Below are 72,089 nucleotides of genomic sequence, written 5' to 3'. Positions count from 1 at the left end.
AGACTGCGACAGAGCAGGGAAACGTTGAACTGTCTCGGTTGGTGCTGCTGCTCTGAAAGTGGTGTAGCAGGACCACACCAGATTGAAAAGTACTGGAGCAAATGTGGTCTCGCCACAAGCTTTCCGGCAGCTCTGGTGTTTAGTATTTAGTATTTTATTAGGATCCCCAATTAGCTGCTGCCAAGGCAGCGGTTACTCTTCCTGAGGTCCAAACAGGAAACAGCACAACAAATAAAATACATAACATACATAGCACTACATGTACATTTCTACTGGCAGAGGGGTCACGACCTGGCTATCATAAGGTTGTCTCGCCTGGCTATCGTAAGATGAATGCATTAGCTGTGGGACGCTCTGGATGGGAGCGTCTGCTAAATGACTCAATTGTAAGCTTCAGTCACCAGATGAGTTGTTCAACATGCAGCTCTTTAAGGATAAAGACACAATACACAACAATGAAACTCTGCATATGTTCATTCTGCATAAGAACCACTTTCTGCATGTATGCTGATGTACAATACTATATCTCACCCTTCATTCTAGGCCCAGCAGAGGAGGAATTAGGTGAACACCTTGACAAGAAAGGCCCAGCAGAGGAGGAATTAGGTGAACACCTTGACAAGAAAGGCCCAGCAGAGGAGGTATTAGGTGAACACCTTGACAAGAAAGGCCCAGCAGAGGAGGTATTAGTTGAACACCTTGACAAAGAAAGGCCCAGCAGAGGAGGTATTAGTTGAACACCTTGACAAGAAAGGCCCAGCAGAGGAGGTATTAGGTGAACACCTTGACAAGAAAGGCCCAGCAGAGGAGGTATTAGGTGAACACCTTGACAAGAAAGGCCCAGCAGAGGAGGTATTAGGTGAACACCTTGACAAGAAAGGCCCAGCAGAGGAGGTATTAGGTGAACACCTTGACAAGAAAGGCCCAGCAGAGGAGGAATTAGGTGAACACCTTGACAAGGAGGAGGAAGCAGAGATGGTAAGACACACTTCCATCATTTACATCCTCAGTGGTCATGCTGATCATGTTCCTGTAATGTGTTATGTTTTTTCAGTTTTCTTTACATCACTCCGGCTTTAGAAATCACGCCTCCATTAACTGGTTGCTAAAATTCTAAACTGGCTCATTTCAATTTATGTGACAAAGCAAGCAATATATAGTGTAGAGAATCATTGTAACGTCTAAACTGCAGTGAAATATCTTTGGAATAACCAAAAATATAGTATTTTCAACTGCTTGAAGCTGGTGTACAAAACAAAAGTAAAATTATGCAAAAAAGGAAACTTAAGGATGGGAAGCATAGACATGGGCAGAGACTTGAGTCTTGTGTCACGTGACTTGGACTTGAGTACTACTCGAGTTGCACATTTTGTGACTTGCCATTCGACTTCGACTTGAGCATCTATGACTCGTGATTTAACATGGACTTGAGCTGTATGACTCGAGATTCGATTTGTCATCTCGCTCACAATTATTGGAGTGCTGCAGATTCTGTGCGTTGTGATGATGCCCTGATGCAGAGGTGGCACCACAGGTCCCGGAGTGGTGGGGCAAATTGTTTTCCCTGGGACCCAGAGCTTTTCCTGATCTGGTAACCTAACCAGGTATAAATCCGGACCCTATAGGGTCTGACAGTGATTCATTAGTTGTAAAAAATATGTATATGGGCAATGATGGGAGTGGGACCCGATTTACATTTTAGTCATTTAGCAGACGCTCTTATCCAGAGCGACCGACAGGAGCAAACAGGGTTAAGTGCCTTGCTTAAGGGCACATCGGCAGATCTTTCACCTAGTTCGAACCAGTGGCCTTGAGCACTCGAAACCCAAAATTAGGAACTTGTGACTTGACTCGACCTGAGCTTAAACACTTTGAAGTTTGACGTTTGGATTTTTTTTTAAATGTGTTGTTCGAGAAACATGGATGAACGTCTAATTCTGAGGTGAGACTGTGAGAACTTGTTGATCTTTCCACCTGTTAAGAAGGTGAAATATCTAGATAAAAACAAAAAGCTTCCAGCAGAGCATCAGTTCCGAGTTCCGACACCTGTCAGATTGTAGTGTGATGTCTGAAGCTTCGAACGTCATCATCAGCATCAGTACATTATATTGAATCAGTAGTGCTTTGAAAGCTGCATCAGAGTGTCGGAGCTCCGGTATCAATCATCCCATCACTAAAAATAAGTAAAGAAGTGATTTTGTGTGGAAGATAAAAACGTTTTTTACGTCAGAGGCAGAGATGGCTCAGAACGACAAAATCCAGGCTTTAACACAGCCCGTCTATAGGACACACACTGTTTAAAGGCCCCCTCCAGAGGACGTTACCGCCACTATAGAGCCCCACAGTGGACGCATCATAATACCCATAAAACCTAGCGGTCTAACACGGAAATGGTTCCAATCATTTTTTCACCATACATTTTTCCTATAGGGGATTTTAAGAACCACTTCAAACGAGGTTTGTGTTTCATGTAGGCTTTCCCTGGCATGACGTTTTGATAACCGTGTAAATCTCTCTCGGACAAGGTGACTTTTATCAACATATCCGTCTCTATTTAATCTCAGATTTGAAAATGCTAATTAGCATCAAAGTAGGCATCATGCAAGACAACAAATCCCTGCATGCTCCATCACGTCATCTCTAGCTGTCAGCTAGCTAGATGGCTACAAGCTACAAAAGCAAAAATGTGTTTACATCCCTGTTAGTGAGATTTCTCCTTTGCCAAGATAATCCATCCACCTGACAGGTGTGGCATGTCAAGAAGCTGATTAAACAGCATGATCATTACACAGGTGCACCTTGTGCTGGGGACAATAAAAGGCCGCTCTAAAATGTGCAGTTTTGTCACACAACACAATGCCACCTAGAGGGATGGTTGGCCATGGAATAAACAAAATGAGGTGCTGGTGTGTTTCCCCTTTTAGGTCTTTGTCACAAATATCTGGCCCTTGTCCAGTCATACTCAGGCTCTCATCGTGTGTCCCTCGAAGGCATTCTGTCTTAGTTGCAGCAGTCAAATCGTGCTCATCGTGTGTCTGTGAATCACAACATTAAAGACGATGAGTGATCACAGCATTTCCACAAATTGAGCCATACACAATACAACTTAAGCATTGGGGACAGAATTTTGTTGACAACATGATGGTTTACACTATGCCTAGTGTGTGTGAATGATGGAAGAATCTTACCCCAGCTGTAGGTCCATTTGAGTGTGTGGTCACTTAGGCCTGAACATCAACCAGTACTGGGACCATTGGAGACATGGGATGCTTGCTCTCAAAATGCTGCTTGAATGTCTTCGGGTCTGCGTCTAAAAAGGTCAAGTATAAAATGGAGGAAGTTAAGAATCTGTGGCAGAGATTGAATTCAAAGATGACACAAATGATAAACTAAGCAATAACTGATAGACACACACACACTACATGTTAATGTTTTTAAATGTATGTCAATTGTAAATTATTTTGTCTGCAATGTCGTGTTCGTTATGTGTTGTACCCCAGTAAGACTAGCTGTTGCCATTGGCGTCTGCTAATGTGGATCCTAATAAATCAAATCAAAAGGCCATTACACATGGAGAGGAACCTAAAGGTCCATACAGTACCAACCAATACCACTCAACCCACAGACAGAGCAGGTGTGGACCAGTGCTGCCTTGGCTGCAGTCTTCTGGTCCGCAGCTGCTCCCTTCATCTTGGCAGCTGCCGCCTTGGCATCAGTCAACAAGTTCAACTTCAACTTGAGTTGAATGAGGGAGGGAGGGAGAGGAGAGGAGAGGAGAGGAGAGGAGAGGAGAGGAGAGGAGAGGAGAGGAGAGGAGAGGAGAGGAGAGCCCATAGTCCAGAATAATGACTTTAAAGGGTGGACAGCTCCAGATCTGAATGGCAGGAGTGTGTATAAGCTTTTGTTCCAGCCCAGCTCATACCTGATTACAAATCATAACTGTGATTTGTTATGTTCATTATTTAAACCAGGTGTTAGAGCTGAGCTGGGAAGATGAAAACAACATGACACACTCCTGCTCTTCAGGACTTCCTGCAATGACTGAAACAGACCAAAAGAGGAGAATAGTGTTCCAGGTTGAAACAGTTTAGTTGAGAGGTGATGAGACTCAGGCCCACCCATTGGTTTGCAATTTGGCATCAATAACATGACAGTAATTCTACCTCAAAACCTGTGAATACCAATTAATTTATAACCCACCATAGCAGGTAGGACTAAATAAGGTTACATAACTAATGATCTGCTATCCAGGGCAGGGGGTATCAGCAAACAGATCGTCTTCCCGCAGTAAAGTAAGCAGACTTGACTCAAGAGAGGATGCTAATCAGTCCATCCAGGAAACCTTTCAAAAAGCCAGACCAGAATAATACAGCTAGCTAGCCCTTTCCAGCCGGAGCATTCTCATTTCGAAATAATAGTTACGATGGTTTAAAGTTACACTATGCAGAAATTGCTCTGCCATTTCCTGGTTGCTAAAATTCGAATAGTTCACCTAATTTCACTTTATGTGACAAAATAAGCTAGTATAGAGTAGTGAATCATTGTAAATAATATAATATAATAATATGCCATTTAGCAGACGCTTTTATCCAAAGCAACTTACAGTCATGCGTGCATAAATTTGTTTGTGTATTGTACCATCTAAACCACTGTGAAATATATTTTCCATAACCAAAAATATTGTATTTTCTGCTTTTTGAAGCTGGTTTACAAAACCGAAAATAAAAGACACAAAAACGAAAAACAACAGGAAGCATAGAAATGCCACACATAGAACAGGTCTACCACTTCTTAGACATGCTTTCAATGAGAATTACAGATCTATAATTCACATTTCTATGTGAATTTGGTCGGGTCGCTCAAAAAGTTACATACTGACACTTTAAAGCATTAATAACACTGACGCCCAATCACCAATTTTATTTCTGAAAATTGCCATTTACACATGACAACATGAGCTACACCCAGATATAATTGGTTTAGGGCTTTATGAGCGGGAACTTTTTTTTTTTACTTCAATGAAAAGTCATGGAGCAAATCCTCCATTTACCTCACTGACCACGTTTACATGCACACCAATATCCCGTTATTATTCGGGACACTCAAGTATTCTGTTTTTGAGTTGACGCATATAAAACATCATATCCTGTTTACAATAACCCGAAAAAGCTTGTATTCCGATTACTTGAAACTCTGATAAAATGCCTGGGATATGCTAATCTTAGGCGTGATACTGTGGCATGTAAACATCTTATCCCGTTTATTGTTGTTTTTCGCGGTCTGCGTAGGCTCAGTTCAGCATATCATGAGTGTTGTTTGATGATGTTTTCATCTGATTGTCAAACAAATCACTGCGCAGTTCAATTCACCGTAATTCCATAATAATATATTTTGCTGATACTCCGCACTGGACCGTATAGCCTACTGGCTACTTTCACCTCTAATTTAGTTTCTATTTATAATTTCCAACATTTGGTAGGCCATTTGTTTGTCAACTATAGTTAGATACAGTGCATTCGGGAAGTATTCAGACCCCACTTTTTCGGCATTTTGTTACGTTACAGCCTTATTCTAAAACGTATTAAATAAACATTTTCCTCACCAATCTTCACGTAATACCCCATAATGACAAAGCGAAAACAGGTTTTTAGAAATGTTTGCAAATGTATTAAAAATTAAAAACTGAAATATCTTATTTACATAAGTATTCAGACCCTTTGCTATGAGACTCGAAATTGAGCTTAGTTGCATCCTGTTTCCATTGATCATCCTTCAGATGTTTCTACAACTTGATTGGAGCCCACCTGTGGTAAATTCAATTGATTGGACATGATTTGGAAAGGCACACACTTGTCTATATAAGGTCCCACAGTTGACAGTACATGTCAGAGCAGCAACCAAGCCATGACTTCGAAAGAATTGTCCGTATAGCTCCGAGACAGGATTGTGTCGAGTCACAGATCTGGGGAGAGGGAGGATAATGAAAAGGGTCCTTCATGTGGTAGAGTACCCTGTAGACTTGCAACTGAGGGAGTTAGAACTAAAGGCAAAGTTGGAGCAACAGAAATGAGAGTTTGAGCACAATGAAAAACAAGAAGAACGTGAGCAGCCATTCGATGAAGAGAATTGAATCTGGAAGCACTCCGAATCCAGTCAGGCTGTCCTGCACCCTCAACAGAGTTTGATCTTGGTCAGAACAGCCGACTTGTGCCACCTTTAAATGAAAAGGAGGGGGACATATATTTATATATTATTCTGTTTGAGCGGATTGCCACATCCCTAAAATGGCCGCATGATATCTGGTCACTGCTCCTATAATGTGTTCTTGTGGGAAATCTCACAAACTGTATGCCGCGTCATCACTGGAGGCTTCGTGCCATTGATCATCACTGGAGGCTTCGTGCCATTGATCATCACTGGAGGCTTCGTGCCATTGATCATCACTGGATCCCGGCAAGTGCGGGGTGCTGGCACAGGACGCACTGGGCTGTGAAGTCACACTGGCGACACAGTGCATAGAGCCGGCGCAGGATATACTGGGCCGTGGAGGCGCACTGGAGGTCTGGAGCGTGGAGCTGGCACAACCTGTCCTGGCTGGATGCTCACTTTAGCCCGGCAAGTGCGGGGCGCGGGCACCAAGCGCACCGGGCTGTGAATGCACACTGGAGACAGTGCGTATCACCGCATTACAGGGTGCCTGAACGGTCAACCGCTCCCTAAAACGAGTGTGGGGAGTTGGCTCTGGTCTGAAACCTGGCTCCACCAACCACCCTGTGTGCCCCCCCAAACATTTTCTTGAGGCTGTCTCTCGGGCTTCCTTCATCGTCGCCGTTTATCCATTCCTGCCTGGGCTTCTTCCTTCGCCCAGGGTCCTTTACCGGCCAATATCTCCTCCCATGTCCAGAACATCTTCCCCACCTGTGTCCAGCATGTCTGCTCCTCCTGGCCACGCTGCTTGGTCCGTTGGTGGTGGGATCTTCTGTCACGTCCGTTGTGTAAAGGATCGGACCAAGGTGCAGCGTGGTATGCGTACATAGTCGTTTATTATTATAACCACCGACAAAATAACTAAATCCAACAGAACGTGAAGTTCAAGAGGCTAAACATCAAACACGCCAAACAGAAACAAGATCCCACAACATAGGTAGGCAAAATGGCTGCCTAAGTATGATCCCCAATCAGAGACAACGGTCGACAGCTGCCTCTTATTGGGAACCACACCCGGCCAACATAGAAATAGATAAACTAGATATTTCCAAATCACAGCCTGACCTAACCAAACAGAGAATACAGGTGATCTCTGAAATGCATGTCCTAAATACAAAGTGTTATATTTGTGGCAAATCCAACACAACAGATAATTGTATACCACTCTTCATAGTTTCAAGCATGGTGGTAGCTGCATCATGTTATGGGTATCCTTGTCATCGGCAAAGAAGTACAGAGATTTTTAGGATAAAAAGAAATGGAATACAGCTATATCACAGGCAAAATCCTAGAAGAAAACCTGGTTGTCTGCTTCCAACAGACACTAGTAGACAAATTCACCTTTCAGCAGGACAATAACCTCAAACACAAGGTCAAAAACACTGTAATTGTTTACCAAAATGCCACTGAATATTCCTGAGTTGCCTAGTTACAGTTTTGGCTTAAATTGGCTTGAGAATCTATGGCAAGACTCGAAAATGGCTGATCAGCAATTATCAACAACCAACTTGAAAGTGCTTGAATAATTAAACAAATAATAATGTGCAAATAATGTACAATGCAGGTGTGCAAAGCTCTTGGTGACTTACCCAGAAATACTCACAGTTGTAATCGCTGCTAAAGGTGATTCTAACATGTATTGACTCAAGGGTGTTAATACTTATGTAAATGAGATATTTCTGTGTTTCCTTTTCAATACATTTGCAAGTATTTTTAAAAACATGTTTTCACTTTGTCATTATATGGTTTTGTGTGTAGATGGGTGAGAAACCCCCCCCAATTGAATCCATTTTGAATTCAGGCTGTAATACAACAACATGTGGAATAAGTCAAGGGGTATGAATACTTTCTGCAGGCACTATACATCAACTGTGTTTGGTATTATAGCACTGCAATCACTGACCTGTTTGAATATACAGATTATTGCTGCAAGGACTCATTCACATAAACATAACGACACAACTATACAGTATGGGAGAGAAAAGTGTATTGCATCTTTGTCAAAGAACATGTAAAGAATGACATCTGATTTATTAAAATCTCAGTATTCTTTTATTATAGAAACATGCAACATATCTCGATTCATCTGCTAAACATTACACAAACAAAGATGTACACGATTTATCATTAAGTACTTTTTAAAATAACAATTGTTTATAGGAAAATAAATGAACACATAAAAAATAAATACAACTCATTGAATTAACATTATTTCTAATTGTGGTGATTGTTCCCAAATAAACTACAATAAGGATGAACACAGAGAGGAATGGAAAGTAAAAGGATAGAGGGGGAGAGAGAGATGAAAGAGACAGGAAGAAAAGTGTAGAAAAAAGCGGGTTGAGAGAAAATTCTGTAATTTAATATCTGTGACCAATCTCTTTATATCATAAACGCATTGAATTTATTGAATATTGGGACTCGGTACCGCTTTGAAATCATCCATGAGCTCCTTCACTCTTATCATGTCTTCTTTCTGACAACATTTAGGACCATCAGATCCACAAAGTCCTCTGCTTCCACCTATAGGAACAAAGGAGGGATTACAACTGTCACAGGGATGACTAAAAGCTAATAAGAATACTGGATGTTTTCTGGTCTATGTTCGTTTATATGTTTGTATGTTACCACGAGTTGAAGACATTTCAACTTGATCAAATATTTTTATGGAGAATAAATATTTAAAATATACTTTGCGGCGTATGCCAATGCCAATATTTATCAGATGTGGTTTTTTCTAGATGTTTTTAATTAATTTGACACTGTCAATGTTTGACACCACAAAAATGACAATTTTCAGAGGTTGGTTAGGATAAGTTATGCAGCAAGTTAGGATAATTAAGGTTACGGTTAGGAAAAGGGTTAGGGTTAACTTAAATGCAAAAGGAAATCAACTTTTGACGTCAATTAGACATAAACTGTAACCCGTCTAGCCGTGACCAGGTTTGGTCGAATTGGGGTCCAGCCTGCATCATTTCTACAATGCGGTGCGTTTTCTGTCTCCAGGAAATATCACTTCTTATTTAATTTAAGATGTGGATTCCAAAAGGCTTTAAATATAAAGTCCTGCGTCTGTCACGATCGTCGAAGGATGAGGACCAAGGCGCAGCGTGATGAGCGAACATACTTTACTTTATTAAGTATCACACGATAAACAAAACAATAAACGATAACGTGACGTCCTAGGTCTAAACATAACCAACACGGAACAAGATCCCACAACTACTGTGGGAAAACAGCCTGTCTAAATGTGGTTCCCAATCAGAGACAACCAGCAACAGCTGACACTCGTTGCCTCTGATTGAGAACCACTCTGGCCAACATAGAAATGAAACAACTAGAACTACAACACAGAACACAAACACATAGAATGTACACACCCTGGCTCAACATATAGAGTCCCCAGAGCCAGGGTGTGACAGTACCCCCCCCAAAGGCGCGGACTGCGACCGCGCCTCAACATAAACCAAACAGGGGAGGGCTGGGTGGGCATTCCTCCTCGGAGGCGGTTCCGGCTCCGGGCTTGACCACCACCCTTCAACCATCCCCCCGTAGCGCCCCTGGTCCGGTCTGGCCCCGCTGGCTGGAGCTGGACTGGACTGGACATCGTAGGAGCGGATTGCTTAGGCTCCGGTGTGGAGCAGCTGACCGGTACCTGACCAGGCACCGGTGACCCAGGCACGGGTTGTGCCGGACTGACGACGCGCACCCCTGGCTTGGTGCGTGGAGCAGGAACAGGCCGGGCCGGACTGGCGACGCGCACCATAGGCTTGGTGCGAGGGGCAGGAACAGGCCGGGCCGGGCTGGCAACGCGCACCATTGGCTTGGTGCGGGGAGCAGGAACAGGCCGGGCCGGGCTGGCGACGCGCACCATCAACTTAGTGCTGGGAGCAGGAACGGGCCGGACCGGACTGGTGACGCACACCACTTGCTTGGTGTGAGGAGTGGGACTGGGTTTCTTCATAACCCTCCGCTCCCTCAGCTGCCTACACAGTTCCTCTCGCCGTGCCTCTACTCTCACCTTCTCCCTTATCGCCTCCAGTAGCTCCACCCTCTGAACCACTAACTCCTGCTCCCTCTGGACCAATAGCCCCCTTAACCTGGTGGCCTCCTCACCCAACCTCCCAATACGCCCTGTAGCTGCCTCCTGCTGCCCCGTCGCCCATGCCGTGTGCCCCCCCCCTAAAACATTTTTGGGGTTGCCTCTCGTCCGTCCGACGACGACACTGTTTACGCCGTTGCTCCTCTCTCCGTCGCGGACGGCGATCCATCCCGGCCTGGATTTCCTCCCAGGTCCAGGACCCCTGCCCGTCCAATATCTGCTCCCACGTCCAGGCTGCCTGCTCCTGGACACGCTGCTTGGTCCTGGTATGGTGGGATCTTCTGTCACGATCGTCGAAGGATGAGGACCAAGGCGCAGCGTGATGAGCGAACATACTTTACTTTATTAAGTATCACACGATAAACAAAACAATAAACGATAACGTGACGTCCTAGGTCTAAACACAACCAACACGGAACAAGATCCCACAACTACTGTGGGAAAACAGCCTGTCTAAATGTGGTTCCCAATCAGAGACAACCAGCAACAGCTGACACTCGTTGCCTCTGATTGAGAACCACTCTGGCCAACATAGAAATGAAACAACTACAACTACAACACAGAACACAAACACATAGAATCTACACACCCTGGCTCAACATATAGAGTCCCCAGAGCCAGGGTGTGACAGCGTCCTTAAAAACACCAAAATAATGATCTTGAAAGGGAATTTTATGTATTTTTAACACTTTGCTTCAGTGGATGCAAGTGTTTTTGCCATGTCCCCGGGTGTTATTCATCAACTTCCACAAGAAATATAAGCCATAAAATATTTAATCTTTCTTCAATATTTTATAGTCCAAGTTAAATTCTCTCATCAATAATGTTTTGTATTAATTATTATTGTATTTAAGATGTTCTGTTTGTCCCTAATATCACTTTCCACCCTGTTAGTTTGTTGTAAATCTCCATTTAAGAAAACAACCCTTTCCTTCAGTGACACCACATTCAGGAATTGTCATCATTTCTTTGGTGGGAAAACAATGGTCTAAAGCTACATGAAAATTAACCACATTTCAAAATGTTAAAATATGTTTGATAGAGAAGTTAAAATCATGTTCAAGTGTCCAACATTATGCTAGCTCAAACTTGCTCACTCACAAAAATATGGCTAGTTTAGCCAACAAATGTCCACCCAGTTAGTTTCCACCCTGTTAGGATTATGCACCTAACAAGTTGGAAAATGCAACAAAAAATGTGCCTGAGTTTGACCAATATATTTTTCTGAAAGTCAGACGTCCTTTTTCTGATAGAATACTACACTAAATTATTATTTTTTTTCTCCAAAAGTTATGAGGTCCAAAATGCACCACATTGTAGGAATGACCTGGCTAATACAATTTCCTAAAAGATGACCGACATGGCATTGGGTTTCATCTTGTTTCATTACTCAGGGTTGTACAGTACAGTTCTGAGGACGCTGAAAAGTTGATCAGCTACAGTATCAGCAGAATTATTGTTGCAATGTGTGACGGCACCGTCAGTGTTTTATCCAAACATGTCATTATTTTATTTTTTGATGCAATGAAATGTGCAATTGTGCTTGTCTCCTTCACCGTGGCAAAACATTCAGGAGAACTTCAGTGCCCGTATAAGTCGGAACGCTGTGAAGGAATATACAGGTATCTGCCTAAATAAAGTATCTTAATAGGGAGTTGAGCCCCACGAGCTGCCAGAACAGCTTCAATGCACCTTGACATAGATTCTACAATTGTCTGGAACTCTATTGGAGTTCTTATACTAATAATAAATAAATTCCATAATTTGGTGTTTTGTTGATTGTAGTCAAACGCTGCCTCAGGCGCGGCTCCAGAGTCTCCTATAAGTGTTCCATTGGTTTGAGATCTGGCGACAGACACACACCCTTTAAAGGCCCTGTGCTCCGTTGAGACCCCTCTTTCAAAGTCACTGAGATCTCTTCTAGCCATGGTAGCCAAAATAATGGGCACCTGGGCATTTTAATACATGACCCTAAGCATGATGGGATGTTTTAATCACTTAATTAACTCAGGAACCACACCTGTGTGGAAGCACCTGGTTTCAATATACTTTGTTCCATCATTTTCTCAAGAGTTTCCTTTATTTTGGCAGTTACCTGTATGTCAAAAGCAGTTGATGTATCTTGATTTTAAAATATCTGTTGTACATTTACCAAAGTAACAAGTTCTGTGTTTTTAAAGAAATGACTGATTCATATTTTGTTCTCACACTTTAAGAGTTGTGATGGCGACCAGCGCACAATGCTGGCCTCATATGATGATGGTAGGTGTATGTGGAAACACGTAATAAACTGACCCAAGCTATATTATTTAATTTAAATCTCAATTTAAGAGGATACATTTAGTAAGATATCAATTGTTGTCCCTTAACTGCTGGGATGAATAATACACATTTGTTTATGTAATTTTATTGTCAATAAAGTTTCTCTCTCATTATTCCTTCACCAGTGCTGCCCCCTCCTGGTGACATCCAGGTCCTGTTGCTGACGTCAGACTCAGTGTCTCTGAGCTGGTGTTCTCCTCAGGGGCTGACAGGACCACAGACATTCAGAGTGACCTGGGGGTGTGACGGTGAAACAAGCTCAACAAGAGTGAAAGGTGGGCATCATCTTGAAATAAGCAGTCTCCAACCTGGTAAAAAGTACCAGTTCAACGTGGCTACAGAGGGAGAAGATGGAAGCCAAAGCAGATGTGTCTCAGCATCCTTATCCACAGGTACAGTAGGCTAACTTGTGTTTTTATTCACACTACATCATTCATTCATTCCTAGAGACATTTTTGGACTCTCTGTCAAAAACAGCTCATCCTCTATTCTAAACAAATCTTGATTTTTGTTCCAGTGGTCCCACCCAGAGATTTCAAGATAGACCATTTGGAAGAGACCTCCTTCACTCTCCCCTGGTCCAATGCTGAAGGGGTGGAGAATGTCCCACAGCACTTCTTCATATCCAACTGCATCCCAGGAAGAGACCCCCTCGCAGCCATTACTGACGACTGCCACAAAACCTTCTCAAACCTGCAACCTGGCACAGAGTACACTGTTAGTGTTTCAACTGTGCTGAGCAATGGGGAACAGAGTGAACCTGTCTCTACAACTATCTGCACTAGTAAGAGATCTTCCCCCAATTACAGCTCATCATCTCTTTACCAGAAACTACAGTGATTTTGTTGCATTACAAATAACATTTTTGTTTTGTTGTTAGTGTTCTGTTATGTTTTTCCCCATATCAAAAGCCCTGGATTTATTGTACTTTTCCACCCGTAAGGCTATAAATATTTTATTAAATGTTTAAGTGATACAATTTTTTGAAAATGAGGTGAGCTAAAAATGTAACGTAGAACTAGGGCTTGAATGTACAGTAACAAACAGTTACATGACCTTTCAACATCTTCATATCAGAACCATGGACAGTGTCGTGACTTGACTTTAACATTAATCTGAGGACTGTTATCTAATCAACTATGATTAATTGTTACCCGAATTTTGATGAATAATGTAACAATGAACTCGTTAGGATCTGGGGCACCACGAGAGCAGTTCTTTAGTTACCATCTCCCGAATTAAACTCTAAAAGTTCTTTACCAATCACATCTATTAACAGTCAACGTATTTTTTATTTTATTTTTTTATTTCACCTTTATTTAACCAGGTAAGCCAGTTGAGAACAAGTTCTCATTTACAACTGCGACCTGGCCAAGATAAAGCAAAGCAGTGCGATAAAAACAACAACACAGAGTTACATATGGGGTAAAAAAACATAAAGTCAAAAAATACAACAGAAATATATATACAATGTGTGCAAATGTAGCAAGTTATGGAGGTAAGGCAATAAATAGGCCATAGTGCAAAATAGTTACAATTAGTATTAACACTGGAATGCTAGATGTGCAAAAAGATTATGTGCAAATAGAGATACTGGGGTGCAAAAGAGCAAAATAAAAAACAATATAGGGATGAGGTAGTTGGGTGGGCTAATTTCAGATGGGCTGTGTACAGGTGCAGTGATCGGTAAGGTGCTCTGACAACTGATGTTTAAAGTTAGTGAGGGAGATAAGAGTCTCCAGCTTCAGAGATTTTTGCAATTCGTTCCAGTCATTGGCAGCAGAGAACTGGAAGGAATGGCGGCCAAAGGAGGTGTTGGCTTTGGGATTGACCAGTGAGATATACCTGCTGGAGCGCAGACTACGGGTGGGTGTTGCTATGGTGACCAATGAGCTAAAATAAGGCGGGGATTTGCCTAGCAGTGATTTATAGATGGCCTGGAGCCAGTGGGTTTGACGACGAACATGTAGTGAGGACAAGCCAACAAGAGCGTACAGGTCACAGTGGTGGGTAGTGTATGGGGCTTTGGAGACAAAACGGAGGGCACTGTGATAGACTACATCCAATTTGCTGAGTAGAGTGTTGGAGGCTATTTTGTAAATGACATCGCCGAAGTCAAGGATCGGTAGGATAGTCAGTTTTACGAGGGCATGTTTGGCAGCATGAGTGAAGGAGGCTTTGTTGCGAAATATGAAGCCGATTCTAGATGTAACTTTGGATTGGAGATTATTTTAATGTGAGTCTGGAAGGAGAGTTTACAGTCTAACCAGACACCTAGGTATTTGTAGTTGTCCACATACTCTAGGTCAGACCCGTCGAGAGTGGTGATTCTAGTCGGGTGGGCGGGTGCCAGCAGCGTTCGATTGAAGAGCATGCATTTAGTTGTACTAGTGTTTAAGAGCAGTTGGAGGCTATGGCATTGAATGGCATTGAAGCTCGTTTGGAGGTTTGTTAACACAGTGTCCAATGAAGGGCCAGATGTATACAAAATGGTGTCGTCTGCGTAGAGGTGGAGCTGAGAGTCACCAGCAGCAAGAGCGACATCATTGATATACACGGAGAACAGAGTCGGCCCAAGAATTGAACCCTGTGGCACCCCCATAGAGACTGCCATAGGTCCAGACAACAGGCCCTCCGATTTGACACATTGAACTCTATCTGAGAAGTAGTTGGTGAACCAGGCGAGGCAGTCATTTGAGAAACCAAGGCTATTTAGTCTGCCAATAAGAATGCGGTGGTTGACAGAGTCGAAAGCCTTGGCCAGGTCGATGAAGACTGCTGCACAGTACTGTCTATTATCGATCGCGGTTATAATATCATTTAGGACCTTGAGCGTGGCTGAAGTGCACCCATGACCAGCTCGGAAACCGGATTGCATAGCGGAGAAGGTACGGTGGGATTCGAAATGGTCGGTGATCTGTTTGTTAACTTGGCTTTCAAATACTTTCGAAAGGCAGGGCAGGATGGATATAGGTCTGTAACAGCTTGGATCTAGAGTGTCACCCCCTTTGAAGAGGGGGATGACCGCGGCAGCTTTCCAATCTCTGGGGATCTCAGACGTTACGAAAGAGAGGTTGAACAGGCTAGTAATAGGGGGTTGCGACAATTTCGCGGCTAGTTTTAGAAAGAAAGGGTCCAGATTGTCTAGCCCAGCTGATTTGTAGGGGTCCAGATTTTGCAGCTCTTTCAGAACATCAGCTGTCTGAATTTGTGTGAAGGAGAAGCGGGGGGCATGGGCAAGTTGCAGCGGAGGGTGCAGAGTTGGTGGCCGGGGTAGTGGTAGCCAGGTGGAAAGCATGGCCAGCCGTAGCAAAATGCTTGTTGAAATTCTCGATTATTGTAGATTTATCGGTGGTGATAGTGTTTCCTAGCCTCCGTGCAGTGGGCAGCTGGGAGGAAGTGCTCTTATTTTCCATGGACTTTACAGTGTCCCAAAACTTTTTTCTGTTTGAAAAAGTTAGCCTTTGCTTTCCTGACTGCTTGTGTATATTGGTTCCTAACTTCCCTGAAAAGTTGCATATCGCGGGGGCTATTTGATGCTAATGCAGTACGCCACAGGATGTTTTTGTGCTGGTCCTGGGCAGTCAAGTCTGAGGAGAACCAGGGGCTATATCTGTTCTTAGTTCTGTATTTTTTGAATGGGGCATGTTTATTTAAGATTGAGAGGAAATTACTTTTAAAGAACAACCAGGCATCCTCTACTGACGGAATGAGTTCTATATCCATCCAGGATACCTGGGCCAGGTCAATTAGGAAGGCCTGCTCGCTAAAGTGTTTTAGGGAGCGTTTGACAGTGATGAGGGGTGGTCGTTTGACCGCGGACCCGTTACGGACGCAGGCAATAAGGCAGTGATCCCTGAGATCCTGGTTGAAGACAGCGGAGGTGTATTTAGAGGGTAAGTTAGTCAGGATGATATCTATGAGGGTACCCATGTTTACGGATTTAGGGTTGTACCTGGTAGGTTCGTTGATCATTTGTGTGAGATTGAGGGCATCTAGTTTGGATTGTAGGATGGCCGGGGTGTTAAGCATATCCCAATTTAGGTCACCAAGCAGTACGAACTCTGAGGATAAATGGGGGGCAATCAATTCACAAATGGTGTCCAGGGCACAGCTGGGGGCTGAGGGTGGTCTGTAGCAAGCGGCAACAGTGAGAGACTTATTTCTGGAAAGGTGGATTTTTAGAAGTAGAAGCTCAAACAGTTTGGGCACAGACCTGGATAGTATGATAGATCTCTACAGTAGATTGCAACTCCACCCCCTTTGGCAGTTCTATCTAGACGGAAAATGTTGTAGTTGGGGATGGAAATTTCAGCATTTTTGGTGGCCTTCCTAAGCCAGGATTCAGACACTGCTAGAACATCAGGGTTGGCGGAGTGTGCTAACGCAGTGAATAACTTAAACTTAGGAAGTAGACTTCTGATATTTACATGCAAGAAACCAAGACTTTTGCGATTACAGAAGTCAGCAAATGATAGCGCCTGGGGAGTAGGAGTGATACTGAGGGCTGCAGGGCCTGGGTTAGCCTCTACATCACCGGAGGAACAGAGGAGGACTAGAATAAGGATACGGCTAAAGGCTTTAAGAACTGGTCTTCTAGTGCGTTGGGTACATAGAATAAAGGGGGCAGATTTCCGGGCATGGAGGAAAGATTCAGGGCATTATGTACAGACAAGGATATGGAAGGATATGAGTAAAGTGGAGGTAAACCTAAGCGTTGGGTAACAATGAAAGAGATAGTATCACTGGAGGCACCAATTGAGTCGGTCTCCGCGTGTATGGGGGGTGGGACAAAGGAGCTATCTAAGGCAGGTTTAGCTGAGCTGGGGGATCTACAGTGAAATAGTACAATTAGAAATAACCGAAACAACAATAAGCTAACCATATTGACAAGGGAGAGAGGCATAAAGCAATCACAGGTGTAATTTGAGAGAGCTAAGACAACAGTTGGTAATGACGACACAGTTTGGGCTGAGGCTAAACATAAACAGGATGCAGTACCGTAAAAAGGAACAGTCCAGCAGACATCAGCTGTATAGCTGAGTTATCATAAGGTCCGGTGAACAGCAATAGGATAGTTCGGAGGTAGTTCGGGGGCTGGCTGCTAAAGCACTAGCGAGCAAGAGGCCACGGCTAGCGTGTGCTAGCGGGCCGGGGCTAGCAGATGGAATCTTCAAGGTCTATGTCGTAACGGGAAGCCTGTTGTAACCACATCAGACGATTTCGTCGGCAGACCAGTCGTGTAGGATCGGCGGGGCTCCGTGTCAACACTAGGTGGTCCCGTCCGGTTGACAGAGAGGTAGATAGCCGGGAGATGGGAGATGGGCCTAGCTCAGGATGATTAGCCAGACCACAACGTCCATTTTGTTGCAGCTAGCTGGTAGCGATGAATCCGGAGTTAAAGGTCCAGTGATTCAGTGATTCCGGCAGAAAAACTGATATGTTCTGTGTCGATAACGCGCTGTGCCGACAGTGCAGACTGGCCGAATAATAGTCCAGACTAGAGCTGGCTGGTAGGTGGTGCAGGCCATGGACAATGGTGAAAAACCGCTAACGGTAGCTGATAGCAAGTAGCTAGTTAGCTGGCTACTCCCGTCCGGTAGACCTAGAGGTAGATAGCCTGGATATGAGCCTGGCTCTAGGCTAGCTCGTGGCTAACTGGTGCTTGCATCGGGGGCAGTGGTGATTAGCCAAACAGCAACATCCATTCGGTTGCGGCTAGCTAGTTGCGATCCGGTGATTAATGTCCAGTGATTAAATTATTCCGGCAGAAAAATCCAATGTTCTGGGTGAAATACCGCTAACTGTGGCTAATAGCAAGTAGCTAGTTAGCTGGCTAGCTAGTTTCAACTGGAGATTCTAGATAAAAGGTAAGTCAATAATAGAATCCGTTCCACATTGAGTGAGGCGGGTTGCAGGAAAGTATATTTTGTAGAAGGATGAAAAGTCTGATAGGAAAATATGTACGAAAAATACAAAAAAGCTGGGTATTTAAAGGCTATTTACAGACACACGACAAAAACAGAACTGCACTACTACGCCATCTTGGATTCCATGGAGGTATTAATCATAACCTCGTATCATATCATCATTCTGAACAGTCGTAACCTCCTTTCATCTGCAAAAACCCGAGCCTTACTTATGATTCAGTACTACAGAAATGTGTTTAATTATTTATTTAGTAGCTAATTAAATGGGAACACAGGATAAACACACCCACTCTACTGGTTATTGACTGGAAACGTAATGCGATGAAAATAGGTCCCTAGCGGAATGACAACAACATTGATGCTTGTTAAAGAAGAGAGGGAGAGAATCACTTAACAATGCCACATTCGGAAACTACTCTCCTCTACTGTAACCATATACTTTGCACACAAACCGCCGCCCTCTTTGATATGCCTGGTTCGCCATGTATCTCTCTCGGTGGACAGGGCCGCCTTGGAAAGGTAGTTGGGCCTTTTCGCGGAACGCTTTTAAGGCTCTGATTGTCCGAAGGGGTTCCAACAAGTCTTCTGTTTTTCTCCTCTGTAGTTGTCTGGTATCCGGTGACTTGTCATGTAGTCCTGAACAGAACTACAAAATTGATTTTCCTTCCATACGCTCTTAAAGTTGCTTCTTTGAAGATAGGCTAGCCAGCCGTATCGATGGTTCCCCAGTGGGGTGATGAGAGTAGCGTAATACGGTGGTTTGAGCAGGGTAGCAGATGGTGATTTTACCCACGCACAGCTACGTATTATACTCAACAAAAATATAAATGCAACAATTTAAACAATTTTACTGAGTTAAAGTTCTTACAAGATAATCTGTACATTGAAATAAATTCATTAGGCCCTAATCTATGGATTAGGCCCACCCACTTGGGAGACATGCCCACCCACTGGGGAGCCAGGCCCAGCCAGCCAATCAGAATGAGTTTTTCCCCACAAAGGGCTTTATTACAGACCGGGTGGCTGGTCTCAGACGATCACGCAGGTGAAGAAGCCGGATGTGGTTGTTAGGCCAGTTGGAAGTACTGCCAAATTCTCTGAAACAATGTTGGAGATGGCTTATGGTAGAAATATGAACATTCAATTCTCAGGCAACATCTCTGGTGGGCAGTCCTGTAGTCAGCATGCCAATTGCACAATCCCTCAATACTTGAGACATCTGTGGCATTGTGTTGTGACAAAACTGCACATTTTATAGTGCCCTTTTATTGTTCCCAGCACCTGTGTAATGATCATGCTGTTTAATCAGCTTCTTGACATGCCACACCTGTCAGGTGGATGGATTATCTTGGCAAAGGAGAAATGCTCACTAACAGGGATATAAACACATTTGAGAGAAATAAGCTGTTTGTGCGTATGGAACATTTCTGGGATCTTTTCTTTCAGCTCCTGAAACATGGGACCAACACTTTACATTTTGCGTTTATATTTTTGTTCAGTATAGTAAAGACAAGATTAAATTGAGACTAGTTTGATGGGTAAAAATGTGATTACTTGATGAGAGAACAGTGTGTGCAGCCTGAAGCTTTTTTTGCTTGCATTCTGTCCCTATAGTCCCATCATGCAGCCCATATGTTTTAGTTTGTAAGACATTCTAAGGTTTCTGTAATTCACAACTAAAGTTGCCAAATAACTTTAAATCTAGCAAATAGGACCTGTTTCAAATGATCACTTTTACGCTCAGCATAGCCACTTCATATGCGCATGGGCTCTGGATTGGGAGAAATATCCTTTCTATTTTATTCACATAAATTCAATTATATTCTTCTTACTATAAAATAATTGCATGGGACTTGAGCTTATCTTGTCTGCTAAATGAACAAGCCTATGGCATGGTGCATAGCCAGATAATATACAGTAGGCCAACTCTTCTGTTCTTCTGAAATACAGTTTCTTCATATCATGTTTCTTTAGTCCTGCCTAAAATAAATCATTGATTTATTGTGATGGTGTATATTAAATCATTTAGACTTCTTAAAATTGTTGATGTTTCAAAGGCACGCATCATAGCCCAGGTGTTTATTTGCATGAATCACTGGACACAACAGGCGATTTTTAGACAGGCTTCTATTTGAGCCAGGCTTCTATTTCCTTTATGCACACAGCTTTTGCTAATTTGCATAGTCAATTGTTTAATTCCAGCTTTCACTTCCAGAATTTTAATAAATGTATTAATTTCCTGCACTAATGTGTTATCATTTACATGTCACATTTATTTTGTCTTAGTATGCCTCTATTTCGAGAAAAAAAAAAACTTCCTTGACAGAATAAATATTCTCCTCTAACTGTGCATTTTCAGCAGTTCTTACTTGCGCCACTAGAGGGCGATCGGGCGATTTCTTGGTCTGTACTCCCGAAGCTGTTCACTGTTTTTGTGCTTGCCAGTTAGCAGTTGTCAGCTGTTAGCCAGTTTCTTACTGAATTATTTAATGTAACAAATCAAACATTAAACCTTGTAAACAATTCATGGTAATTCATGGTAACCTCGTAAATAATTAATTTAGACCAGGCGTTTATTTGAAACAGGCGTTTATTGACTGAAATGTTTGTCATTGTTAGGATATTAAGAAGGACAGGAGGCTACTTGAGACTCAGCATTTCATATAAGTTTTATGGTATGTTAATTCACGGTCAATTACTGTGAGACCGGCAGTCTATTGCATGACAATAACCAGCTGACAAAATGTCATGACCTACACAGCCCTAGGTAGAACATCTTAAAATACTATGGCAATCTTAGTGCAACACCGAGCCTAATCAAGAGATTTTGGCCTTTTGGGGAGGCTGAAAGAAGCAACATTCAGCCAATATCTGAGAGGAAGTTATGTATCTTTATCGAAAGCTTGAGGACTTTCTTTTTTTACAACTTAAATTTTTCTGATTTATAAAATTGAGAAATGTTAAGTGGGACATCTGTTAAACATTTAATTACATTTGAGTGTACAAACATTTTGCCCTCAGAACAGCCTCAATTCATTGGGTCAGACTCTACAAGGTGTCGAAAGCGTTCCACAGGGATGCTGGCCCATGTTGACTCCAGTGCTTCCCACAGTTGTGTGAAGTTGGCTGGATGTCCATTGGGTGGTAGACCATTCTTGATACACACGTGAAACTGTTGAGTGTGAAAAAACCAGCACCGTCGCAGTTCATGACCCAAATTTATGCTCCTGGCACATACCATACTCCGTTCAAAGGCACAAACATATTTTGTCTTGTCCATTCACCCTCTGAATGGCACATGTATAAAATCCATGTCTCAATTGTCTCAAGGCTTAAAAATCCTTTAACCTGTCTCCTCCCCTTCATTTACACTGATTGACGTGGATTTAACAAGTGACATCAATAAGGGATCATAGCTTTCATCTGGATTCACCTGGTCAGTCTTTCATGGAAAGTGCAGGTATCCTTAATGTTTTGTAAACTCAGTGTATATCTGGAGTTAAACTGTAGCCCTGACAATAATGTATTTATTTTCCCTTAGTACTTCCTGCTCCAGAGCAGCTTACTGTTGACTCAGTGGACACCACATCAGCTGCTGTTAGCTGGAGCCAGCCACCAGGATTGGACCAAACCCAACATCATTACCAGATCTCCTACCACTGTCCAGGGACAGAACCACACATCACTAACAAATCTTCACACAACATCACTCTCTCTGACCTGCAACCTGCTACTGAATACTCTGTCACTGTCTGCACTGTGTTGGAAAATGGAAAGCAAAGTCAACTGGTGTCTACAACCCTCACCACAGGTAAGTACCCTATTTAAATATTATTTCTGGTTATCAAAATGACTATGTGAATTCCCCAGATCTCGAAATGCAGTTTGGTAGTGAAATCAATAAAAATGGTTTATACAGTGCATTCTGAAAGTATTCCGACCCCTTAACTTTTTCCACATTTTGTTACATTACAGCCTTAATAAAACATTTATAAAATATATTTTGTTTCATCAATCTACACACAGTACCCCATAATGACAAAACAAAAACTGGTTATTAGAATTTGCTGCAAATTTATTACAAATTAAAAAGTATTCAGAGCCTTTGCTATGAGACTTGAACTTGAGCTCAGGTGCATCCTGTTTCGAATGATCCTCCTTGATATGTTTCCACAACTTGATTGGACTTCACCTGTGGTAAATTCAATTGATTGGACATGATTTGGAAAGGAACACACCTGTCTATATAAAATGTCCCACAGTTGACAGTGCATGTCAGAGCAAAATTGTCCGTAGAGCTCCGAAACAGGATTGTGTCGAGGCACATATCTGGGAAAGGGTACCAAAACATGTCTGCTGCATTGAAGGTCCCCAAGAACACAGTGGCTTCCATCATTCTTAAATGGAAGAAGTTTGGAACCACCAAGATGCTTCCTAGAGTTGGCCACCTGGCCAAAACTGAGCAATCAGGGGAGAAGGGCCTTAGTCAGGTAGTTGACAGAGAACCCGATGGTCACTCTGACAGAGCTCCAGAGTTCCTCTGTGGAGATGGGAGAACCTTCCAGAAAGACCACCATCTCTGCAGCACTCCACCAATCAGGCATTTATGGTAGGGTGGCCAGACGGAAGCCACTCCTCAGTAAAAGGCACATGCAAGCTAGATTATATGGTCTGATGAAACCAAGATTTAACTATTTGACCTGAATACGAATCATCACGTCTGGAGAAAACCTGGCACCATCCCTACGGTGAAGCATGGTGGTGGCAACATCATGCTGTGGGGATGGTTTTCAGCGGCAGGGCCTGGGAGACTAGTCAGGATCAAGGGAGAGATTAACGGAGCAAAGTACAGAAAGATCCTTGATGAAAACCTGCTCCAGAGCGCTCAGGACCTCAGACTGGAGAATAGCAGGAGTGGCTTCGGGAAAAGTCTCTGAATGTCCTTGAGTGGCCCAGCCTGAGCCCGGACTTAAATCCTATCGAACATCTCTGGAGAGGCCTAAAAATAGCTGTGCAGTGACGCTCCCCATCCAACCTGACAGAGCTTGAGAGGATCTAAAAAGAATGGGAGAAACTCTCCAAATACAGGTGTGTCAAGCTTGTAGCGTCATACGCAAGAAGACTCAAGGCTGTAATCGCTGCCAAAGGTACTTCAACAAAGTACTGAGTAAAGGGTCTGAATACTTATGTAAATGTGATATTTCCGTTTTTTTATTTTATAAATTTGCAAAAAATTGTAAAAACCTGGTTTTGCTTTGTCATTATGGGGAATTGTGTGTAGATTGACAAGGGGGGAAAACAATGTAATTAATTTTAGAATAAGGCTGTAACGTAACAGAATGTGGAAAAAGTCAATGGGTCTGAATACTTTGCGAATGCACTAATATCTGAGTTCATGCTTTCTTCCATTCCTGTGAGTCATTAAGTCAAGGAGTTGATCTGCCTCTGGTTGCTTTAACTTTATCAGTAGTACAGTGTTAAACACTTGTTATTGTGGAGATGATTTACAGTGCCTTGCAAAAGTATTCATCCCCCTTGGCGTTTTTCCTATTTTGTTGCATTACAACCTGTAATTTAAATTGATTTGGATTTCATGTAATGGACATGCACAAAATAGTCCAAACTGGTGAAGTGAAATGAAAAAAATTACGTGCATATGTATTCAACACCTTTGCTATGAAGCCCCTAAATAAGATATTGTGCAACCAATTACCTTCAGAAGTCACATATTTAGTTAAATAAAGTCCACCTGTGTGCAATCTAAGTGTCACGTGATCTGTCACATGATCTCAGTATATATACACCTGTTCTGAAAGGCCCCAGAGTCTGCAACACCACTAAGCAAGGGGCACCACCAAGCAAGCGGCACCATGAAGACCAAGGAGCTCTCCAAACAGGTCAGGGACAAAGTTGTGGAGAAGTACAGATCGGTGTTGGTTTATAAAAAAATATCTGAAACTTTGAACATCCATTATTAAAAAATGGAAAGAATATGGCACCACGACAAACCTGCCAATAGACGGCCGCCCACCAAAACTCACGGACCAGACAAGGAGGGAATTAATCAGAGGCAACAAAGAGACCAACGATAACCCTGAAAGAGCTGCAAAGCTCCACAGCGGAGATTGGAGTATCTGTCCATAGGACCACTTTAAGCTGTACACGCCACAGAGCTGGGCTTTACGGAAGAGTGGCCAGAAAAAAGCCATTGCTTAAAGAAGAAAATAAGCAAACGCATTTGGTGTTCGCCAAAAGGCATGTGGGAGACTCCCCAAACATATGGAAGAAGGTACTCTGGTCAGATGAGACTAAAATTGAGCTTTTTGGCCATCAAGGAAAACGCTATGTCTGGCGCAAACCCAACACCTCTCATCACCCCGAGAACACCATCCCCACAGTGAAACATGGTGGTGGCAGCATCATGCTGTGGGGATGTTTTTCATTGGCTGGGACCGGGAAACTGGTCAGAATTGAAGGAATGATGGATGGTGCTAAAAACAGGGAATTTCTTGAGGGAAACCTGTTTCAATCTTCCAGAGATTTGAGACTGGGACGGAGGTTCACCTTCCAGCAGGACAATGACCCTAAGCATACTGCTAAAGCAACACTTGAGTGGTTTAAAGGGAAACATTTAAATGTCTAAATGTCTTGGAATGGCCTAGTCAAAGCCCAGACCTCAATCCAATTGAGAATCTGTGGTATGACATAAAGATTGCTGTACACCAGCGGAACCCATCCAACTTGAAGGAGATGGAGCAGTTTTGCCTTGAAAAATCCCAGTGGCTAGATGTGCCAAGCTTATAGAGACATACCCCAAGAGACTTGCAGCTGTAATTGCTGCAAAAGGTGTCTCTACAAAGTATTGACTTTGAATAGTTATGCACGCTCAAGTTTTCTGTTTTTTTGTCATTTCTTGTTTGTTTCACAATAAAATGTATTTTGCATCTTCAAAGCGGTAGGCATGTTGTGTAGATCAAATGATACAAACCCGAATTTTTTTAAATAAATTAATTCCAGGTTGTAAGGCAACAAAATAGGAAAAATGCCAAGGGGGGGTGTGAATACTTTCGCAAGCCACTGTATAATCACACCATTCTTATAATTTATATAAATGAATGAATATAGCATAAACTCTTCATTTTTATTACATTACAAATCTAACCTATGTTGTGTGACTTCTGCCTTAGCTTATTTCTTCCCATATCAAAATGAATTGCAGACTGCAAAGCTGACCTTTTTTGATTTTTCAAGTACTATTCTACTTTCCCTTCTGTAGTTTCTAGAGATTAACAACAGTTTATTTTCCCTCAGTACCTCCTGCTCCGGACCAGCTAACTGTTGACACCACGTCAGGTACTGTTAGCTGGAACCAGCCACCAGGATTGGACCAAACCCAACATCATTACCAGATCTCCTACCAGTGTCCAGGGACAAAACCCCACTACACTACCACATCTTCACACAGCCTCACTCTCTCTGACCTGCAATGTGGTACTCAGTACTCTGTCACTGTCTGCACTGTGCTGGAAAATGGAAAGAAAAGTAAACTGGTGTCAACAACCCTCACCAAAGGTAACGAAGTACCCAACTTAAGTATTATATCTAGTGTCAAAGTTGATTAAACATTAACTAGTTATCAAAATGACTCTAAACTAATCATAATGGATGTGTCAGCATTGGATGTAAAGGTACAGTATCTTCCCTGATGAGAAATATACATTGGGGGGAAAAAAGTATTTAGTCAGCCACCAATTGTGCAAGTTCTCCCACTTAAAAAGATGAGAGAGGCCTGTAATTTTCATCATAGGTACACGTCAACTATGACAGACAAAATGAGAAAAACAATTCCAGAAAATCACATTGTAGGATTTTTAATGAATTTATTTGCAAATTATGGTGGAAAATAAGTATTTGGTCAATAACAAAAGTTTCTCAATACTTTGTTATATACCCTTTGTTGGCAATGACACAGGTCAAACGTTTTCTGTAAGTCTTCACAAGGTTTTCACACACTGTTGCTGGTATTTTGGCCCATTCCTCCATGCAGATCTCCTCTAGAGCAGTGATGTTTTGGGGCTGTCGCTGGGCAACACGGACTTTCAACTCCCTCCAAAGATTTTCTATTGGGTTGAGATCTGGAGACTGGCTAGGCCACTCCAGGACCTTGAAATGCTTCTTACGAAGCCACTCCTTCGTTGCCCGGGCGGTGTGTTTGGGATCGTTGTCATGCTGAAAGACCCAGCCACGTTTCATCTTCAATGCCCTTGCTGATGGAAGGAGGTTTTCACTCAAAATCTCACGATACATGGCCCCATTCATTCTTTCCTTTACACGGATCAGTCGTCCTGGTCCCTTTGCAGAAAAACAGCCCCAAAGCATGATGTTTCCACCCCCATGCTTCACAGTAGGTATGGTATTCTTTGGATGCAACTCAGCATTCTTTGTCCTCCAAACACGACGAGTTGAGTTTTTACCAAAAAGTTATATTTTGGTTTCATCTGACCATATGACATTCTCCCAATCCTCTTCTGGATCATCCAAATGCACTCTAGCAAACTTCAGACGGGCCTGGACATGTACTGGCTTAAGCAGGGGGGACACGTCTGGCACTGCAGGATTTGAGTCCCTGGCGGCGTAGTGTGTTACTGATGGTAGGCTTTGTTACTTTGGTCCCAGCTCTCTGCAGGTCATTCACTAGGTCCCCCCGTGTGGTTCTGGGATTTTTGCTCACCGTTCTTGTGATGATTTTGACCCCACGGGGTGAGATCTTGCGTGGAGCCCCAGATCGTCAGGGAGATTATCAGTGGTCTTGTATGTCTTCCATTTCCTAATAATTGCTCCCACAGTTGATTTCTTCAAACCAAGCTGCTTACCTATTGCAGATTCAGTCTTCCCAGCCTGGTGCAGGTCTACAATTTTGTTTCTGGTGTCCTTTGACAGCTCTTTGGTCTTGGCCATAGTGGAGTTTGGAGTGTGACTGTTTGAGGTTGTGGACATGTGTCTTTTATACTGATAACAAGTTCAAACAGGTGCCATTAATACAGGTAACGAGTGGAGGACAGAGGAGCCTCTTAAAGAAGAAGTTACTCTTAATCTTGCTTGTTTTAGTCCATACTTTTCCTATTTGTTCTTTTTCCTCAATTTGTCTGTCATAGTTGACGTGTACCTATGATGAAAATTACAGGCCTCTCTCATCTTTTTAAGTGGGAGAACTTGCACAATTGGTGGCTGACTAAATACTTTTTTCCCCCACTGTATCATGGTGAATTCCGCAGATCTCATAATGCAGTTTGGTGCTGAAATCAATAAACAGCGTTTATAGTATCTGAATTCTTGCTCGCTTCCCATTAGTGTGAGTCAATAAATCAAGTAGTTGATCTGCCTCTGCTTGCTTTAACTTTATCAGTACTAGTGTAAAACACTTCTTATTGTGGAGAGTATTTATAATCACAGCATTCTTTATATTGAAAGAAATTGGTGTGGCGGCGACAATGTAGCAGCACCGTTAATAAATGAATACAGCAGAAACCCCTAATTTATGTTACTTTACAAATCTAACCAATGTTGTGACTTCTATTGTTTTTTTAACATATTTCTTTCCATATCAAAAGGAATTGCAAGCTGTAATCCTCCTGTAATATATTTCTGGAGTTAAACTATAGCCCTGACAATAATCTATTTCCCCTTAGTACCCCCAGCTCCAGACCAGCTGACTGTTAACTCAGTAGACACCACATCAGCTACTGTTAGCTGGAGCCAGCCACCAGGATTGGACCAAACCCAACATCATTACCAGATCATCTACTACGGTCCAGGGACAGAACCCCACTACACCACCACATCTTCACACAGCATCACTCTCTCTGACCTGCAAGGTGGTAGTCAGTACTCTGTCATTGTCTGCACTGTGCTGGAAAATGGAAAGCAAAGTCAACTAGTGTCAACAACCCTCACCACAGGTAAGGAAGTACCCTACTAAAGTATTATGTCTGGTGTCAAAGTTTATTTATTTTTAACTAGTTATAAAAATGACTGAACTAATCATAATGGATTTGTCAGCATGGGATGTAAAGGTACATTATCTTTTCTACTTTGACTACTATTGTACTTTTCCTCCTGTTAAAGATGATAGAAATCCTCATCATTTCATGATTTTCAATTTGAGTGTAATTATTTCTCTATAGCCTTTACTTTCTCACTCTGAACGCGATTGGGATGGGTGCGGCTTCTTGACAATGATCGCAATGGCTCCAATGCACAGCGCCCCTGGAGCAATTAGGATTAAGTGCCTTGCTAAAGGGCACTGCAACATATTTTTCACCTTGTCTGCTCCGGTATTCGAACCAGCAACCTTTCGGTTACAGGCCCAACACTGTGTCCTCCGTTAATATTGAGGCTACCTGCCTCTACCTTACCCCTACCTACAGTGTCCTCCGTTAATATGGAGGGTACCTGTCTCTACCTTACCCCTATCTACAGTGTCCTCTGTTAATATTGAGGCTACCTGCCTCTACCTTACCCCTACCTACAGTGTCCTCCGTTAATATGGAGGCTACCTGTCTCTACCTTACCCCTATCTACAGTGTCCTCCGTTAATATTGAGGCTACCTGCCTCTACCTTACCCCTACCTACAGTGTCCTCTGTTAATATTGAGGCTACCTGCCTCTACCTTACCCCCTATCTACAGTGTCCTCTGTTAATATTGAGGCTACCTGCCTCTACCTTACCCCTACCTACAGTGTCCTCTGTTAATATTGAGGCTACCTGCCTCTACCTTACCCCTATCTACAGTGTCCTCCGTTAATATTGAGGCTACCTGCCTCTACCTTACCCCTATCTACAGTGTCCTCTGTTAATATTGAGGCTACCTGCCTCTACCTTACCCCCATCTACAGTGTCCTCGGTAGTTATTGGGACAGTGCAGCATTTCTTCTTATGGCTCTATACTCCAAAAGTTTGGATTTGAAATCATGACTATGAGGTTAAAGTGCAGACAGTCAATTTTGATTTGATGGTATTTTCATCTATATCGGGTGAACCATTTAGAAATAACATCATGTGTGATAAAGTAGTTAAAAGTTTAGTATTCTCAGAATATCAGGCGCGGGCTGAAAATCGACATCTTCACATTGCATTTTTTTTTAGGGGGCAGGAGAATTAAAAATTATGATTAAAGCGCTTAAAGTATCCTTGTTATTTAAGCGCTTTAATCATAATTTTTACATTGCAAACAGTAAATATCATTTTTCATGCTACGAAAGGTAGCGGATCCGGCCAAATAGGTTCTGTAACGCATCAGTCCAAAATGGAGAGGTGCCGGATCCTGTTACCGCAGGATCTGGCTCAAATAAAGCACTGATGATACAAGTAAAACACATTAACACATTACCAAAGATCTTACTTTAATAATTTGTGATTCAGTACAGTGGTGGGAGAGACCCTCTGGAGTTGCTGCAGTGTGTGTTCTACTGGCTGTGATCATAGGCCTGTGGGTTTCCTGTAAGTGTTTTTTTTTTTTTTTACTAAAACATTTGTAGTCAATGTTGTGACAGTTACACATTTTGATTGACTTTTCCCTTTTACAGATGCCACTGTAGCGCGAGACCAGCTACAGTATAGTCTACATTTCAGGACCACAGAGAGAGACCAGCTACAGAATATTCTAAATACCAGGACCACAGAGAGAGATCAGCTACAGAATAGTCTAAATACCAGGACCACTGAGAGAGACCAGTTAAAAACCAGGCTTAGGTCCTATGGTGAGTGCAGTCTTTTATTTTCTTAATTTACAAGTATCATTTTATTTCATACTTAGAAGAGATGTAATTTATTTGTAGACTTTGAAATGCCTGCTGTTCTTTTTTTTTCATTTATTTCAGAGAAACCCTGTCTGAATGAATGGTGGAAGTTTGGCACCAGCTGTTATTATGTCTCCTCCACGAGGGACTCTGCCGGGGACGGTCAGCAGCAGTGCAGAGCAATGGGTGCTGAATTGGTTGTTATAAACAGCAGAGAAGAACAGGTAATAGAGAATACATTAGTAATGCTATAATACTACTGTTTCTTTATTATTATTATTATTATTATTATAATTATTAATCATTATCTACATCTCTGATTAGTATTCAATATGTAAATAATTGTATCACCAATGTTCATGTCACTGTCAATTTATAGAATATACTTCCTGCCAGCAAAGCAAGTTTGCATGAGATTATATCTATACCTATACTATAGTATAGCAGCTGAGGCTGCAACCTGATCTCATAGTTTCACTTCGACGTAATCTGGATCAAAGTCTATTTTTGACGCATTCATTCCATGTGGTTACAGGGTTAATTATGTGAGGTTACAGGGTTCAAACAGAAACAACTCAAAGGGTTATGGTTAGGGGTTAAGGTTAGGGCAATTGGTTGGGGAAGGCTTCAAACAAAAATGATTAAAAACAACGCTCTGTTTCCATCAAGTACTCTCCCTCTTGCCTGAGCATTGTGAACTGCCGTGGCGCAGTCGTCAGAGCAGATTGGTCTGTGTGGTGTGAGCACGCTTCCCCTCCAATCGTCCTGAGTTTTCACCAGTGCTCGGCAACATTTTTGTATTTTTTTGTGTGCGCTGAGGAAGGCATATATCAAAGTACTTAGGACCTTTTCAAACATCCTAAATCCCCTTGTATTTCTATTGACCAGGCTCAGTACATTATACTACTACTACTACTACTATTAGACTACTACTACTATTATTATTTATTAAAATGTAAAACTGTTTCTCTGCTGTGGAGATTAAATAATGGTCTTTGTTTTTCTTCCAAAATGATATTATAGATATTTATCCATGGATTAAAGAAGAATGTCTGGATTGGTGCACATAAAAATGACGGAATCTGGAAGTGGGTTGACGACACAGCATTTAAACCTACGTAAGTGAACAGGTTCTGGAGGACTTTTTTTCTGTTGTAATAAATTACTTTTTACAGTCTGATAATCTTGTCCTCAGCCAGCTGTCTCTCTCACTCTCTGTCGAATGGTAGCAATTGAGCCTGGAGACTAGGTTAACCGTCTGATTCTCTATTTTCTATTGGATGATATTAATCTCTGATTCTCTGTGTTGTTTATAGCTATTGGATGGAAGGGGAACCAAGTAACTTGAATGACGAGGTGGCTTGTATTGAGATCTCACAGACGGCATCAGACCCATTGAAGAGTTGGAAGGGTGGAATATGTACTTTAAATTACTGGGTGTGTGAAAAACCGTTCACACCGTAGTCTAATTATAATCACTAATGTAAGCCCCTATCTTATGGAGTTGCACTGGTTTTCCCTTTGTTAGGCTTAACGTGTTTCTATGTGTATCTATATTGAAATATGTATTTGATGTCTTTAAAGAGACCAGGGCTATGTGGAGTTTGTCCACCATTCATCAGGCCCAGGGGAGTGGAACTGTGGTCTAGTAGGCTCTAACTGTGGTCTAGTAGGCTCTAACTGTGGTCTAGTAGGCTCTAACTGTGGTCTAGTAGGCTCTAACTGTGGTCTAGTAGGCTCTAACTGTGGTTGACTTTTTTTAAAACTATATTTACAATTTTTACCATTTAATGTGTGCATACAACAATTGAATAAGATTCTGTTTTCATTTAAGTTTTTACAATTATCAATCCATTTCAAATGCAGCAGTGTTCTATGTTTCCTTCCATTCCATTCCATATGTACCATGTGTTCATTCTACTGAGTAAATACATCTATATACTGTGATCTAGGTATGTCATTTACTTGTCAGGTATACTGTAATACTAAGTGTTGTAATGTATGAATAGTAACTCCAATGTTTTCCTTCTAAATGGTGTCAGTTATTAGTTGACGTAGTACAGTAAAAACACTTTAGTTAATAGATAGAAAACAGTCGTTATCAGTAAAGTTATAGCAGTACCAGAATTGACCACTAGAAGGGTTGTGTCATCCATGGACATCTGACCAGAGCCCGTATTCACAAAGCATCCCAGAGTAAGAGTGCTGATCTAGGATCAGTTTTGTCTTTGACCTCTCTCTGGTAATGTTCGTTGTTTTATCTTTTTACTTAGCTTACCCAGTACAAAGGAACCGATGGGATAGTCCCAAAAGAGCAAACTCTGCCCAACTAGCAACACAATACTCCTGTTGGATGAAATATTCACATTTAGAACTTCTGTGCAGTATTCTGGAACTTGAACTTAAAACCTAAACATGTGCATCTTCTAAGGCTCCAACCTTAGCTATACCCACTGGATACCATTATGGACCTATAGCGTTCACATAATAATGGAGTCAGATTGATAAATGTAGGTTATTATTATATTCAACATAATTTCTACACATCTACACCTTAACAGGTGTCTTGAACATACTGAAGTCTGAGATTTCTGAGTTCCCAGGTGTTTTGAATGCAGCATTAGGGGATCTGTTCTCCACCACCCACAACCTATCTGGGTACATCATTTGTCCCCCACAACCTTCCTGGGTACATCATTAGGGGATCTGTTCAGATATGTTATGATATGATATGAGATCAGATCAGATATGATACTGTATGAGATCAGATCACATATAATTTATTAGATATGATATGTGGGGGGGTGTTCAGCTGCAGGGTGTGGTACGACGGTGAGGTGGCGGAAGCAGAAGTGTCGTTTGAAGCTGAAAGCATGTCGAGGACAGTTAGCGAGAAAGATGAGTGGACAACAGTGAAGTCCAAGAATGGAACAAAAATGGTTAAAATTGTTGTGGAAAATGAGTCTGATGAATCGTTCCTTGTTGGAGTACGTTTTTTGGATGAAGATGTTTATTTGGGAAACCCTTTTGAAGTCATGAGGATGGTGAAGAAGGCTTTGGGAAAAGTGGATGCAGTCAAAGTAACCCGGAGTGGTATGGTGTTGATATCATAGTAACCAGGAGTGGTATGGTGTTGATATCATAGTAACCCGGAGTGGTATGGTGTTGATATCATAGTAACCCGGAGTGGTATGGTGTTGATATCATAGTAACCAGGAGTGGTATGGTGTTGATATCATAGTAACCAGGAGTGGTATGGTGTTGATATCATAGTAACCAGGAGTGGTGTTGTGTTGATATCATAGTAACCAGGAGTGGTATGGTGTTGATATCATAGTAACTAGGAGTGGTATGGTGTTGATATCATAGTAACCAGGAGTGGTATGGTGTTGATATCATAGCAACCAGGAGTGGTATGGTGTTGATATCATAGCAACCAGGAGTGGTATGGTGTTGATATCATAGCAACCAGGAGTGGTATGGTGTTGATATCATAGTAACCAGGAGTGGTATGGTGTTGATATCATAGCAACCAGGAGTGGTATGGTGTTGATATCATAGCAACCAGGAGTGGTATGGTGTTGATATCATAGTAACCAGGAGTGGTATGGTGTTGATATCATAGTAACCAGGAGTGGTATGGTGTTGATATCGTGTGTATCTAAACAGAAAAAGGAGCGTGCATTGTGGCTCGAGAAATGATTGACACATGAGGTGAAAAGCTTTGATTTTCAGAGCAGGGCACTGGTAAAATGTGCTATTTCCGGCGTCCCGTTGGACATTGATAAACAATAACTTAAGCTAAAAAATCCAGGAGTAGCTAATGCACGTTGCTTGGCCCGTATGGAGAATGGGAAAAATTAGCAAAGTTTATCTGTATTATTGATGTTTGATGAGTATTTACCATCCTATGTAAAGTTGTGATGTATAAGATATGCCGTAAGAGCGTTCGTGCAAAACCCTATGCAATGCACGAAGTGTAAAAAGTGTGGCCATGTGTCTAGTGTTTACAGATGGAAGGAATATGTTATTGAAGAGTCTGAATGTAAAATGTTGCAACTGTAGTGGGGATCATATTTCCGAATTCCCTGAGTGCCCTGTTAGAGTGAAAGAGGTTGAGCTATCAAGCAAATCTCTTATGTGGAGGCGGTGAAGAACGTTGAAGGGGAAAGAGTCCTCAGTTCTGAAGATATGGCGGTGGATCCACCACAACCAGTTGCACATGTTATACATCAACCAAGTAATCTGGATACACTTATTGTGAAGAAGGTGTATTTTGTAGTATTTGTAGCCACAGTTATTAATTGTACTGCACAAGTGTCCAATAAGCTGGACAGCATTATATCTGCAGCCGATACGTTTTTGGGCCTGCAAGACTTAACAGCAGAAGCACTGCAAGGATCCTTATTATCTACCTGTACAGTAGGTGGCGGAATGCAGATACAATTGTTGCGAATGCCATTATACCAAAGAAGAAGAGGAAAGTCAATTCGACAACTCTTTTACGTGGCTTTACCCGAGTCTTCATGACAGCAGGAGAAATGGTAGGTTCATATTTTTATTAAATAAGTCAGGTGTAAGATTCTTTAGGAGTCAATTCTTATTTATCCCAACGATACGTGAACATAATAAGGCCCGGTTTTCAACTTCTCTTTCTAATAAATGGCAGGTAAAAATATCAAATACCCTACTAGGCCCACTACGGCGGAGTGCGCACAAGGAAGTCTACGAAAGGTGTTGTCTTTTACACAGCGATCTGACGCTGAGATGTAATCTATTAAGCCGATATATTGATATATTTATCCTAAAATAATACATGCTTATGTCGAAAGAAACAATAGACAATCGTGCCTATACAGTGTATTTCTTTCAAACGTTGATAGGTGGTCATGTCGATGAGTGCCCTGTAGGCCTAATTGACTTGCGGTACATTTTTACTGTGTCCGTGTCCGAATACCCATACTTATGTTTAATTAGTAGGCATTTTAGGTATGCGAAAATAGGGCGTTTTTTATGTTATGTGAAATTTCGAAAATAATGTAACATTTCGAAAATGGAGTGCTTTTAGGAAGTAGTGGGCAATGCAGATTTCAGACATGGCCTATGACTTCCCGTCGCAGCTGCACCCAGTCAAACCGGACAACATGGATGCGTAAAAACGCGACCACTTTCGGTTTAAGTTGGAACCATAGAGCTAGATAGAGGACTCACCCTTGTATCTATTCTATTTAGCATCTCTGACAGCTTGGGCAGAGCCGATGAGGCTATCTCCATTTTAAAGGAGTACATTTTCTTCTTCAGCCAGTGATGTTGGAAGTCCCACCCAGTTGACTACGTCATGAAAGGAACTTGACACAGACACGAATGATCTGTTTAGTGTGTTATCACACTATTGGTGGTTTGTTGTGACCAAGTGTTGGTGCTATACGGTGTGTTATTGTTATTGGATGCTAGCTTGCTAGTTAGCTATGGTGTCATAGTTGAATAAAGTGGGTTGAGTCTATTCCTTTAAACATTGAACCGCTGTGGTTCACAACAATTCTGATTTCTAAAGGTGGAAGTTGGGAGAGTTTTTGTTCGGGTGGTTCAGTGAAACAATTTTAGTTTCTGAGGTAGAAGTTTTTGGTGAGGGAGGCCCTGCTCTCTCCGCTCCCAGATGCTTAGCTCATTTCATTCCGATCTCCTCTGCATTTTTGTAGCCATTTGCTACAGCCTGTCAACTATGCCTCTGCCTATCCCTGTTCTCTCCTCTCTGCACAGGCTACACAAACGCACCACACCGCGTGGCTGCTGCCTCTCTAACCTGGTGGTCCCTGCACGCACCACCCACGTGGAGTTCCAGGTCGCAGGCAGCCTCTGGAACTGCCGTTCTGCTGCCAACAAAGCTGACTTCATCCCAGCCTATGCCAACCTCCAGTCCCTCGACTTCCTGGCGCTGACGGAAACATGGATCACTACTGAAAACACTGCTACTCCTACTGCTCTCTCCTCGTCTGACCATGTGTTCTCGCATACCCCGAGAGCATCTGGTCAGAGGGGTGGTGGTACAGGAATCCTCATCTCTCCCAAGTGGACATTCTCAATTTTCCCCCTAACCCATCTGTCTATCTCCTCATTTGAATTCCATGCTGTCACAGTCACTAGCCCATTTAAGCTTAATATCCTTGTCATCTATCGCCCTCCAGGTTCCCTTGGAGAGTTCATCAATGAGCTTGACGCCTTGATAAGTTCCTTCCCTGAGGATGGCTCACCCCTCACAGTTTTGGGGGATTTCAACCTCCCTATGTCCACATTTGACTCATTTCTCTCTGCCTCCTTCTTTCCACTCCTCTCCTCTTTTGACCTCACCCTCTCACCGTCCCCCCTACTCACAAGGCAGGCAATACGCTTGACCTCATCTTCACTAGATGCTGCTCCTCTACTAATCTCACTGCAACTCCCCTCCATGTCTCCGACCACTACTTTGTTTCCTTTTCTCTCTCGCTCTCCTCCCACACTACTCACTCTGCCCCTACACAGATGGTAATGCGCCGCCGCAACCTTCGCTCTCTCTCTCCCACTACTCTCTCCTCTTCCATCCTATCATCTCTTCCCTCTGCTCAATCCTTCTCCCTCCAATCTCCTGATTCTGCCTCCCTCAACCCTCCTCTCCTCCCTTTCTGCATCCTTTGACTCTCTGTGTCCCCTATCCTCCCGGCCGGCTCGGTCCTCCCCTCCAGCTCCGTGGCTTGATGACTCATTGCGAGCTCACAGAACAGAGCTCCGGGCAGCGGAGCGGAAATGGAAGAAAACTAAACTCCCTGCCGACCTGGCATCTTTTCACTCCCTCCTCTCTACATTTTCTTCATCTGTTTCTGCTGCTAAGGCCACCTTCTACCACTCTAAATTCCAAGCATCTGCCTCTAACCCTAGGAAGCTCTTTGCCACATTTTCCTCCCTCCTGAATCCTCCTCCCCCCCCTCCTCTCTCTGTGGATGACTTCGTCAACCACTTTGAAAAGAAGGTTGACGACATCCGATCCTCGTTTGTTAAGTCTAATGACACTGCTGGTCCTGCTCACACTGCCCTACCCTATGCTTTGACTTCTTTCTCCCCTCTCTCTCCAGATAAAATCCTGCGACTTGTGACTGCAGGCCGCCCAACAACCTGCCCGCTTGACCCCATCCCCTCCTCCCTTCTCCAGACCATCTCCGGTGACCTTCTCCCCTACCTCACCTCGCTGATCAACTCATCCTTGACCGCTGGCCATGTCCCTTCCGTCTTCAAGAGAGCGAGAGTTGCTCCCCTTCTCAAAAAACCAACACTCGACCCCACTGATGTCAACAACTACAGACCAGTATCCCTTCTTTCTTTTCTTTCCAAAACTATTGAGCGTGCCGTCTTTAGCCAACTCTCTTGCTATCTCTCTCAGAATGACCTTCTTGATCCAAACCAATCAGGTTTCAGGACTGGTCATTCAACTGAGACTGCTCTTCTCTGTGTCACGGAGACTCTCCGCACTGCTAAAGCTAACTCTCTCTCCTCTGCTCTTGTCCTTCTAGACCTGTCTGCTGCCTTTGATACTCTGAACCATCAGATCCTCCTCTCCACCCTCTCCGAGCTGGGCATCTCCGGCGCGGCTCACTCCTGGATTGCGTCCTACCTGACCGGTCGCTCCTACCAAGTGGCGTGGCGAAAGCTGTCTCCGCACCACGTGCTCTCACCACTGGTGTCCCCCAGGGCTCAGTTCTAGGCCCTCTCCTTTTCTCCCTATACACCAAGTCACTTGGCTCTGTCATATCCTCACATGGCCTTTCATATCATTGCTACGCTGACGATACACAACTAATCTTCTCCTTTCCCCCTTCTGATAACCAGGTGGCGAATCGCATCTCTGCATGTCTGGCAGACATATCAGTATGGATGACGGATCACCACCTCAAGCTGAACCCTGGCAAGACGGAGCTGCTCTTCCTCCCGGGGAAGGACTGCCCGTTCCATGATCTCGCCATCACGGTTGACAACTCCGCTGTGTCCTCCTCCCAGAGTGCGAAGAGCCTAGGCGTGACCCTGGACAACACCCTGTCGTTCTCCGCCAACATCAAGGCGGTGACCCGCTCCTGCAGGTTCATGCTCTACAACATTCGGAGAGTACGACCCTGCCTTACACAGGAAGCGGCACAGGTCCTAATTCAGGCACTTGTCATCTCCCGTCTGGACTACTGCAACTCGCTGTTGGCTGGCCTCCCTGCCTGTGCCATTAAACCCCTACAACTCATCCAGAATGCCGCAGCCCGTCTGGTGTTCAACCTTCCCAAGTTCTCTCACGTCACCCCCCTCCTCCGCACACTCCACTGGCTTCCAGTTGAAGCTCGCATCCGCTACAAGACCATGGTGCTTGCCTATGGAGCAGTGAGGGGAACGGCACCTCTGTACCTTCAGGCTCTGATCAGTCCCTACACCCAAACGAGGGCATTGCGTTCATCCACCTCTGGCCTGCTGGCTCCCTTCCTCTGCGGAAGCATAGCTCCCGCTCAGCCCAGTCAAAACTGTTCGCTGCTCTGGCACCCCAATGGTGGAACAAGCTCCCTCACGACGCCAGGACAGCGGAGTCACTCACCACCTTCCGGAGACATTTGAAACCCCACCTCTTTAAGGAATACCTGGGATAGGATAAAGTAATCCTTCTAACCTCCCCCCAAATTGTAAAGTGGTTATCCCACTGGCTATAGGGTGAACGCACCAATTTGTGAGTCGCTCTGGCTAAGAGCGTCTGCTAAATGACGTTAATGTGCCCTTGAGCAAGGCACTTAACCCTAATTGCTCCTGTAAGTCGCTCTGGATAAGAGCGTCTGCTAAATGACTAAAATGTAAATGTAAATGTACTACATTAATATGATGGCATCCCTCAATGGCGCTGCTCATTCTAATGTGGCCTTTTGGCCACTAGAGGCCTCTATCATTCTCTATGGTTGGGGCGTTTGGGCTAGAAGGGATACCATTAGTCAGAAATGACCAGGTTTGACTTTTCGTAGCAGGTTGGGTAGGATAAATTATCCAGAAAGTTAGGATAATTAAGGTTAGGAAAAGGGTTAGGGTTAACTTAAATGCAAAAGGAAGTCAACTTTTGACGTCAATTAGACATAAACTGTATCCCGTCTAGCATTGACCAGGTTAGGTCAAATTGGCGTCCAGCCTAGGCCTGCGTCATTTCTACAATGCGGTGCGTTTTCTGTCTCCATGAAATATCAATTCTTATTTAGTTTAACATGTGGATTCCAAAAGTCTTTAAATATAAGGTCCGGAGTCCTTAAAAACACCAAAATATGGATCTTGAAAGGGAATTGTATGTGTTTTGAACACTTTTCTTCAGTGGATGTTGGTGTTTTATTATTGTATTTAAGATGTTCTGTGTCTATGATATCACTTTCCACCCTGTTAGTTTGTTGTAAATCTCCATTTAAGAAAACAACCCTTTCCTACAATGACACCACATTCAGGAATTGTCATCATTTATTTGGTGGGAAAACAATGTTCTAAAGCTACATGAAAATTAACCACATTTCAAAATGTTAAAATATGTTTGATAGAGAAGTTAAAATCATGTTCAAGGGTCCAGCATTATTCTAGCTCAAACTTGCTCACTCACAAAACTATGGCTAATTTAGCCAACAAATTTCCACCCAGTTAGTTTCCACCCTGTTAGGATTATGCACCTAACAAGTTGGAAAATGCAGCAAAAAAATTAAGTGCCTGAGTTTGACCAATATATTTTTCTGAAAGTCAGACATGTCCTTTTTCTGATAGAATACTACACTCAATTATTACTTTTTTCTCCAAAAGTTATGAGGTCCAAAATGCACCACATTGTAGGAATGACCAGGCTAATACAATTTCCTAAATGATGACTGACATGACAAAAGACAACGAAATAACCTAATTACATATGGACTATAATATTTATATCAAGTGGGCTAAACTTGCATATTTATTTCAACTTTGGCTACCAATATACAGTGGGGAAAAAAAGTATTTAGTCAGCCACCAATTGTGCAAGTTCTCCCACTTAAAAAGATGAGAGAGGCCTGTAATTTCATCATAGGTACACGTCAACTATGACAGACAAATTGAGAATTTTTTTCTCCAGAAAATCACATTGTAGGATTTTTTATGAATTTATTTGCAAATTATGGTGGAAAATAAGTATTTGGTCACCTACAAACAAGCAAGATTTCTGGCTCTCACAGACCTGTAACTTCTTCTTTAAGAGGCTCCTCTGTCCTCCACTCGTTACCTGTATTAATGGCACCTGTTTGAACTTGTTATCAGTATAAAAGACACCTGTCCACAACCTCAAACAGTCACACTCCAAACTCCACTATGGCCAAGACCAAAGAGCTGTCAAAGGACACCAGAAACACAATTGTAGACCTGCACCAGGCTGGGAAGACTGAATCTGCAATAGGTAAGCAGCTTGGTTTGAAGAAATCATTTGGATGATCCAGAAGAGGATTGGGAGAATGTCATATGGTCAGATGAAACCAAAATAGAACTTTTTGGTAAAAACTCAACTCGTCGTGTTTGGAGGACAAAGAATACTGAGTTGCATCCAAATAACACCATACCTACTGTGAAGCATGGGGGTGGAAACATCATGCTTTGGGGCTGTTTTTCTGCAATGGGACCAGGACGACTGATCCGTGTAAAGGAAAGAATGAATGGGGCCATGTATCGTGAGATTTTGAGTGAAAACCTCCTTCCATCAGCAAGGGCATTGAAGATGAAACGTGGCTGGGTCTTTCAGCATGACAATAATCCCAAACACACCGCCCGGGCAACGAAGGAGTGGCTTCGTAAGAAGCATTTCAAGGTCCTGGAGTGGCTCTAGCCAGTCTCCAGATCTCAACCCCATAGAAAATCTTTCGAGGGAGTTGAAAGTCTGTGTTGCCCAGCGACAGCCCCAAAACATCACTGCTCTAGAGGAGATCTGCATGGAGGAATGGGCCAAAATACCAGCAACAGTGTGTGAAAACCTTGTGAAGACTTACAGAAAACATTTGACCTGTGTCATTGCCAACAAAGGGTATATAACAAAGTATTGAGAAACTTTTGTTATTGACCAAATACTTATTTTCCACCATAATTTGCAAATAAATTCATTAAAAATCCTACAATGTGATTTTCTGGATTTTTTCTCCTCATTTTGTCTGTCATAGTTGACGTGTACCTATGATGAAAATTACAGGCCTCATCTTTTTAAGTGGGAGAACTTGCACAATTGGTGGCTGACTAAATACTTTTTTTCCCCACTGTATATATATACCAACAATATTATATTTTTTGAATGCAATGAAACGTGCAATTGTGCTTGTTTCTTTCACCATGGCAAAACATTCAGGAGAACTTCAGTGCCCGTATAAGTCGGAACGCTGTGAAGGAATATGTATGAAAATGTATGCACTCACTAACTGTAAGTCGCTCTGGATAAGAGCGTCTGCTAAATGACTAAAATGTAAATGTAAAATGAATATACAGGTATCTGCCTAAATAAAGTATCTTAACAGGGAGATGGGCCCCCACCAGCTGCCAGAACAGCTTCAATGTACCTTGACATAGATTCTACAACTGTCTGGAACTCTATTGGAGTTCTTCCACAAGAAATTCCATAATTTGGTGTTTTGTTGATTGTAGTCAAACGCTACCTCAGGCTCCAGAGTCTCCTATAGGTGTTCCATTGGTTTGAGATCTGGCGACAGACACACACCCTTTAAAGGCCCTATGCTCCGTTGAGACCCCTCTTTCAAAGTCACTGAGATCTCTTCTAGCCATGGTAGCCAAAATAATGGGCACCTGGGCATTTTAATACATGACCCTAAGCATGATGGGATGTTTTAATCACGTAATTAACTCAGGAACCACACCTGTGTGGAAGCACCTGCTTTCAATATATTTTGTATTCCTCGTTTACTCAAGTGTTTCCTTTATTTTGGCAGTTACCTGCATGTCAAAAGCAGTTGATGTATCTTGATTTTAAAATATCTGTTGTACATTTACCAAAGTAACAAGTTCTGTGTTTTTAAAGAAATGACTGATTCATATTTTGTTCTCACACTTTAAGAGTTGTGATGGCGACCAGCACACAATGCTGTCCTCATATGATGATGGTAGGTATGAAAACACAGAATAAACTGACCCAAGCTATATTATTTAATTTAAATCTCAATTTAAGAGGATATTTAGTAAGATATAAATTGTTGTCCCTTAACTGCTGGGATGAATAATACACATTTGTTTATGTAATTTTACTGCCAATAAAGTTTGTTTCTCTCTCATTATTCCTTCATCCAGGTCCTGTTGCTGACATTAGATTCAGTGTCTCTGAGCTGGAGTTCTCCTCAGGGGCTGACAGGACCACAGACATTCAGAGTGACCTGGGGGTGTGACGGGGAAACAAGCTCAACAAGAGTGAAAGGTGGGCATCATCTTGAAATAAGCAGTCTCCAACCTGGTAAAAAGTACCAGTTCAACGTGGCTACAGAGGGAGAAGATGGAAGCCAAAGCAGATGTGTCTCAGCATCCCTATCCACAGGTACAGTAGGCTAACTTGTGTTTTTATTCACACTACATCATTCATTCATTCCTAGAGACATTTTTGGACTCTCTGTCAAAAACAGCGGCAGGTAGCTTAGTGGGTAAGAGCGTTGTGCCAGTAACCGAAAGCTCGCTGGTTCTAATCCCCGAGCCGACTAGGTGAAAAATCTGTCGATGTGCCCTTGAGCAAGGCACTTAACCCTAATTGCTCCTGTAAGTCGCTCTGGATAAGAGTGTCTGCTAAATGACTGAAATGAAATGAAATGAATCCTCTATTCTAAACAAATCTTGATTTTTGTTCCAGTGGTCCCACCCAGAGATTTCAAGATAGACCATTTGGAAGAGACCTCCTTCACTCTCCACTGGTCCAATGCTGAAGGGATGGGGAAAGTCCCACAGCACTTCTTCATATCCAACTGTATCCCAGGAACAGACCCCCTCACAGCCAATACTGACGACTGCCACAAAACCTTCTCAAACCTGCAACCCGGCACCGAGTACACTGTTATTGTTGCAACTGTACTGACCAATGGGGAACAGAGTGAACCTGTCTCTACAACAATCTGCACTAGTAAGAGATCTTCCCCCAATTACAGCTTATTGTGTCTTTACCACTAACTACAACGATGTTGTTACATTACAAATACACGTTTTGTTGCTTCTGTTCTGTTTCTAGCTTATTTCTCCCCATATTAAAAGCCCTGGCTTTATTCTACTTTTCCACCGGCAAGGCTATAAATATTTTATAAAATGTTTAAGGGATTCCATTATTTTATTTTTTTAAAGTGAGGTGAGTGAAAATTTTAAGGTAGAACTAGGGCTGTTGCGGTGATCATATTACCGCCCCACCGGCAGTCATGGGTCATGACCTCAGTAAAATTCCACATGACTACTGAGTCACGGTAATCTCCTTTTTATGCACTCTGGACACGCTTTGGCATTACCCAGCTTGCTAACTACCATCAGGTCCTAATGGCCTGGTACTCAGGGCTCTGTTGTCCCTCTAACCACTCTGACATCAATGCATTTGGAAATCACATCAAACACTTATCATCTAAACAGTATGCACTTTTAAAACTCACCTCACTGTGATGATCAATTTGATGAAAGAAGTTCAATAACAGGTTGAAACTGAATGGAAACATGGTAGTTGTGGATGTTGTTTCAAAGCCTAGCATAACAAAATGGACAGCGCTTTCTAAGGTGATGATTCATTCAAAACACCCATGCGCATATTAGAGGTTATGCGTATATGAGCCCAAGCCCCCCCCCCCAAAAAAATAAATGGAATTAAAATAATGATTGTGTATTCTTCTTACTATATAATATAAAATAATTGCACGGGACTTAAGCTTATCTTGTCTGCTAAATGAACAAGTCTACAGCCTATGGCATGGTGCATAGCCAGATAACATACAGTAGGCCAACTCTTCTGTTCTTCTGAAATACATTTTCTTCATATCATAATGTTTCTTTAGTCCTGCCTAAAATAAATCATTGATTTATTGTGATGGTGTATAATATTTATTATACATTTTTTTTAAATGTAGATGTTTCAAAAAGAAAGCATCAGCGCCTGAGGCTTGGAGATGCTAAACGTGTTTACCATAAAACTTAAATTAATAGCCCAGGCGTTTATTTGCATAATGCACACAGCTTTTGCTCATTTGCATAGTTAATTGTTTAAGTCCAGCATTTACATCCAGAATGTTAATAAATGCACTAATGTGTTATCATTTACACGTCACATTTCTTTTGTCTTAGTATGCCTCTATTTCAAAGAAGAAGAAAAAACTTCCTTGACAGAATATTCTCGTCTTTGACTCTGCATTTTCGAGAGGTCTTACTTTTGGCACTAGAGGGTGACGGGCCGATTTCTTGGGGTCTGTACTCCCGAAGTTGTTCACTGTTTTTGTGTTTCAAGTTAGCAGTTGTCAGCAGCCAATGGCTATCAGTTTCTTACTGGCGATAGAAATTGATGATTGACATAGTTTTTTCGAGGCATTACTGAATTATTTAATGTAACAAATCAAACATTAAACCTTGTAAACAATTCATGGTAATTCGTGGTAACCTCGTAAACAATTCATAAATTCATAGTCAGTTACCGTGAGACCGGCTGTCTATTGCATGACAATAACCAGCTGACAAAATGTCATGATCTCCACAGCCCTAGGTAGAACATCTTCTTAAAACACTATGGCAATCTTAGTGCAACACCTAGCAGCCTAATCAAGAGAGGTTTCCTTGTGGGGAGGCTGAAAGAGGCATAGTTCAGCCATTATCTGAGAGGAAGTTATGTATCTCTTTATCGAAAGCTTGAGGACTTTAACATTTTTCTGATTGTTATTTTTTAGAAATGTTAAGTGGGACATCTGTTAAACATTTGAGTGTACAAAACATTTTACCCTCAGAACAGCCTCAATCCGTCGGGGCATGGACTCTACAAGGTGTCGAAAGCGTTCCACAGGGATGTTGGCCCATGTTGACTCCAATGCTTCTAGAAGTTGTGTGAAGTTGGCTGGATGTCCTTTGGGTGGTGGACCATTCTTGATACACATAGGAAACTGTTGAGTGTGAAAAAACCAGCACCGTCGCAGTTCTTGACCCAAACTTATGCTCCTGGCACATACCATACTCAGTTCAAAGGCACTTCACTATTTTGTCTTGCCTATTCACCCTCTGAATGGCACACATACACAATCCATGTCTCAATGCTTAAAAATCCTTCTTTAACCTGTCTCCTCCCCTTCATCTAAACTGTTTGAAGTGAATTTATCAAGTGACATCAATAAGGGATCATAACTTTAATCTGGATTCACCTGGTCAGTTTTATGGAAATAGCAGGTGTTCTTCATGTTTTGTACACTCAGTGTATATCTGTAGTTAAACCTTAGCCCTGACAATAATGTAATTTATTTATTTTCCCTTAGTACTTCCTGCTCCAGACCAGCTGACTGTTGATGCCGTAGACACCACATCAGCTGCTGTTAGCTGGAACCAGCCACCAGGATTGGACCAAACCCAACATCATTACCAGATCTCCTACCGCTGTCCAGGGACAGAACCACACATCACTACCACATCTTCACACAGCATCACTCTCTCTGACCTGAAACCTGCTACTGAATACTCTGTCACTGTCTGCACTGTGCTGGAAAATGGAAAGCAAAGTCAACTGGTATTAACAACCCTCACCACAGGTACAGTGGGGGAAAAAAGTATTTAGTCAGCCACCAATTGTGCAAGTTCTCCCACTTAAAAAGATGAGAGAGGCCTGTAATTTTCATCATAGGTACATGTCAACTATGACAGACAAATTGAGAAAAAAATTCCAGAAAAATCACATTGTAGGATTTTTAATGAATTTATTTGCAAATTATGGTGGAAAATAAGTATTTGGTCACCTACAAACAAGCAAGATTTCTGGCTCTCACAGACCTGTAACTTCTTCTTTAAGAGGCTCCTCTGTCCTCCACTGGTTACCTGTATTAATGGCACCTGTTTGAACTTGTTATCAGTATAAAAGACACCTGTCCACAACCTCAAACAGTCACACTCCAAACTTCACAATGGCCAAGACCAAAGAGCTGTCAAAGGACACCAAAAACAAAATTGTAGACCTGCACCAGGCTGGGAAGACTGAATCTGCAATAGGTAAGCAGCTTGGTTTGAAGAAATCAACTGTGGGAGCAATTATTAGGAAATGGAAGACATACAAGACCACTGATAATCTCCCTCGATCTGGGGCTCCACGCAAGATATCACCCCGTGGGGTCAAAATGATCACAAAAACGGTGAGCAAAAATCCCAGAACCACACGGGGGGACCTAGTGAATGACCTGCAGAGAGCTGGGACCAAAGTAACAAAGCCAACCATCAGTAACACACCATGCCGCCAGGGACTCAAATCCTGCAGTGCGAGACGTGTCCCCCTGCTTAAGCCAGTACATGTCCAGGCCCGTCTGAAGTGCATTTGGATGATCCAGAAGAGGATTGGGAGAATGTCATATGGTCAGATGAAACCAAAATATAACTTTTTGGTAAAAACTCAACTCGTCATGTTTGGAGGACAAAGAATGCTGAGTTGCATCCAAAGAACACCATACCTACTGTGGAGCATGGGGTTGGAAACATCATGCTTTGGGGCTGTTTTTCTGCAAAGGGACCAGGACGACTGATCCGTGTAAAGGAAAGAATGAATGGGGCCATGTATCGTGAGATTTTGAGTGAAACCCTCCTTCCATCAGCAAGGGCATTGAAGATGAAACGTGGCTGGGTCTTTCAGCATGACAATGATCCCAAACACACCGCCAGGGCAACGAAGGATTGGCTTCGTAAGAAGCATTTCAAGGTCCTGGAGTGGCCTAGCCAGTCTCCAGATCTCAACCCCATAGAACATCTTTGGAGGGAGTTGAAAGTCTGTGTTGCCCAGCGACAGCCCCAAAACATCACTGCTCTAGAGGAGATCTGCATGGAGGAATGGGCCAAAATACCAGCAACAGTGTGTGAAAACCTTGTGAAGACTTACAGAAAACGTTTGACCTGTGTCATTGCCAACAAAGGGTATATAACAAAGTATTGAGAAACTTTTGTTATTGACCAAATACTTATTTTCCACCATCATATGCCAATAAATTCATTAAAAATCCTACAATGTGATTTTCTGGAATTATTTTTCTCATTTTGTCTGTCATAGTTGACGTGTACCTATGATGAAAATTACAGGCCTCTCTCATCTTTTTAAGTGGGAGAACTTGCACAATTGGTGGCTGACTAAATACTTTTTTCCCCCACTGTAAGTACCCTACTTAAGTATTAGTTCTGGTTATCAAAATGACTATATGTGAATTCCCCAGATCTCAAAATGCAGTTTGGTGCTGAAATCAATAAACGTTGTTTATAGTATCTGACTTTATGCTTTCTTCCATTCCTGTGAGTCATTATGTCAAGGAGTTGATCTGCCTCTCCTTGCTTTAACTTTATCCAAAGTACAGCGTAAAACCCTTGTTATTGTAGAGAATATGTATAATCACAGCATTCTTTTCATTTATATTAATGAATGAATATAGCAGAAACTCTTCATTGTTGTTACATTACAAATCAGCTTCTCTTGTGTGACTTCTACCTTAGCTTATTTATTCCCATATCAAAAGGAATTGCAATTGACCTTTTCTATTTTTCAACTACTATTCTACTTTTCCTCCTGTAGTTTATTTCTGTAGTTAAACTGTAACACGGACAATAATGTGTTTTCCCTTAGTACTGCCTGCACCAGACCAGCTGACTGTTGACTCAGTGGACTCCACATCAGCTGCTGTTAGCTGGAGCCAACCACCAGGATTGGACCAAACCCAACATCATTACCAGATCTCCTACTACTATCCAGAGACAAAACCACACATCACTACCACATCTTCACACAGCATCACTCTCTCTGACCTGCAAGGTGGTACTCAGTACTCTGTCACTGTCAGCACTGTGCTGGAAAATGGAAAGCAAAGTCAACTGGTGTTAACAACCCTCACCACAGGTAAGGAAGTAAAATACTTCAACTTTGACACCAGACATAATATTTATCAAACCTTAACTAATTATCAAAATGACTCTACAAACTAATCATAATGGATGTGTCAGCATGGGTTGTAAGGATAGAGTATCTTCCCTGATGAGAAATATATGATGGTGAATTCCCCAGATCTCATAATGCAGTTTGGTGCTGAAATCATTAAAAGTTTTTATGGTATCTGAATTCTTGCTTGCTTCCTATTAGTGTGAGTCATTAAGTCAAGGAGTTGATCTGCCTCTGCTTGCTTTAACATTATCAGTACTACAGTGTAAAACACTTGTACTTGTGGAGAGGATTTATAAATCACAGCATTCTTTTTATTTTTATTTAAAAATTGGTGTGGCGGCAACAATTTAGCAGCGGCGTTGCTAAATGAATACAGCAGAAACCCCTCATTTTTGTTACATTACATATCCAACTTCTGTTTAACTTATTTCTTCCCATATCGACAGGCCGGCATTTTCTACATTGATTACTATTCTACTATTCGTCCTGCAGTTCATTTCTGGAGATAAACTTTAGCCCTCATGATAATGTATTTTCCCTTAGTACTTCCTGCTCCAGACCAGCTGACTGTTAACTCAGTGGACACCACATCAGCTGCTGTTAGCTGGAGCCAGCCACCAGGATTAGACCAAACCCAACATCATTACCAGATCTCCTACCACTGTCCAGGGACAGAACCACACATCACTACCACATCTTCACCCAGCATCACTCTCTCTGACCTGCAACCTGCTACTGAATACTCTGTCACTGTCTGCACTGAGTTGGAAAATGGAAAGCAAAGTCGACCTGTGTCAACAACACTCATTACAAGTAAGGAACCCTACTTAAGTATTACGATTGGTGTCAAAGTTTATTAAACTTTAACTAGTTATCAAAATATAATATGAACTAATAATGAATGTGTCAGCATGGGATGTTCATTCTTTCTTCTATTCCTGTGAGTCATTATGTCAAGGGGCTGATCTGCCTCTGGTTGCTTTAACTTTACCAGTGGTACAGTGTTAAACACTTGTTATTGTGGAGAGGATTCACAGTGCATACGGAAAGTATTCAGAAATTTTTGCAAATTTATTAAATATAATAAAAAGATACCTTATTTACATAAGTATTCAGACCCTTTGCTATGAGACTCGAAATTGAGCTCAGGTGCATCCTGTATCCATTGATCATCCTTGAGATGTTTCTACAACTTGATTGGAGTCCACCTGTGATAAATTCAATTGGTTGGACATGATTTGGAAAGGCACACACCTGTCTATAAAAGGCACCACAGTTGACAGTGCATGTCAGAGCAAAAACCAAGCCATAAGGTTAAAGGAATTTAACTTCTAACCCGAGTGGGACTTTGTGACAATAATCACAATGGCTCCAACGTACAGCGCCCCTGGAGAAATTTGGATGAAGTGCCTTGCTCAAGGGCAAAGCAACAGATTTTTTTTCACCTTGTCCGCTCCGGTATTCGAACCCAACACTCTAACCTCGAGCCAACCTGCCGCTACCTTACCTCTACCTTCCGGTGCCCTCCGTAGTTATTGGGACAGTGAAGCATTTTCTTCTTTTGTCTCTCTACTCCAAAAGTTTGGATTTGAAATCATGACTGAGGTTAAAGTGCAAATCGTCAGCTCAATTTAAGTTTTTTTTAAAATCCATATTGGGTTAGAAATAACAGCATGTGTAATAAAGTAGTTAAAAGTTTAGTATTCTCAGAATATCAGGCGCGGGCTGAAAATCTAAATTTTCACATTGCATTTTTTTTAGGGGGCAGGAGAATTAACGAGGATACTTTGAGGTCTTTAATTAGAATTTTTACATTGCAAACATTAACAATTATTGTTCATGCCACGAGAGGTAGCGGATCCGGCCAAATAGGTTCTGTAATGCATCAGTCCAAAACTGAGAGGTGCCGGATCCTGTTCCCACAGGATCCAGCTCAAATGAAGCACTGATGATACAAGTAAAACACATTAACACATTACCAAAGATCTTACTTTAATCATTTGTGATTCAGTACATTTTCAGTGGTGGAAGAGACCCTCCAGAGTTGCTGCAGTGTGTGTTCTACTGGCTGTGATCATAGGCCTGGGGGATTCCTGTAAGTGAAAAAAATAAATAAAAATAAAAATAAATAAAAATACATAACATTTGTAGTCAATGTTGTGACAGTTACACATTATGATTGACTTTTCCCTTTTACAGATGCAACTGCAGAGCGAGACCAGCTACAGAATAGTCTACATTTCAGGACGACAGAGAGAGACCAGCTACGGAATATTCTAAATACCAGGACCACAGAGAGAGACCAGCTACAGAATAGTCTAAATACCAGCACCACAGAAATAGACAAGTTGAAGAAGAGTCTGAACACTAGAACTATGGAGAGAGACCAGCTACAGAAGGAGATAGAAAGGCTGAACTGGGAGAACAAAGGTAAGAACACCCTAACAAATTAAATTGATGGGATTGCCTTAGATAATTGCCTTAGTGCTCAACACACGCCACAGGACATCAGAGGTCATCAGAACTACCTAGAACCACCTCAGATTTTTTTTAAATGGGTAGATCAGCATTAATATTGCCGATAGATTGTGGCTTCCATCAATGTAACTGTCTGCATCATTTCCAATCCCCCATACAGGGGGGGAAAAAAGTATTTAGTCAGCCACCAATTGTGCAAGTTCTCCCACTTAAAAAGATGAGAGAGGCCTGTAATTTTCATCATAGGTACACGTCAACTATGACAGACAAAATGAGATAATTTTTTCCAGAAAATCACATTTTAGGATTTTTAATGAATTTATTTGCAAATTATGGTGGAAAATAAGTATTTGGTCAATAACAAAAGTTTCTCAATACTTTGTTATATACCCTTTGTTGGCAATGACACAGGTCAAACGTTTTCTGTAAGTCTTCACAAGGTTTTCACACACTGTTGCTGGTATTTTGGCCCATTCCTCCATGCAGATCTCCTCTAGAGCAGTGATGTTTTGGGGCTGTCGCTGAGCAACACGGACTTTCAACTCCCTCCAAAGATTTTCTATGGGGTTGAGATCTGGAGACTGGCTAGGCCACTCCAGGACCTTGAAATGCTTCTTACGAAGCCACTCCTTCGTTGCCCGGGCGGTGTGTTTGGGATCATTGTCATGCTGAAAGACCCAGCCACGTTTCATCTTCAATGCCCTTGCTGATGGAAGGAGGTTTTCACTCAAAATCTCATGATACATGGCCCCATTCATTCTTTCCTTTACACGGATCAGTCGTCCTGGTCCCTTTGCAGAAAAACAGCCCCAAAGCATGATGTTTCCACCCCCATGCTTCACAGTAGGTATGGTGTTCTTTGGATGCAACTAAGCATTCTTTGTCCTCCAAATACGACGAGTTGAGTGTTTACCAAAAAGTTATATTTTGGTTTCATCTGACCATATGACATTCTCCCAATCCTCTTCTGGATCATCCAAATGCACTCTAGCAAACTTCAGACGGGCCTGGACATGTACTGGCTTAAGCCGGGGGACACGTCTGGCACTGCAGGATTTGAGTCCCTGGCGGCGTAGTGTGTTACTGATGGTAGGCTTTGTTACTTTGGTCCCAGCTCTCTGCAGGTCATTCACTAGATCCCCCCGTGTGGTTCTGGGATTTTTGCTCACCGTTTTTGTGATCATTTTGACCCCACGTGGTGAGATCTTGCGTGGAGCCCCAGATCGAGGGAGATTATCAGTGGTCTTGTATGTCTTCCATTTCCTAATAATTGCTCCCACAGTTGATTTCTTCAAACCAAGCTGCTTACCTATTGCAGATTCAGTCTTCCCAGCCTGGTGCAGGTCTACAATTTTGTTTCTGGTGTCCTTTGACAGCTCTTTGGTCTTGGCCATAGTGGAGTTTGGAGTGTGACTGTTTGAGGTTGTGGACAGGTGTCTTTTATACTGATAACAAGTTCAAACAGGTGCCATTAATACAGGTAACGAGTGGAGGACAGAGGAGCCTCTTAAAGAAGAAGTTACAGGTCTGTGAGAGCCAGAAATCTTGCTTGTTTGTAGGTGACCAAATACTTATTTTCCACCATAATTTGCAAATAAATTCATTAAAAATCCTACAATGTGATTTTCTGGAGAAAAAACATCTCAATTTGTCTGTCATAGTTGACGTATACCTATGATGAAAATTACAGGCCTCATCTTTTTAAGTGGGAGAACTTGCACAATTGGTGGCTGACTAAATACTTTTTCCCCCACTTTATTCTAACAGATCAACTCTACGAACTACAGGGTACGGTGAAGTATACATTCTAACCACCACTACGGACAGAAACTCTACCAAGGACATTGGGATCTCTGGTGGGCAAACCAGAGTCCTAGATCGTCAACTCAACTATCGAGGATAGCTACACGTAAATACATGCTGCATTTCTAATCCGAATTAGGTTTTAATGGGGTTTTAAGCGCTTGTGTTTCCAAAGTAACTACAATAGTTTTAATCTCTGTCTCTCCCTTCCATTCTGACCCCTCCTTCTACACAAGCATTCATGCTATTTTTAGTCCAGTCCACTAGGGACCTGTTATCATTGAATTACGTTAGTAATCAATAAACCTGTGTGTGTTTGTATTCTGTGTTATTATTTAGTTAGTTAGTAAATAAATAATTAAGCCAATTTGTGTATTGCTGATTAATCAATAAGGTTAGGGTTCTTGCAGGTTCAAGGATTATGCAACGTTCAGAATGAGACTGATAAGAGGTAATTATTTAATAAGTGACTGAATTACAACACAGGCACACCTCATTCTACTGAATTAGGTACTGATTAGGTGATCACATGAATCAAATCTTATTTAACGAGGAAAAGTATAAAAACCACTGCTGTGGTCATCACTATCCTCTTGCAATAGGACCAGCTGGAATGCAAAAACAGTGCTAATAGTACCTCAAAAGTAATATTAATCAAAAAAATAAAATGAAAAGCTGTGATTGAAAATTAGGGTTATTCCACCAAATATTGATTTCTGAACTCTTCCTAATTTAAAACATTACTATTGTGTTGTTTAAAAATGAACATTAACTTATTTTTTTTGCATTATTCGAGGTCTGACAACACTGCATCTTTTTTGTTATTTGTTATTTTGACCAGTTGTTATTTTCTGCAAATAAATGCTCTAAATGACAATATTTTTATTTGGAATTTGGGAGAAATGTTGTCAGTAGTTTATAGAATAAAACAAAATTGTTATTTTTACCCAAACACATACCTATAAAATAGTAAAACCAGAGAAACGAATAATTTTGCAGTGGTCTCTTAATTTTTTCCGCAGCAGTATATCTTTTAAGAGTTTAATTCGGGAGATGGTAACTCGTTAAACAACTTCTTCCGTGGTGCCCCAAATTCCTAATGAGTTCATTGTTACATGATTAATTTAATCAAGTGACAATTAAACATAGTTAGTTGATTCGATAAATAACAGTCACCCTATTAATGAAAGTCACGTCACAACACAGCCAATAGCCTATATACGTCTGTCAAACAGGTAGTTACTCCAAACTGGCTTATTGGGAAATCAGTAACTCTGATAAATACATCATGGGCAAGAAACATATTGTTTTTTAATAAAATCAATTATAGTAGTAGCAAGCTATCAAAGTTGACCTTTGATCCTCCTTCTCATCTTTGCACTCTCTTTCTCAAACTGAACAGAACATAGGCTATAGGTTAGTCCTGTCACGTTCGTTTAAGGACGGGTCAGACCAAGGCACAGCGTGAAATGCGTACATGTTTATTACACCGATAAACACACGAACAAAACAACAAACCAACGAAACGTGAAGTCCTAAGGCTAAACACAAAACAAGCCTCCACACGGAACAAGATCCCACAACTAACGAGTGCCAATAGGCTGCCTAAGTATGATCCCCAATCAGAGACAACGAGCGACAGCTGTCTCTGATTGGGAATCACACCCGGCCCAAACATAGAAATACAACACCTAGACTGAGAACATAGAAAATATAACATAGAACTCCACACCCTGACTCAACATACTAGAGTCCCATACGCCAGGGTGTGACAGTATCCCCCCCCACCAAAGGTGCGGACTCCAACCGCACAAACCTGACATAACAGGGTAGGGTCCGGGTGGGCATTCTGCCTCGGAATGACGACCACATTCTCTCAGCCTCCCCGTTACGCCCCTGGTCTGGTCTGGACCTCGGCGCGCTGCTTCCCCTCTCCTTCCTCCCATGATGTACCAAGCCCTGTCTGGATCCTGATGTGGGAGACCCCAAACCTGGAGAGGGGCTGACGTCTGGGTCTGGACTGGGCACCGGTGGAGCGGACTATTCTGGCTCCGGAGTGGAGCCGCTGACGGGAGCTGGACTAGGCACCGGTGGAGCGGACTGCTCTGGCTCCGGAGTGGAGCCGCTGATGGGAGCTGGACTAGGCACCGGTGGAGCGGACTGCTCTGGCTCCGGAGTGGAGCAGCTGACCGGAGCTAGACTGGGCACCGGTGGAGCGGACTGCTCTGGCTCTGGAGTTGAGCAGCTGACTGGAGCTGGACTAGACCCCGGTGGAGCGGACTCCTCTGGCTCAGGAGTGGAGCTGCTGACCGGAGCTGGATCAGGCACCGGTGGAACGGGCACGGGCCGTGCCGGACTGGACACATGCACCACTGGTCTGGTGCGAGGAGCAGGAACGGGCCGGGCTGGACTGGGGACACACACCACTGGCTTGGTGCGAGGAGCAGTTACGGGCCGTACAGGACTGGTAAGGTGCACTGGTGACACAGTGCGTAGAACCGGAGAAGGATATACTGGACCTTGGAGGCGTACTGGAGACCAGGAGCGTTGAGCCGGCACAACCCGTCCTGGTTGGCTGCCCACTTTCGCACGACACGTGCGGGGCGCTGGCACAGAACGCACTGGGCTGTGCATGCGCACTGGCGATACAGTGCGTATCTCCGCATACATGGGTTCCTCTATTAACCCACGCTCTTTATGTTGCCTAACCAGCTCCTCTCTCCGTGCATCTACCTCCTCCTTCTCCCTACGAGCCTCCTGCAGTGCCTTCTCTTGAATGGAGCTCTCCCGCCGATCCTCTCTCTCTCGGTAATCCTCTTCCCGTGAGGACTCCTCCGGGAGCCACCACGAGTTAGGGAACAGAAACTCATCGTCGTCGTCATCCTCCGACTCCTCAGTATAAAACTGTTCCCACTCTTCTTCCCATGGTCGTAGGGACTCAACCTGGAAACCCACCGGGTGCAGTGGTCAGGGATCTTCTCTCTCACTCCCCGACCACCCCTTTAGCACCCCCCCCAACATTCTCTTGGGGCTGCCTCTCGGGCTTCCTCCTCGGCCGGCGTCTTCTGTGTTGTCGTTGCTCCTCTCCTGCCTGGGCCTCTACCTTCGCCCAGGGTCCTTTCCTCGCAAATATCTCCTCCCAAGACCAAATCTTGCCCACCTGTGTCCAGGGTGTTTTCTCCTGGGCACGCTGCTTGGTCCGTGTTTGGTGGGATCTTCTGTCACGGTCGTTTAAAGACGGGTCAGACCAAAGCACAGCGTGAAATGCGTACATGTTTATTACACCGATAAACACACGAACAAAACAACAAACCAACGAAACGTGAAGTCCTAAGGCTAAACACAAAACAAGCCTACTCACGGAACAAGATCCCACAACTAACGAGTGCCAATAGGCTGCCTAAGTATGATCCCCAATCAGAGACAACGAGCGACAGCTGTCCCTGATTGGGAATCACACCCGGCCCAAACATAGAAATACAACACATAGACTGAGAACATAGTAAATATAACATAGAACTCCACAGCCTGACTCAACATACTAGAGTCCCATACGTCAGGGTGTGACAAGTCCGCACACAAAATAGTGAATTTTTTGGACTAGGTCTAATAAAATAAAATAAATCAGAAGAAGCCTTTGACTCTCCTACACAGCACAGCCCTTGGTTAGGCAGCACATGGGGTGAGGATTGGGATATCCACTGCAGTGTGTAATGCAGCCTAGTTTTATTTACAGGCACTTAGGCACTTAACCCTAATTGCTCCTGTAAGTCGCTCTGGATAAGAGCGTCTGCTAAATGACTAAAATGTAAATGTTATAGGCTATGGATCATTTGATTGAGACCATACGAAATAGCCTATCGGCACACTTGATATTGCGCACCCAGCGGAGAATCAGAGATGAGGGGTGGCATCGGCCACACATTGATATATAACCTAATAAGCAACTAATTCTAAAACACTGAGAAATATTGAAATGTAATCAATTACAAATTCCATAACCCTCCCCTGGACTAGATTTAAAAAAAATACTAAACCCTCCACTTGACTGAAATTGAAAAGCATGACCCTACACAATTTTTCTCGAGGTAACCATTCTGTAGATTTCGATCCATCCTTAACGTAATAATAAATGAAGAATTTCTGCTATATCCATTTAGCAACGGTGTCACGGTTTCGGCCGAGGCTGCCTCTCTTCCTTGCTCGGGCAGGCTTCGGCGTTCGTCGTCTCCGGAATACTAGCTGCCACCGTTGTATGTTTCTATGTTCGTTTGGTCTTGTCTGGAATTGTACACCTGTTGTCGTTTAGTGTCATTAGTGTCCTATAAGTTCTCGTTGTGTTTGTCAGGTGTTGTGTGTGATTGTTTCGATGTCGTGTATTTGCTCTACAGTATACCGTTTGCTCGTTGTAGCTTTTCTCCTCTGTTAAGGAGAGTATACTCGCACATGTTTTGTGCGCCCTTTTGTTTTACGCCTGCGTGCGGAGTTTCTCGCCTCAGGGCTTTTGTCTCGTGTATTAGTTTGTGCCTTCACTAAAGTATTTTGGACTTATTTTCTGCGTCCTGCGCCTGATTCCAACACCACACCCACCTACAGCAAACACTGACAGAATCACACACCAATCTGAATGGAATCAGCAGGAGCCGCAGCAGCACAGGAGACGTTGGAGGATCGGGTCCGGGAGCAGAATGACCAGATCCTGCGGATCGGGACCGCCCTGCAGGATGTGATCAACACACTCCAACGCTGGGAGACCCGAGGGACACCCCCAACGCCACCTTCCCTGCCATCACCATCAGCAAGTCAGCCCATTCCCGCTCCGGAACCCAGAGGAATTCGACTCTCGCTCCCGAGGGCCTACGATGGGACCGCTGCCGGGTGTCAGGGCTTCCTTCTCCAGGTGGAGCTTTACCTGGCCACCGTGCACCCGGCGCCCTCGGGACACGAGAGCGTGTCCGCCCTTATCTCCTGCCTTTCCGGCAAGGCGTTAGAATGGGCCAACGCCGAGTGGAGGAGGATAGACGCTACCACCATCACATACGCTGAGTTCTCCCGCCGCTTCAGGGCGGTGTTTGACCATCCACCGGAGGGGAAAGCGGCGGGGGAGCGTCTGTTCTGCCTCGGGCAGGGGAAGAGGAGTGCCCAGGAGTTCGCGTTGGAATTCCGTACTCTAGCGGCGGATGCAGGGTGGAATGAGCGGGCCCTCATCGATCACTACCGCTGTAGTCTACGTGAGGACGTCCGTCGGGAGCTGGCCTGTCGGGACACCAGCCTCTCTTTCGACCAGTTAGTCGACATGTCCATCAGGCTGGACACCCTGCTGGCTACCCGCGGACGTCCCGAGGGAGGTCCGTCCATTTCACCCTCCAGCGCCTCCGAGCCGAGCCCCATGGAGCTTGGGGGCGCTGGCGCTAGAGAGAGGAAGGGTCGGAGTACGAGGGGGTCCATCTCCTGCACCAACTGTGGTCGGGGAGGACACACCGCGGCTAGGTGCTGGGGATGGCCTCCTAGGGGAGAAGACGACAGGCCCCGCACTGGGGAGTCCTTCCAGGTGAGTAGGCGCCCCACTCACCCAGAGCTCTCTGTTGCGCACTTCTGTATACCTGTGCTTTTCCACAGGTAGCACCTCATTCCCAGCATAAGGCGCTGGTAGATTCAGGCGCGGCTGGGAATTTTGTTGATAGGAAATTGTGTTTAGATTTAGGGATTCCCCTTCTTCCTGTTGACGTCCCTTCCCCGTTCATGCCCTAGATAGCCGTCCGTTGGGATCGGGCTTGATCAGGGAGGTCACGGCGCCACTTAGGATGTGTGCGCAGGGGGTCATCAGGAGATGATCCAGCTATTTCTGATCGACTCGCCTGCGTATCCGGTGGTGCTGGGCATGCCCTGGTTGAGTACCCATAACCCGTCTATTTCGTGGCAGGAGAGGGCTCTGATGGAGTGGTCTGACCAGTGTGTGGGTCGATGTTTAGGCGTTTCCGTAGGGGCTACCTCGGTGGAGAGTCCAAACCAGGTGCCCGCATTGCACGTTCCCCCTGAGTATGGGGATTTGGCTATTGTGTTCAGTAAGTCGAGGGCGACGCAGTTGCCTCCCCCATAGGCAGGGAGATTGTGCGATAGACCTCCAGGCAGGAGCTGCGCTCCCACGGAGCCATGTGTATCCTCTGTCTCAGGAGGAGAAGAGAGCTATGGAGACTTACATAGACGAATCTCTGAGACAAGGATACATACGGCCCTCCACTTCCACTGCGTCCTCGAGTTTCTTTTTTGTGAAGAAAAAGGATGGTGGGTTACGCCCGTGCATCGATTACCGTAGTCTCAATCAGATCACGGTGAAGTACAGTTATCCACTCCCGCTGATTGCGACCATGACGGAGTCATTGCACGGGGCGCGGTTCTTCACTAAATTAGATCTCAGGAGCGCGTACAACTTGGTGCGCATTAGGGGGGGCGATGAATGGAAGACAGCCTTTAGTACCACCTCGGGCCATTACGAGTATCTTGTCATGCAATACGGGTTGATGAACGCTCCTTCAGTTTTCCAATCATTCGTGGATGAGATATTCAGGGACATGCAGGGGCAGGGGGTGGTCGTGTACATAGATGACATTCTCGTGTACTCGTCTACCCGAGTCGAGCATATGGTTCTGGTGCGCCGAGTGTTGCGGAGGCTGTTGGAGCACGACCTGTATGTCAAGGCAGAGAAGTGTCTGTTTTTCCAGGAGTCGGTCTCCTTTTTGGGTTATCAGTTGTCTGCGTCAGGGGTGAAGATGGAGGTAGACCGGGTGTCAGCCGTGCGTAATTGGCAAACGCCAACCACTGTGAAGGAGGTGCAGCAGTTTTTGGGGTTTGCGAATTACTACCGGAGGTTTATTCGGGGTTTTGGGACAGGTGGCAGCTCCCATAACGTCTCTTTTGAAGGGGGGTCCGGTGCGTTTGCAGTGGTCAGCCGAGGCGGACAGGGCGTTTGGGAGGCTGAAGGACCTGTTTACCTCGGCTCCGGTGCTGGCGCATCCGGATCCCTCTTTACCATTTCAGGTAGAGGTGGACGCGTCAGAGGCCGGTATAGGAGCCGTGCTTTCGCAACGGTCCGGCACGCCACCTAAACTCCGCCCCTGTGCTTTTTATTCCAAGAAGCTCAGTCCGGCGGAGCGAAATTATGACGTAGGGGACAGGGAGCTGTTAGCCGTGGTACAGGCCCTAAAGGTGTGGAGGCACTGGCTTGAGGGGGCTCAACACCCTTTCCTCATTTTGACGGACCACAGTAACCTGGAGTACATCCGGGCAGCTAGGAGACTGAACCCTCGCCAGGCGCGGTGGAATATGTTTTTGACCCGGTTCGTATTTAAGATCACGTACATCCCTGGGTCACAGAACGGTAAGGCAGACGCACTGTCTCGGCGGTATGACACGGAGGATAGGTCCGTGGAGCCCACTCCCATACTGCCGGAGTCTTGTCTGGTGGCACCGGTAGTGTGGGAGGTTGATGCTGAACTCGAGCGGGCATTGCGCACCGACCCTAGTCCACCTCAATGCCCGGAGGGTCGGAAGTACGTTCCGCTCGAGGTTCGGGATCGATTGATCTATTGGGCTCACACGTCACCCTCCTCTGGACATCCTGGTATCGGCCGGACAGTGCACTGCCTTAGTGCTAAGTACTGGTGGCCCACGTTGGCCGAGGGATGTGAGGGTTTATGTCTCCTCCTGCTCGGTGTGCGCCCAGTGTAAGGCGCCTAGACATCTGCCTAGGGGTAAGTTACTACCCCTGCCCGTTCCACAACGACCATGGTCTCACCTCTCGGTGGATTTCATCACTGACCTTCCTCCCTCACAGGGGAATACTACTATAATGGTCGTTGTGGACCGGTTCTCTAAGGCCTGTCGTTTGCTCCCTATGCCGGGCCTTCCTACTGCCCTACAGACCGCCGAAGCGCTATTCACCCATGTTTTCCGGCACTACGGGGTACCCGAGGATATTGTGTCTGATCGAGGTCCCCAATTTACCTCCAGAGTCTGGAGAGCCTTTATGGAGCGGTTGGGGGTCTCGGTGAGCCTCACCTCGGGTTACCATCCGGAGAGTAATGGGCAGGTGGAACGTGTGAACCAGGATGTGGGTAGGTTTCTTAGATCATACTGCCAGGACCGGCCGGAGGAGTGGGCACGGTACGTTCCCTGGGCAGAAATGGCCAAGAATTCCCTAACCCATTCCTCCACTAACCTAACCCCTTTCCAATGTGTGTTAGGTTACCAGCCGGTTCTGGCACCTTGGCAGCAGAGCCAGATCGAGGCTCCTGCGGTGGATGAGTGGGTGCGGCGCTCGGAGGTGACGTGGAACGCTGCACACGTCCACCTGCAGCGGGCCCTCCGTCGTCAAAAGGCGAGCGCCGATCTCCACCGCAGTGAGGGACCGGTGTACGCACCTGGTGATTGAGTCTGGCTCTCTACCAGAAACCTGCCCCTCCGCCTGCCCTGTCGGAAACTGGGTCGGCGGTTTGTGGGGCCGTTTAAAGTCCTGAGAAGATTGAACGAGGTGTGTTACAGATTACAACTACCTGTTGAGTATAAAATTATTAACCCCTCGTTCCATGTGTCTCTTCTCAGGCCGGTGGTAGCTAGCCCACTCCAAGAAAATGAGATCAGGGAGACTCCTCTGCCCCCATTGGACATCGAGGGGGCACCGGCGTACTCCGTGCGGTCCATCTTGGATTCAAGACGTCGGATGGGGGGTCTCCAATATCTGGTGGAGTGGGAGGGGTACGGCCCGGAGGAACGGTGCTGGGTGCCGAGGAGAGACATTTTGGACCCGGCTCTCCTGACGGAATTCCATCGTAGTCACCCGACGCGCCCTGCTCCGCGTCCTCCTGGTCGTCCCCGAGGCCGGAGTCGGCGCATGTCTGGAGCCACGCGTCAAGGGGGGGGTACTGTCACGGTTTCGGCCGAGGCTGCCTCTCTTCATTGCTCGGGCAGGCTTCGGCGTTTGTCGTCTCCGGAATACTAGCTGCCACCGTTGTATGTTTCTATGTTCGTTTGGTCTTGTCTGGAATTGTACACCTGTTGTCGTTTAGTGTCATTAGTGTCCTATAAGTTCTCGTTGTGTTTGTCAGGTGTTGTGTGTGATTGTTTCGATGTCGTGTATTTGCTCTACAGTATACCGTTTGCTCGTTGTAGCTTTTCTCCTCTGTTAAGGAGAGTATACTCGCACATGTTTTGTGCGCCCTTTTGTTTTACGCCTGCGTGCGGAGTTTCTCGCCTCAGGGCTTTTGTCTCGTGTATTAGTTTGTGCCTTCACTAAAGTATTTTGGACTTCTTTTCTGCGTCCTGCGCCTGATTCCAACACCACACCCACCTACAGCAAACACTGACAAACGGCGCAGTACAGGTTCTAAATTGTTGTCGCCACTCCCCCCACAATAAAAATATGAAAATGCTTTGTTCATAAATCCTCTCCACAATAACAAGTGTTTTACACTGTAGTACTTATAAAGTTAAAGCAAGCAGAGGCAGATCAACTCCTTGACTTAATGACTCACAGGAATGGAAGAAAGCATAAAATCAGATAATATAAAAGCTGTTTATTGATTTCATCACCAAACTGCATGATGAGATCTGGGGAATTCACCATCATATATTTCTCATCAGGGAAGATACTGTACCTTTACATCCAATGCTGACACATCCATTATGATTAGTTCATTTACATTAGTCATTTTGATAATTCGTCAAAGCTTAATAAACTTTCACACCAGAAATAATATTTAGGTATTTTATTTCCTTACCTGTGGTGAGGGTTGTTAATACCAGTTGACTTTGCTTTCCATTTTCCAACTCAGTGCAGACTGTGACTGAGTATTCAGTATCTCGTTGCAGGTCAGAGAGAGTGATGCTGTGTGAAGATGTGGTAGTGATGTGTGGTTCTGTCCCTGGACAGTGGTAGGAGATCTGGTAATGATGTTGGGTTTGGTCCAGTCCTGGTGGCTGGCTCCAGCTAACAGCAGCTGATGTGATGCTTACCCAGTCAACATTCGGCTGGTGTGGAAAAGGAAGTACTGAGGGAAAATACATGATTTGTGTTACAGTTTATCTCCAGAAATACAGGTTATATTATAGAAGTAAAATAACAATAGTAGGTGAAAAGTAGAAAAGGCCAGTTTGCAATTCCTTTTTATATGGGAAGAAATAAGCTAAAAACATAAGACACAAAACATAAGTGGGATTTGTAATGTAACAAAAATTAAGAGTTTCCACCTTATCCATTTAGCAACGGCGCTGTACAGGCTCTAAATTGTTTGTCGCCACGCCCCCCACAATACGAATATATAAATGAAAATAATGTTGTGATTATTAATGCTCTCCACAATAACAAGTGTTTTACACTGTAGTACTTATAAAGTTAAAGCAAGCAGAGGCAGATCAACTCCTTGACTTAATGACTCACAGGAATGGAAGAAAGCATGAATTCAGTTACTGTACTATAAACAACGTTTAATGATTTCAGCACCAAACTGCATTATATCATCTGGGGAATTCACCATCATATATTTATCATCAGGGAAGATACTGTACCATTACATCCCATGCTGACAAATCCATTATGATTAGTTCATTTACATTAGAGTCATTTTGATAATTTGTCAAAGCTTAAACTTCCACACCAGAAATAAAATGTAGGTATTTTACTTCCTTACTTGGGTTGTAGACACCAGTTGACTTTGCTTTCCATTTCCCAGCACAGTGCAGACAGTGACAGAGTATTCAGTAGCAGGTTTCAGGTCAGAGAGAGTGATGCTGGGTGAAGATGTGGTAGTGATGTGTGGTTCTGTCCCTGGACAGTGGTAGGAGATCTGGTAATGATGTTGGGTTTGGTCTAATCCTGGTGGCTGGCTCCAGCTAACAGCAGCTGATGTGGCATCTACTGAGTCAACAGTCAGCTGGTCTGGAGCAGGAAGTACTGAGGGAAAATACATGATTTGTGTTACAGTTTAACTCCAGAAATACAAGTTCTATTATAGGAGTAAAATAACAATAGTAGGTGAAAAGTAGAAAAGGCCAGTTTGTGATTCCTTTTGATATGGGAAGAAATAAGCTAAAATCAGAAGTCAAACAACAAAAGTTGGATTTGTAATGTAACAAAAATTAAGAGTTTCCACTATATTAATTTAGTAACAGCACTGCGCCTCTGTTATATTGTTGACGCCACACCCCCCAAAAATGAAAAATATATAATTGAAAATAATGTTGTGATTATTAATGCTCTCCACAATAACAAGTGTTTTACACTGTAGTACTTATAAAGTTCAAGCAAGCAGAGGCAGATCAACTCCTTGACTTAATGACTCACATGAATGGAAGAAAGCATTAATTCAGATATTATAAAAGCTGTTTATTCATTTCATCACCAAATTGCATTATGAGATCTGGGGAATTCACCATCATATATTTCTCATCAGGGAAGATACTGTACCTTTACATCCCATGCTGACACATCCATTATGATTAGTTAGTAACAATTTATTTTGACTACATATCCGTTAAGTGTTCATTCACATTTTTAAGCATTTCATGAATGTGTTATAAAAAGGTCCCAACCACACATTATAGGATTAATGAAATATATTCATAGCATGTCTATAGCACATTTATGTCATGCTATACAGGATATTTACGTATCTTTATAGATGGCTCATTACAATGACAGCGTAGTGTCATCAACATGGCTGTTCTCTAAAGTGTGTTTCTGGCACGCCAGTGTTAGTTAATATGCCAAAAGGCCAAACCAGGTTATGCTGATATACATCCTGTACCAGCCCCATTTCCCCCACCAGCTGGTATATCACTTCTTATTCCTCTCCTTGAGGTCAATGATCCACAGGGTTGAATCCTCAGGGTACATTTGACTGATCAAATCGTGTAGTTGAGAGTCATATGATAACTCTAATTCTATTTAGTCAATGTAGTAGGTGAAAAGTAGAATAGGCCAGTTTGTGATTCCTTTTGAACACTTCATGGTAATTAACTGTTAAGTTTGCCACTCTGATCTATAACACCAACATTAAAGGTCTATGTATGAATTCTATTTAGTCAATGTAATGTCATTTCTATTTTCCCACTCCAGAGAATGAGTAAGTGTGTCCAAACTTTTGACTGGTACTGTATGTCAAATGGAATTAAACAATAATGTTTGTTGATGCTAATATTATGTATAATATATAAATATGTTTCCATATGATAACAATAGCCTAATAGATTATATATGCTGTAAATTATAATTTACAGATAGCCTTTCCATCTGCCAAGCACCTAATATGAGCTCCTTTCATTATAAAACATTACATTCATTTATTGTTATTACTATTACAATTATTAATATATATATATATATATATAATTCAAACCTTTTCTATTCTATTTTGTTTTATGCAATAGGTTGGCACTCGACCAGATAGCAAGACTGTAAAAGGAGGGACTCACCGCTGGCCTGTTGCGGTATTCTACAACCTGCTGCTATTAACGTCAACATGTTGTATGAGCCTTGACAAGACAGTCAGTAGGAGAGATTTCATCATGGATCTAGCATGTGAGCTTCGTGAGAACCACATGAACGCCATGAAAGAAGCTACATTCTACCAACAACTGTGTGTTATATTACTAATTTATGAAAAGTCATAATGAAGTGCTTTGAGAGGCTAGTTAAGGATCATATCACCTCTACCTTACCTGACACCCTAGACCCACTTCAATTTGCTTACCGCCCCAATAGATCCACAGACGATCGCTCTGCACACTGCCCTATCCCATCTGGACAAGAGGAATACCTACAGTATGTACGAATGCTGTTTATTGACTATAGCTCAGCCTTCAACACCATAGTACCCTCCAAGCTCATCATTAAGCTCGGGGCCCTGGGTCTGAACCCCGCCCTGTGCAACTGGGTCCTGGACTTCCTGACGGGCCGACCCCAGGTGGTGAAAGTAGGAAACAACACCTCCACTACACTGATCCTCAACACTGGGGCCCCACAAGGGTGCTTGCTCAGCCCCCTACTGTACTCCCTGTTCACCTGTGAACAACTCAATCATCAAGTTTGCAGACGACACAACAGTAGTAGGACTGATTACCAACAATGACGAGACAGCCTACAGGGAGGAGGTGAGGGCCCTGGCGGAGTGGTGCCAGGAAAATAACCTCTCCCTCAACGTCAACAAAACGAAGGAGCTGATCGTGGACTTCAGGAGATATCCCCTATCCACATCAACGGAACCACAGTGGAGTAGGTGAAAAGTTTCAAGTTCCTCAGAGTACACATCACTGACAATCTGAAATGGTCCACCCAAACAGACAGTGTTGTGAAGAAGGCGCAACAGCGCCTCTTCAACCTCAGGAGGCTGAAGAAATTCAGCATGGCACCTAAGACCCTCACAAACTTTTACAGATGCACAATTGAGAGCATCCTGTCGGGCTCTAAAAAAAACAGATTCTATCTCAAGGCCATCCGAATGTTAAATAGCCATCACTAGCCGGCTACCACCCGGTTACTCAACCTTGCACCTTAGAGGCTGCTGCCCTGTCTACATAGACATGGAATCACTGGTCACTTTAATAATGTTTACATGCTGTTATACTCATTTCATAAGTATATACTGTATTTTAATCAATGCCACTTCGACATTGCTCGTCCTAATATTTATATATTTCTTAATTCCATTCTTTTACATTTAGATTTGTGTGAATTGTTGTTAGATACTACTGCACAGTTGGCGCTAGGAACACAAGCATTTCGCTACACCCGCAATTACATCTGCTAAATATGTGTATGTGAACAATAACATTTGATTTGATGATAGCACTGGGGGAGCATGTGACTTTTGACACAAATTAGCTACTTTGACAACTTTTTGAACAAGTTAGACAACACTTAGAGGGTATGGAATGGTATTCTACATCTCTGCTATTCAAATATGAAATCAGAACAGCAATATATTCTACCAATCAGACGATGCAGCTGTTTTATACTGAACATAAATTAAAATGCAATATGCAAGATTTTACTGAGTTACAGTTCATATAAGGAAATCAGTCAACTGAAATGTTGGTGTTATAGATCAGAGTGGCAAACTTAACAGTTAATTACCATGAGGTGCTTAGCTATAAATGCGCTTAGCTATAAACGCTTTATGAATGGGAAAATAGATTTGACTTTACACTGACTGCATATGTGGGACCCATAGTAATATTAGGGATAAGAAATAGACACCCCTTAACCCTTTTGGCATATTAACTAACACTGGCATGCCAGAAGCACACTTTAGAGAACAGCCATAATTATGACACTACACTGTAATAATGCATCTATAAAGATACCTACATATGAGCTCATAGTATGAACTGAATGCGCTATAGATATGCTATGGATATATTTAATAAACCTTTAATAATATGATTGGGACCTGTTATAACACATTCATTAAATGCTTACAGATGTGTGTGGGATGCGTTATGGATATGTAGTCAAAGTAAATTGTTACTGATTAGTTCATTTACATTAGTTATTTTAAAAAAAATGTAACACCAGACATAATACTTTAGTAGGGTACTTCCTTACCTGTGGTGAGGGTTGTTGACACCAGTTGACTTTCCTTTCCATTTTCCAGCACAGTGCAGACAGTGACAGAGTATTCAGTACCAGGTTTCAGGTCAGAGAGAGTGATGCTGTGTGAATATGTGGTAGTGATGTGGGGTTCTGTCCCTGGACAGTGGTAGGAGATCTGGTAATGATGTTGGGTTTGGTCCAATCCTGGTGGCTGGCTCCAGCTAACAGCAGCTGATGTGGAGTCTACGGAGTTAACAGTCAGCTGGTCTGGAACAGGAAGTACTAAGAGGAAACACATTATTGTTAGTGATAGAGTTTAAAGTTATTTAATATGCCCATTAGTTTTATTTTGTCCCTATGCTTGGATGCATTATTTGCGGTTGAATTGATAATATAATAATAATAATAATATAATAATAATATAGATGAAATGTTGGCGGTAGCCTACCTGACTTTCTGCCTGTAATGTGGAAAGGCCCCCTAATCATGGACATCAGAAACCAAGTAGAATCTGTTTGGGAACATCAATATTAACATGTTTTTACAACTAAATATATGTAATTAATCTGTTGACAGCCCCTCTCTCTGCACGCTTGAGAAAGGAATGAAGGAGAGAGAGAAGAGGCGATGGAAACACTGTGGTGAGATATTCTGTAGCTAAAGGTAATGTGTCAGCCTATTCATTATAACAATATAAACTAGAGGTATTCCGGCACCTCCCAATTTACAAATTAAGCACTGAATGTTGTGATAAGAAATGCTCTACACAGTAAAAAGTGTTTTACACTGAACTTTGGAGAAAGTTAAAGCAAGCAGAGGCAGATCAACTCCTTGACATAATGGCCCACAGGAATGGGAAGCAAGCATGAACTCAGATATAATTAAAACGTTTATTGATTTCAACACCAAACTGCATTATGAGATCTGTGGAATTCACCATCATATATTTCTGATCAGGAAAAAAACTTTACACCCCATGCTGACACATCCATTATGATTACTTAATTTACATTATAGTCATTTGATAACTACTCAAAGTTATATAAACTTTTGAACCAGAAATAATACTTAAATAGAGTACTTCCTTACTTGTGGTGAGGGTTGTTGACACCTGTTGACTTTGGGGGGGTGACTACTTATGTAATCAAGGTATAATAGTGATTTATTTTTCATTCATCTTAATTAAATATATATATATATATATATATATATAATATTTCTTCAACTTTGACATAAGAGTATTTTGAGTAGATTGTTGATAAAAGCAATGACAATTAAATACATTTGAATTCCAGGTTGTAAAACAATAAAATGTGGAAAAGGGGGGTGAATACTTATGCAAGGCACTTTAAATGAAAACAATGCAGTCATTACAAATTATCTCCATAATAAAAAGTGTTTTAAACTGTACATTGGATAAAGTTAAATCAAACAGAATCATTTTTATAACTAGTCGAAGTTATATCAACTTTGACACCACAAATAATACTTAATAAGTAGAGTACTTCCTTACCTGTGGTGAGGGTTGTTGACACCAATTGACTTTTCTTTCCATTTTCCAGCACAGTGCAGACAGTGACAGAGTACTGAGTACCACGTTGCAGGTCAGAGAGAGTGATGCTGTGTGAAGATGTGGTAGTGATGTGTGGTTCTGTCCCTGGACAGTGGTAGGAGATCTGGTAATGATGTTGGGTTTGGTCCAATCCTGGTGACTGGCTCCAGCTAACAGTACCTGATGTGGTGTTCACTGAGTTAACAGTCAGATGGTCTGGAGCAGGGATAACTAGTGGAAACACATTATTGTCAGTGCTACAGTTTAAATCCAATTGCAATTCCTTTTGATATGGTAAGAAATATCCTAAAGCAGAAGTCGCATAACAGAGGTTAGATTTGTAACGTAACAAACATGACAAGTTTCTGTTATATTCATTAAGCATTGGCGCTGCACCTCTGCTAAACTGTTGCCGCCACGCAAAAAAATAAGAATGTTAATGAAAAGAAAACTGTGACAAACAATAAAGAGTTTCCAAAATGCTATATATCTATTTTCAGAAATGTTGGTGAATGAGATTTTATTGTTTAAATAATCTATTAAAGAGAGTGTGTTTTTTCAAAATAAATTATGGCTTGTTGTATAATTAAGGTTGTTTAATGACAGACATATATTTGTTTAAAATCACTTCATGGTTTAATTTCAGAAAAACAAATATGAATGTTATTTTTTTTGCAAATTTCTATATATTCACCTCACTCTCAGAGAAATAAGTAGTACTGCTTGGTTTTGCAATGTCAAATGTAACAAATAACTACATTTTTAATAAAGAACTGTATAAACCCACAGCATATACCGTACCAGTCAAAAGTTTGAACACACCTACTCATTCCAGGGTTTTTCTTTAGTTTTACTATTTTCTACATTGTAGACATCAAAACTATGAAATAACACATATGGAATCATCTAGTAAGCAAACAAAATGTTAAACATATCAAAATATATTTTATATTTCAAATTCTTCAAATAGCCACCCATTGCCTTGATGACAGATTTGCACACTCTTGGCATTCTCTCAACCAGCTTCATGAGGTAGTCACCTGGAAAACATTTCAATTAACAGGTGTGCCTTCTTAAAAGTTAATTTGTGGAACTTCTTTCCCATTAATTTGAGCCAATCAGTTGTGTTGTGACAAGGTAGAGTACAGAAGATAGCCCTATTTGGTAAAAGACCAAGTCCATATTATGGCAAGAACAGTTTATATAAGCAAAGAGAAATGACAGTCCATCATTTCTTTAAGACATGAATGTCAGTCAATCCGGAAAATGTCAAGAACTTTGAAAGTTTCTTCAAGTGCAGTCGCAAAAACCATCAAGCGCTATGATGAAACTGGCTCTCTTGAGGACCGCCACAGGAAAGGAAGACCCAGAGTTACCTCTGCTGCAGAGGATAAGTTCATTAGATTTACCAGCCTTAGAAATCGGCAATTAACTGCACCATCCGCCGTGTCTTTGTGAGACGCAGAGTAGGTGAATGAATAATCTCAGCATGTGTGGTTCCCACCGTGAAGCATGGAGGATAAGGTGTGATGGTGTGGGGGTGCTTTGCTGGTGACACTCTCAGTGATTTATTTAGAATTCAAGCACACTTAACCAGCATGGCTACCACAGCATTCTGCAGCAATACGCCATCCCATCTGTTTTGGGCTTAGTGGGACTATCATTTGTTTATCAACAGGACAATGACCCAACATACCTCCAGGCTGTGTAAATGCTATTTTACCAAAAAGGAGAGTGATGGAGTGCTGCATCAGATGACCTGGCCTCCACAATCCCCCGACCTCAACCCAATTGAGATGGTTTGGGATGAGTAGAAAATAGTAAAAATAAAGAAAGACCCTGGAATGAGTAGGTGTGTCCAAACTTTTGACTGGTACTGTATTTCTCATCAAGGAAGATACTGTACATTTACGTCCCATTCTGACACATCCATTATGTTTAGTTCATATACATTAGTCATTTTGATAACTACTCAATGTTCAATAAACTTTGAAACAAGACATACAGTAATACTTAAGTAGGGTACGTCCTTACCTGTGGTGAGGGTTGTTGACACCTGTTGACTTTGCATTCCATTTTCCATCACAGAGCAGACAGTGACAGAGTACTGAGTGCCACATTGCAGGTCAGGCAGAGTGATGCTGGGTGAATTTGTGGTATATTTGTGTGGTTCTGTCCCTGGACAGTGGTAGGAGATCTGGTAATGATGTTGGGTTTGGTCGAATCCTGGTGGCTGGCTCCAACTGACAGCAGCTGATGTGGTGTCCACTGAGTCAACAGTCAGCTGGTCTGGAGCAGGGACTACTAAGAGAAAATACATTATTGTTAAGAGCCATTTTGATAACTATTCAACTTTTGTCTGTAGCGTCCAAACGGTTTGGGTGTTTACATGTCGGTTGTTGTGCTCTAGGACTACCACAAGCTTCACAAGAACTGTCTGAAGGTAACCCGGTACCAAAAATAAATAAAAAGGAAGTATGGAAGTAGTTTTATCGCTAAAAAAGGGGTTAAATATCGGTAAAAACATTAATATTATTAATGTTTTGCAATTTCCTGAGCTTTCTTATATCTCTCAGATATACAGTAGGTCAGACACTTCAAAACATACTTCCACAATGCTTAGACTCTAGTTAATTCAGATATTATTATTTTTTTAACGTTAATTGATTTCAGTACCAAACTGCATTATATGATCTGGGAAATTCACCATCATACAAAAAATGAATGTACAGTGTGTACAGTCACCTCCAAAATTACTGTAACCCTTGATAAAGATGAGCAAAATATGAAATGCCAAGCTATATTGTATGCTAAAGAAATTGGGGAAATTGTATTATTTTATGCAAAAACAATAGGGTAGAATGTCAACACCACCCCCACGTACCTTCGCAAGAAAACACTAGCCGGGCCATCCGGATCCAGTCTAACTTAGAGGTAAACAAACCACAATGCAAACAGTTGCTAGCTAGCGATATCATCAGTCACCACTAAACAAAAACTGTGTATACTGTTCCTCAATGTATTTCTTATTTGTGTAGTTTCCTCTTGAAAATCATCCACATGATTTCAGGGAAGTGAAAAACTCCGTAAGCTTCCACACATTCCAAACATTAGAAGAAGCACGGAAGAGGTGCATTGTAAATATTAAATGTGACAAGTTCACA

General features: G+C 42.9%; 2 protein-coding genes and 1 long non-coding RNA gene across 3 annotated transcripts; 2 read left to right on the top strand and 1 right to left on the bottom strand.

Moving 5' to 3' along the window:
• The first annotated feature begins 12,549 nt into the window (after window positions 1-12,549).
• On the top strand, window positions 12,550-32,393 carry LOC123485991 (fibronectin-like). Its single transcript, XM_045217125.1, has 11 exons — window positions 12,550-12,571; window positions 12,757-12,906; window positions 13,149-13,415; window positions 22,229-22,372; window positions 25,873-26,133; window positions 28,251-28,520; window positions 29,984-30,061; window positions 30,148-30,321; window positions 30,442-30,584; window positions 31,384-31,478; window positions 31,677-32,393. Exons 1-11 carry the CDS (start codon window positions 12,550-12,552, stop codon window positions 31,822-31,824), a joined length of 1,752 nt encoding a protein of 583 aa, XP_045073060.1. The 3' UTR covers window positions 31,825-32,393.
• A 10,262-nt stretch (window positions 32,394-42,655) lies between these two features.
• LOC123485990 (fibronectin-like) lies at window positions 42,656-48,708 on the top strand. Its single transcript, XM_045217124.1, has 5 exons — window positions 42,656-42,928; window positions 43,235-43,501; window positions 45,864-46,133; window positions 48,380-48,463; window positions 48,704-48,708. The coding sequence occupies exons 2-5, from the start codon at window positions 43,312-43,314 to the stop codon at window positions 48,706-48,708; spliced, it is 549 nt and encodes a 182-aa protein (XP_045073059.1). The 5' UTR covers window positions 42,656-42,928; window positions 43,235-43,311.
• A 1,772-nt stretch (window positions 48,709-50,480) lies between these two features.
• LOC123485988 lies at window positions 50,481-63,591 on the bottom strand. The gene is made up of 3 exons (XR_006659210.1): window positions 63,472-63,591; window positions 62,563-62,832; window positions 50,481-50,598 (listed from the first exon to the last, which is right to left on the bottom strand). It is a non-coding gene; the product is annotated as an uncharacterized LOC123485988 (long non-coding RNA).
• Window positions 63,592-72,089: the final 8,498 nt, after the last annotated feature.

The sequence above is a fragment of the Coregonus clupeaformis genome, unplaced genomic scaffold, assembly GCF_020615455.1.
Source record: "Coregonus clupeaformis isolate EN_2021a unplaced genomic scaffold, ASM2061545v1 scaf0926, whole genome shotgun sequence".
NCBI lineage: Eukaryota > Metazoa > Chordata > Actinopteri > Salmoniformes > Salmonidae > Coregonus > Coregonus clupeaformis.
The sequence above is the reverse complement of the archived record's forward strand: the minus strand, read 5'-3'. Positions and strand labels throughout refer to the sequence as shown.

Coding starts and splice junctions, on each gene's coding strand:
- LOC123485991 (XM_045217125.1), top strand. CDS start 12,550: ATGCTGGCCTCATATGATGATG. Junction 12,907..13,148: donor AAGCTCAACAAGAGTGAAAG/GTGGGCATCATC, acceptor TTTTTGTTCCAG/TGGTCCCACCCAGAGATTTC. Junction 31,479..31,676: donor GACACAGCATTTAAACCTAC/GTAAGTGAACAG, acceptor TGTTGTTTATAG/CTATTGGATGGAAGGGGAAC.
- LOC123485990 (XM_045217124.1), top strand. CDS start 43,312: ATGGGGAAAGTCCCACAGCACTTCTTCATATCCAACTGTATCCCAGGA. Junction 43,502..45,863: donor CTCTACAACAATCTGCACTA/GTAAGAGATCTT, acceptor ATTTTCCCTTAG/TACTTCCTGCTCCAGACCAG. Junction 46,134..48,379: donor ATTAACAACCCTCACCACAG/GTACAGTGGGGG, acceptor CTGACCTGCAAG/GTGGTACTCAGTACTCTGTC.